At 38.3% G+C, this 72089-nt stretch overlaps 3 protein-coding genes and 1 long non-coding RNA gene across 7 annotated transcripts; 1 reads left to right on the forward strand and 3 right to left on the reverse strand.

Annotated features, from left to right (window-relative positions):
- Positions 1-852: 852 nt before the first annotated feature.
- spp1 (secreted phosphoprotein 1) lies at positions 853-7358 on the forward strand. Its single transcript, XM_086300122.1, has 8 exons — positions 853-975; positions 4402-4471; positions 4596-4634; positions 4712-4786; positions 5650-5712; positions 5811-5942; positions 6190-6537; positions 6697-7358. The coding sequence occupies exons 2-8, from the start codon at positions 4418-4420 to the stop codon at positions 7111-7113; spliced, it is 1128 nt and encodes a 375-aa protein (XP_086156248.1). The 5' UTR covers positions 853-975; positions 4402-4417; the 3' UTR covers positions 7114-7358.
- A 5381-nt stretch (positions 7359-12739) lies between these two features.
- Positions 12740-16181, reverse strand: LOC147325559 (uncharacterized). The gene is made up of 3 exons (XM_086300123.1): positions 16046-16181; positions 15738-15814; positions 12740-14472 (listed from the first exon to the last, which is right to left on the reverse strand). The coding sequence occupies exons 2-3, from the start codon at positions 15795-15797 to the stop codon at positions 14077-14079; spliced, it is 456 nt and encodes a 151-aa protein (XP_086156249.1). The 5' UTR covers positions 15798-15814; positions 16046-16181; the 3' UTR covers positions 12740-14076.
- Positions 16182-27870: 11689 nt separating this feature from the next.
- On the reverse strand, positions 27871-32984 carry LOC147325560 (uncharacterized). 4 transcript variants are annotated; one of them, XR_015130345.1, is made up of 5 exons: positions 30468-32984; positions 29995-30052; positions 29707-29872; positions 29389-29484; positions 27871-28940 (listed from the first exon to the last, which is right to left on the reverse strand). It is a non-coding gene; the product is annotated as an uncharacterized LOC147325560 (long non-coding RNA). The 4 variants fall into 4 exon arrangements; XR_015130342.1 differs by lacking the exon at positions 29995-30052; XR_015130343.1 differs by having other exon boundaries at positions 29995-32984.
- Positions 32985-43956: 10972 nt separating this feature from the next.
- On the reverse strand, positions 43957-56332 carry parm1 (prostate androgen-regulated mucin-like protein 1). Its single transcript, XM_086300124.1, has 4 exons — positions 56216-56332; positions 52244-52930; positions 47277-47355; positions 43957-45045 (listed from the first exon to the last, which is right to left on the reverse strand). The coding sequence occupies exons 1-4, from the start codon at positions 56247-56249 to the stop codon at positions 44955-44957; spliced, it is 891 nt and encodes a 296-aa protein (XP_086156250.1). The 5' UTR covers positions 56250-56332; the 3' UTR covers positions 43957-44954.
- Between the last annotated feature and the right edge of the window lie 15757 nt (positions 56333-72089).

Consider the following 72089-nt stretch of genomic DNA (forward strand, 5'->3'; position numbering starts at 1 on the left):
TGTGGGGGGTTACTCCCACTAGGTTTATATCTGGGACTCTCCACCATTTGACCTTAGAACTGAAGAAGCTTCTCGGATGAGAGGTGAAACGTCTTCAAGCAACTTAAAGAAGTCCAGACGCTTTTCTTTCCAAGCTCCTTTGACTACGATGACCTGGATGACTGAGAACCTTCACAGACATTTTGTTGTTGTTACTGTTATTGGAAATATAAATTATTTATATTTAATGACAACAATGTTAAAAAAATTTCCTTTATGCTGTATGCCACTAAATGTTCTCCCTTTTGCTTTAGGCAGTTATCAGTCAGGTTTAGTTCTAACACAAAAATGTCTGCATACACAAAGAAGGAAAAAACTAGCACCTTTTGTTTGACAGTTTAAGACAAATCAAATTGTTGATTATTCACAGAGACCTCAGTCAGATGATTTTGTTCTGTCTGTAAGGAAGCTGAATCACTGTCATGCCACCTACCACTATATGCTGCTGTTTTTAACCCAGAGCTTGTTACTACATGTTCTTAAATTAACTTACACACATAGTGAGCTTGTGTGTGTGTGTGTGTGTGTGTGTGTGTGTGAAAGAGAGAGGCAAAAAAACAAAAACAAAACGCATTCATATGCTTCTGTCTGGGTTTCAAATGTCTGCATGCCTTTATCCACGTATTTGTCTTGTGTTCTGTGTGTGTGTCTGTGTGTATTTGCCCCCGACACCACCACAGCACACCACCAACCACAGGAAGAGTGGGAGAGAGAGGAGAGGTGGACACCATGGAGCGGTTAACCTCATGACATCACAAGTGCTGAGATGATTGGCTGCTGCCAAAGGCTGGAAGGTTTATAAGCCAGCCGGTAGCCCTACTTTCAGCAGCATCATCACGGTGAAGCAAACCCAGGAGATAAACTAAAGACAAATCACGTCTCTGTGTTTCTGCTGCAGCCGCTGAACCCCTGAAGCTTCCCTCAACTGCAGACAAGGTCAGAATGAATTCATGACAAATTAACATTATATGTAATATATGAAGTTCTTGTCTGGTGTTTGCATTCCTAATGTCATGGTTAGAGGTGGGAAACTAGCTTAATGTTTATACAAGCTCCTGAAAATGTGCTTTTTTTTTTAGCTTGAAGAATCTATCATTACAATGTGGAAATGTGATTATCAGGTCCTTGACTATATCTGCTGCACTCTCTAGTGCATGTCCAAAAGAATGTACACAGTCCTTTCCTGACTTTAGTGTCCCCACATTCTTAATGATACAGCACTTAGCTATACTTTTGAAAACAGTGTGCTACCTGCTGCATTTTGCAGAAGACTTTCCTAGCTTTAAAATGTCAAAAAGACTCATAAAGAAACATTTTTCCTAGTCTGATATTTAAAAACTGACCGACTGGTACAGAACCCAATCCTTTATGAGAAAGTCCTCTACACGTCATCATCTAACACCAGTGTTGTACATAACAAATAAATGTTACAATGAGAGCAAATCGTCGTAGCAAAGCCAGAAATCATGTGGAAAGTTTTAAGCAAAAAGCATAGAGCAGTTGGAACAGTTAGAGCAGCAAATTAAAGCTTGTTTTTGTTTTTAAACTATCACACTTGATGAACCGTGTAGGTGTCCACATACTTTTGCATATGTATAGGATCTCTTTTAAAGAAATTTGTTTGTAAATGACATTTTTTTTTAATTTTATGATTTTTAATTTCACTATTTTCCCCATAATTAAGCACTAAATGTTAAAGTTTTTGAATAGTTTTAAAAGGCAAATGTCTTTTATTTAGCAAATAAAAAACAAAAAAATAAATTTGTAATGTAATGGTGTAAATAGCCCTTTCTTTGGAAGAAAGAGAGACTTCTAACAAAATCAATCTTAGCTTTTTTTTTTTATTATTCATATTGAAATGACCTTCTCAGGAATTTAAATCAATGCAGAGCAAACTGATAATAAACCCACAAGAGAGCTTGGTTATCCGCTGTGGAGTTTATTGCAGTATCTTATGAGAGTTTGAATTACTGTCTGTGATTGGTTTGAGTCTGTGCAGCTGTTTGATTGGTTTGCCACCAGGGATAGGAAGAGGAAGCTGTGGGCACCAGGAAACCAACTCAGTGTTGACTAGTGATGCTGACAACACGCATACCCACAACAATGCACTGCCAGCTTAAATTTTTGCTGTTAAATATATTTTTGTCAGATATAAATTTAAAAAAACAAAATCCAAATATTTGTCTCTGCTTCCGCTCAATCTTCTGCTTTTCTTACACATAAATTGATTAATCACTAAGCATATTTTAGTCTGGTTCGATCTTCAAAGAATAATCTGTGTAACTAGATTCAGGATCTTTTACTTCGAACAATGAAAACTGTTTACCACAGACAGTTTTGAATGATGGATGGACAAATTGAGACCTGAAAAAAGTCCTTAGCAATACAGACTGGGGGAAATTAAGAGACTCCTGTCAGCCCTCTTGCACTGATAATCTTCTTCACTCTGAATATTTCTTCATTCCAACTTCCTTGCTGCTATAAATCCTGGGTAAACATTTTCAAGTAAAAAGAGGATAGCTTATCTAAAATTCACAGCTGCTTCCTGGTATACTTTCACATGTTTTTTTAGGGTGCTTAAGAAAAAAGCATTGTAAGTTAATGCAATATTAGATGGACAAGTGTTTTATTAAACCCAGTTTGTCTCTGAGATGCTAAAAGTTCAACAAAAGAGTGACTTGTTTGAAAAAAGTACTAGTCACCGGTAACCTGCACCAACCCAAAGAAAAACGCTATGGTTTCAGAGCTCACATAGCATGTAACTTCCTATAAAACCACAATGTGTGTTGTTTTTTTAAATTGTTGGTTTTAATTTAATAAATAAGATAGATGAAACATGTAAATTGCCTTTAAAATTGCTGGCTGATTGGTTACAATTAACCCTGCTTCGACTCTTTAAGTTAAACTAACTCTTAGCATCACTTGAGTGTACAGTTCTAAGAGCAGTATCAAACCTCCTAACCACGACAGCAATAAAGCTAAACCCAACACCTAACCTAATCTTAACCCGAAAACCAATTCTGAAATCCTAAAAAAAGCTATTTGTAAAAGTGAAGTAAAAATCAAACTGTCCTTACTTTAAAGGTCTAAAGCAGTGGTCCTCACCAAGATAGAAAAACAAGAACAATACACACACTTAAAGTTACTTCCATTCCACATGTGCATGTGTGGTTGCTTTTCATGCAAAATCAGCACTTATTTCCCAAGCAGCCCAAGTTAGACCCAGAAAGGACAGAACAAAAATGTCCATGCTTTCAAGGTCTGAAACATAATCCTCACACAGTGCAATATACAAAAATACACGCATACACAGCTACAATTACTGCCACCATACATATGAGGTTGTTTTAACTTAGTCCTGAAATCAGTCCAGACAATAAAGAACAAAATGTCTTTATTATACTTTATTCTCTAGGTTTAAGGTTAAAACTTGTTCTCATAAAGAATGAAAAAATACATGCTCGCATACAGCGACAGAGACATCTGACATTATGCAGTTGCGCTGTGGCTTTCCATTTATAACTTAGTGAATTACACACTATAGGAAAAGTCCATCATTAAAGATAAGCACTTAGACTGTTCCTCCCACAGCAAACACCAACATTAAAGCTTGTTAAAGAACATGACGAGAAAAGAGAAGAAGGAACTAAAAGACATGAACAAAGACAAAACAACAATGAAATAAACCCACTAACAAAATGATTCACATTGTTGCATTGGCTGTGCTTTATTTTTTGGCTCAGCCCATGTACACCAACCACCCTGCTACTGAAAAGTGTTTATTGAGGCTTGACTGAAAATAGTCCTCTACAAAAACACAAAAAGCATCACAGAATAATTCATAGTATTGCAAACTAGACTCAGGCAGTAGAAAATCAAACAAAGTCATTTTTCTAAAAACATTCTCGAACAAAATGAATCTCCTTCTAAATGGTACCTGTTATTTTTCTCCTGTCTTTTTTTTTGGGCTCCAAATTAGTTATGAACCGCCTGCTCATAGTTTGAAAAACCGTGCTTCATAGTGATGCGATTTTCCTGCTGTGATGACAGAGAAAATGTTTTACTGTATCGAACTGAGTCGTCAAAGGCACATAGCTCTCTTTAGCTTTGTAATTAAGGCCTTAATGACTCCCTGGGACATACCAAGGACGGTTAACAGTCATGTGACTGTACAGCCTCCGCTTTTAGGAAGGAATCTGGGTGAGAGGCTGACATGTCATTGTGTTTCCTGTGAAGTTATGGCTTTCAGACGAGTATTTTGGTGCCGAGCGCTTTGTATCATGATTATGATTTATTGTTTTATTGTGATGTTTTATTGTGTGACTTCAAACTGCGTTTTTTCTGCCTTTCTCCTCCAACCAGGCATCAAACTGAGACAATGAAAGTGGCTGTTGTGTTTGTTCTGCTCTTTGCCACAGTTCTCTGCCGGCCGGTGAGACACTTTTGTCAAATCAAAACTACACCCAGATTAAAAATAGATAAATTAACTGAGAACATAACATGTTTTATCATGCCATTTTGTCATAAATTTCACTCTGGTCCCTTTGTTTTTCTAGGCGAGAAAACTTTCCAGTTCAGAGAGCTCTGAGGAGGTGGTAAGTATTCCAAGAGAGGCCGGTGGGAGGTGGTGAGAGAAAGAATGAGACATCCATGGTGTTTTTCTCTTCCACAGGTGAGACGACCAAAACCTCCAGCACTCAGAAAACAGGCGCCTGTGGTTCTTAAGGCTCGTCCCCCACCTGTGCAGGTAAAATATTCATTTTTTGTGTCCATTTATCATTTTGTCAGTTTGCTCTCCTCTCATTCTTTCTTCTCTCTTATCTTCCCTCCAGTATCTTCTCCTTATTTTGTCCTTGCAGTAATGGTTCTCCTCTAATTCTCTGCTGTCTGGGCTGTCAGCCACTTTCACCTACTCACTTAAATCTCACAAGGCACATATGTGATATCTGATAACAAAACCTATTCAAAATACTGTTTTATGGGAATTCAACAATATTTTACTACATGTTTTATTGTTACATCACAAAAATATAGTAAAAGTGTACAAGTATAATCAGGCAAAAGTCAGAGTAAGGCAGAAAAGTGATCAGCTAATTATTAAAGTTTAATAACTGCACAAACACAATTACCAGAAGGCCAAATAGGTAGATTTAAAATGCTTTTTTTGATTGGCTAAAAGTCAAATCCTCAAAAATTGTTCAAAGTAATGTGAACAATGTAAATTATAAAAGGGACGGTACAATATCTTGGACACACCAATATGTTAACATGAGGCAAAGCATCATATTTTTAGATGCACTTCATCTGTGGCTATGTGCTACTGGTAGCTGGAGTTTATTGAGACTACGGGTAAAATCTTTGTTATACAGAGCAGAGAAAAGCAGGAGAACTAGGATTTTTAAACTTGTAGTTCAATATCTCATTCTGATTTTAGCTGCGAAGTAGAGATGCAAAATAATCTCCTCTAGCTGGGTTCAGCTTAAAGTACAAATTTTATAAAAGCAATGAAAGAAAACTAAAGGACGATTTCAAAGATTGTTTCTTCCAAAGAAAGGACTCTTTACAGCAATGATGATTAATCACATTCATTGCACGTCTCCCATCTCGCAGAATGTTGTAGCAGCCGCGGCTGCTGGTTCAGATGAGAGCGCAGAGACTTCAGAAGAGGAGGAGGTGAGAGATGAGCAGCAGAGGTCAAAACAGTGATCATTTATGTTACAATGCATTTATTGTTAAACTCTTATAACATTGTGTTTTAATGGTTGTTGCAGCATCAGCAGCAGGTGGCAGCCGAGGCGCTACCTGAAGTCAAATCTGTCGTCACAGACACAACTTCAGATTCGCCCTCTGTTAACAACCAGGACAATGAAGACGGTGATGATGATGATGAAGCAGAGGAGAGTGTGAGTAAAAATGTCCTGTGAAAACCTTTTCATTACTTCTTTAAATAACAGGAATTTATTATTTCAAACAATTAGTCTCATGTGTGTCACATTTCTCAAGCTTAAGTTTAGATATTTGTGTCAATAAAAATTTTAGATATAAAATGTATTTTAGCCATGCCGATGAAGATATGAGTCATGGACAATTTAAACTAAACTACTAGAAAATCAGTAGGAATTTTTGCCAACTTCTATATCTTGTCTACAGGAAACAGAGGAGGAAGAGGAGGAGGAAGATGAATCCAGCGACAGCTCAGAGTCTGGTGAGTCCTCCACGCCTGCTCCTTCTACAGTAGCCCCTGTGGTTGTCACAGAGACACCGGCCCCTGAGTCGACTGATGAGCCCATTGTGGCCACCGTCGTCACCGATACAGCCCGCGGTGACAACCTGGGAGGCTACCCCAGCGAGTACAAGTCCATCGTTTATGTGGAGGAAAAATCCTACCACAAGGCTCCCGGGCCCTACAAGTCCTATGAGTTTGAGGACACAGGAAAGAAGACAGCCTATTCAATGACCGGCGGCAATGAGGTGGAGAAGCTGCCAAAGGTGTATAAGGTACAGTTAGCTTTATCAATTTCTAAAAGACTGAACCAGAATTGGTCCTTAAAGTTAGCAGAATCCCTAACCCTCATTTCCGATTACTGCATTAAAAGGTTAAAATATAATGTTGATAAATATGCAAACTAACCCTCACATCTCTCCTTTGACCTCTAGACTATTTATGTCAACTCTGAACTCCTGGAGGAAGACACCAGCACCCCTGAGGTGGAGAGCCAGGGTCTGGATGCGTCCTCTGGCACATCTCAGGATCCGGATCCCCGCCAGGCCGATCTGGCAGAGGAAGAGGAGAGCACCAGCACCAGTGACCCTACCACCAGCGAGAGTGAAAGCAGCAGCACCCCAGAGGAAGAAGAGGAGGAGGAGGAAGAGGAGAGCGCCAGCACCACCAGTGATAGCACCAGCCAGGAGGCCGAAGATGAGGAGAGCCAGAGCAGCGAGGAGGCTACAGCCACACCTGGAGCTGCTGACGCTGACTCCGATGAGAGTGACAGCACTGAGAGTGACTCTGATGAGGAAGGGGCAGCACCTGACACCACCACTGACATCCCGGCAGTTATCACTGCCAAATAAGCCCATCTAGGAAATAGAGTGGGCGGTGGTGTCCGAATCACATAATGTGTGCACACTGCATCCATGTGCAAAGAGCCCCCTCCCGAGCCCTTTTCCCCTGCAAGGTCCAATAGGGATGACCAAGGCTGAATTATTATTGACTCATGTTTTCAGCTGATATTTCCATGAAAATCTGTGCATCATCTAACAAAGCACATGTGTTTTGCTCTCTAGGGTTTTGGCTAAATAAACCATTAACGCCTTTATCCTGTGATCCTTGTAAATCTCATCTTTGATCCAGTAGGGGAAAAGAAGTTAATTGAACTTTAAAAATGACGACTGCTACCTGTAACAGGAGGTTGACCGACCTCATGATCTTTGCCCCTTCCCCTTCTCCCTTCTCTTCCAGCAGGGTACAAGGTCAAAACTGATAAAGAACAAAAACGCTGACAAAGTTGAGTCCTCTTGTCTACACTAGCACAAAACTGCCATTTACTATTAATTAATAACTGCAATACGCAAACATACAAAGTTCTTATGCTTAATAAATAAATGCAAATGCATATTTTATATTTAAATACATTTGTAATACTTGTAATCATTTTGAAAATAATCAAATTTAAAACTGACATTAAGTCACACATTTGCTGCCAGTGTGGCTTAGCTTTTTTGCTCGCTAACATTACATTTTGCTGGTGTAGATAAAAGGATCCAGGCAAAGAACAAAAAAATTCTTCTATTACAGGGTTCAATCAGATATAGATACAGTACACACATACAGACAACACAGCCCTGTTTATTTGCACAGTTGCTACCTACACTACATGTTGTTTGTCCCATGTTGTTTACTGTAATGTACCATAATGTACCATTTCTAAAATATTAATAAAGTTCTTTTTCATAAAAAACCCCCATCTTGGTTGTGTAAGCATAAACACTATTCTGAAGTTTACCGCATAGTCCTGTGAAAAAGTTTACACAAGACTCTATGTGGTGAAAAACTAACTGCACGGCACGTAATTCAGTAGCTCGCAGAACTAGCATTAGCAGCAATAACTTCAAGTAATGATTTTATATGACTTGATCAGTATCTCACATCATTTCCCCCCCACACTTGATCCAGTTTATTTAAGGTTGCAGGCATTCATTTATGCACAGCTCTGTTGAGGTCCTGTGGCTACAAAACAAACCCAAATCATCACACTTCCACCGCCATGCTTGACAGCTAGTATGAGGTCTTTGTTTTGATATGCTGCGTTTGGTTTTCACCAAATGTGGCGCTGTGGATTCTGGCTGTGGATATGGATTTGCAAAACATCTTTGCTTCACCAAAGGACATTGTTCTAGAAGTTCAATTTGATTCAGTTCTATTCAATAATATTAAATAATGGTAAATCACATACAAGGTCATCTCAGGGCACTTTATATTATTATATTGTAAGGTACTGGGCCCACAACAATATAGACGTGACCCCAACAATCAGAAGATCCCTATGAGCAAACAATTTGAAGTCTTTTACACATGATTGCTATGTTGCTAAATACAGTAAGCAAGGCAACAGTGATATAGAGAAATACAAAATTATTAAAGTGGAGAAAAGTAGAGATCGTAAACAACTGAAAGGTTTGGTAGACTTGTATCCAGCCATTTTTAAAAAAGTTTAAAGGGAACAATCTTAACAATTAATGTCACTCATGTCTGTGTGGTAAATTTGATGCTGGAGCCTAACAAGTACTGAAAAATATTCTCATAAACAAGGGAATCTGAACAGCTGACTCTTTCAGTCAAATTGGAAGCAAAACTACACAAACCACAATACTGCTCAACTTTAATCTCAAATGTTAATGGGTTATAAATGTTTTTAATGGGTAATATAAAAATATATATATTAAAAAATAGGTTATATATATAATTTCTCCTCATGCAGTATTTATGATTCAAGAGAGAAATTAGCTATAGTACTAATCCTTGAATGGTGGGCCTTACTCCCTGGTGGGTTATGAAACATACATTTTTCTTCCCCACAATAACAACAAACCAGTAAACAACTGGAAAATTATAAGTTAAAAGTGTTTATGTATTATTTGTAAAATCAATGCATAATTCAGCTAGTGTGTGATTGTGATTTTTGGTACTGAAGTCAAGTTTTGTTAATTTCCCCGTTTCTTTAAAAGTTAAATCATGAGGTCAAAGCCTGGCCCAGAATGAACCCTGGCACAATGTATAGGCTGAATCTAAAAGACTGTTTGCCCAGACTTCGCCTTCCATTCTGTTTATGTTCTACTGTCTGTCAAATGCGTAATACACACATTTAAACACATGTGCAGACACATAAATGCAGACGTTAGACAGATTGCAGAGTATAATCAGTTCTCCCAGACTGCAGCAGTGAAGATCCTCAGGCAAAAAGACAAGAAAATTAAAAATAAAGTAAAGTGTGATGCTGTGCTTCTCAAGACTGTGAGCTGCATGATGTTGAGAAATGTACAGTGCAATACTGAAACAACACATCTTATTATGCATTTGATATGTCATGCCCTGAGCATATGCAGGACTGAAAACAAAGAAATGTGCTCTTTAAAAAGAACCCTGATTACAAATATATTTGTAGTTTCAATTTCATGTAACCTTAATTACTAGACTTGTGCTTACTTTTGGTCTCATGAATTTTGTATAGATTCGAATATTAATTTATTTTGTCTATTAAGTTGTGCAGGATTACCTTATGTCTTTGCAGAATTTGGTCTTTTAAATTTCCATTCATACCTGCTTATGCTGGTACAGTTTCAGTGTTACATCATCTGAGTAGTACGTTGGGAAGAAGAGTGAGTCTTGACTATAGGAGATGCTTTCAAGAAAAACAGTGCTTTGCCATTAATCCACAGCCCAAACAGTAACAGGTTCAAATTAACAAGAACATCGGCAATTTCACTATTCTCTTAATAAAAAAATTATAAAATCTATAAAAAAAGTGTCATAGCATCCATCCAACATGTTCACATGCTCAAACATGGCTAATAATAACTGGGCTTGTAGGTAACAGAATAGAATACTTTTATTGTCACTATACAGTTGTACAATGAGATTGCGAGCATCTCCAACTCAGTAGAAACATGTGTGTGTGTGTGTGGGGGGGGGGGGGCACAGTTCTGTAGCACTATATACATATGAACAGGACTAACAGAAAAAAATAAAATAAAATGTAAGCAGGCTGAACAACTTGAAACCAGGGTGGGAACTGACTTTCATGATGTTTGCTGCTCTGCTGAGGCAGCAGGAGGAATAAATGTCAATCAGGGAGGGGAGAGGGCAGCCAATGATCTTCTGTGCTGCCTTGACTGCACTCTGAAGCCTTGCTCTGTCCGCCTTAGTGCCTCTGCCGTATCATACGCAGTATGTTAGCAGGCTCTCAATGGATAAGTGGTAGAAGGTCAGCAGCAGGCTGGAGTCCAGCTTGTACTTCCTGAGGACCCTCAGAAAGTGCAGCCGCTGCTGGGCCTTCTTGACGACCCCTGAGATGTTGTCTATCCAGGAGATGTCAGCGGAGATGAGGACACCAAGGAACACACTCCCCGTTGATGTATAGTGGGGCTAAGTCAGTGCTCTGCCTCCTGAAGTCGACAATGACCTCTTTGGTTTCCCTGGTGTACAGTGCAGGGTTGTTTTCTGAACGCCATGCTGCCAACTTCAGGACTTCCTATCTGTAGTCTGCCTTGTCTCCCTTTGAGATGAGTCTGACTACCGTGGTGTCATCAGCAAACTTGATGAAGAGGTTGTTGTGGTTAGTTGGACTGCAGTTGTGGGTATAGAGAGAATACAATACCTGGAAATACCTGGAAAACATGTAATGTCTGCAAATTTTGAACAAACATAAGTTTGAGTTAGGAAACAAACTAACTAACAAACAAACTAACTAACTAACTATGAATTTTAACCAAGAAATTCGAAGAATTTTTGTTAGCATTTAGTCTTTGGATCAATTTTCTGCTTAAAATTTAGTTAATTGAATTTATTGATTTATGTGTTTAATGCAACACATCTCGGAACTATGGATGAGTAGAAGGTAGGAAGCTCCTCAAGGAGATGAAGACTGGAAGCTAAAATTAGGAAAGGATGAACTGAGGTGCAGAAGACAACATGACGTCCATAACTGAGGCTCTAGAAAGTGCTAAATACATATACCAGAGAGATATGTAGGAATGTGTTTGTGTAGGAATATGTTAAAACTAATTCAGACAGTATTTGAGCTAGCACAGAAGCTTGAATGGGCTTGCTCGAATTTATCTATCAGATTTTTAACAATCCTTTGCCCCATGTCTTCCACAGACAACCAGATGTTCTCAGTTGCAGATATAAAAATCTGTAATTTCCTTTTTTTTCTTTTTAGCCCTTTTAGCTTCCCATTAGTTTTGGTTTATTGTGTCATTTTTCCCAGTGCATCTCTTTTACGGTTATTATTATCCTTTTGAATATTATTTGCTATTAGAATTTTGAATTTATTGCCCTACTTCTTATTAAATCATTACAATCACCACTTTTGTTATTGTTAATTTTGTGTTTCAAATCATATTTGTTTCTTTGATCATTTTACTTGCAGATTTGACTCTGTACACATCCTAACGGTCGACTTCTGCCAAAAACTGAATTCCTCAACTAACAGAAACTGTAATAATTAACCATTCCCACTAGATGGAGCTAGACAGGTCGTTGTTATAGCTCAATGCTGAGCTTCTTATCCACCCAGCTAAGACAACCCTATTTTGGTTCTTGACGAGTAATCCAGGCATCACACAAACAGGCATAGGCTATAGTATTCTTTATTTCTTTTTTGCTTTATTTCCTAAAATCTGTAGATTAACATAAAAAACAAGAATCCATTAATCTGTTTTTGTTCTCTATAAATTTAAAAATTCAATTTGCCAAATTGTGTCTGTTCTTTGAATTTTTGTGGTGATAAATTGTCATTTATTGCACATTCCTAAGAATAAAGGGATAAACTACAAATAAAAGCGTTTTGTAAAAAGTATTTACTTATTTACAACTCTTATCTATGAGTCACAATTAGTGTGCAGTTGGACCTTCACATCTGATTTCATAACAAAACCTTTAGAGATGGTGATAACGAGACTTCGTTAACTAATGCATGATGTCCATAGAGCCTCAGCCACTTTTTATACAATTACAATTAATCAAAGAATGCTTTCAGACATGTAAATGATTGTTTATTGGGCCCAAATGTATTCTGCAGCAGGACAAAAACCCCAAAACACAGCCATAGTCATTAAGAACTATCTTCAGTACAAAGAAGAACTGGAAGTGATGGTTCGGCCCCCACAGAGCCCTGATATTAACATCATCGAGTGTGTCTGGGATTACATGAAGAGACAAAACGATGTGAGGATGCCTACATCCGCAGAAGATCTGTGGCTCATTCTCCAAGAAGAATTGTTGCTGTTTTAAAGGCAAAGGGTGGCCACACCAAATATTGATTTGATGTTGATTTCTCTTTTGTTCATTCACTGCATGTTGTTGGTTGATGAAAAATAAATGATTAACACTTCCATTTTTGAAATCATTCTTTATTTATAGCTCACCTGCCTAAAACGTTTAATTTAAGAATTAAATGATGATATAAATATGACCATATTTTTTTTATTCTGTATGGATTTTTTTTCTTTATTAGAAAAAAAAAACAGCAGTTGTTGTATAATCAGGCATATTAGGTCCAAACAAGTCCAAAGCAGTATAAAACAGTAACAATCAGCAACATTTAGGTCTTCTTTTGCCTCTCTGTTCTACATTTAATCTGTGAACATGTACATTTATAGCGTGCAATTACAGAACCCCACTGTGGTAAGGACTCACCAGCATGTACAGACAAGACCTGACGCGACACACCCTCCCCAGTCTATAAACACACTGCTGTGGGATACATATTCTGGATACCTCACGAAGAGTAATAACCTTTTGTTGTTGTTTTGTAAAATTTAATCAGTAACCATCGCTTGCCTTGGATGTTTTTTCTGCTTGGCCACATATCTTTACACTTCCAACATATCAGCAGATCTTTCCAGAAAACCTGAAGTTAATTTTAACACATTGTAAGAATTGTCCTCAAAGCTGCAATAAACATGCAAACAGAGTATTTTCATTTAATATAATTAAATATTTAAGTGCTTTTGTTTGTATGAAATATGCTATGAAGCAATAGCTTTTACCTAAAAACTGCAGGTCATCCACTCCATTTCATAGGACTAAACAGCAGTGAAAGATTAAAAATTCGTCTAAATATACATTTAGTAGCACACACACACACACACACACACACATATAAAGAAACATTTTCTTTACTGACAGTTCACAGTACTAGTAAGCATGAGTGAAATCATCCATTTGAACCAGACTTCACACACTTTGCTTTTTGTAACTCTGCAATGTCTCTAATGTTAATTTAAAATTGGCTTTAAGAAAGTATTGCCTTATCATCATGCCATCACATTCTCTGCCCTGTTATTTAGACTTCTAAATTTAAGATGTCTCTTAATTCTGCTGATTGCATGCTAAAAAGGGGGAGTTAAAAGGTAACACAACCTCTGTTACTTCTTTAAGGGAAAAAAATGGATTCAAAATAATTCAGCATCCTATTGGCACTTCTCATTCTGTACACGTTTTAAAGAATCAGATTTTATTGTATATGTCCAATGTTTCTCAGTGTAAACCAATGTTTTATTGCTGTCTTTCTAAGTTACTGCAACATGCAAAGCAGAGTTCTGATTGTGATGATCCGATACCCATCAAACCAGTGCATAAGCACTTCTTTTTTAAAGCCATTTTTAAATACAAGCAAAAGAATTTATAAAAAAGCAAACTGGGAAAAAATATGAAGACTTTATTTTTTCTAAATTGGATAGAAAGTGTCCACAGGCGGCTCACTAAAGTCAAACATTTGTTCAACAATATGGCTCTCGTTGTCTGACTGTTGCTCAGTTGTCTCCTCTGTTGTCAGTAATGGGAGCTGCTGTTGGAATCAGCACCGTAAAGCACTGATCGCATGTTGGTGTGGCATTGACAGATGGGGTTGGCGTTGCTGGAAGGGGCGTCGTCTTCATCACAATTGGTTGGTCAGTACCCATTGTGCTTACTTCAGGAGGGACTGTACTCCCCTCTTCAACAGTTGTCATCGCAGTAGTGGTTGTGACTGGCGTGGTCACTTCGGGATCGATAATCTCCTCAGAGGACAACCCCCCCTCCTCAGATGATTGACTTTCTGAAGATTTGCTGGAGCTCATGGAGTTGAAAGCATCCCCAGTGAACCTGTGGTGATAATGTTGGATTTTGTGGTCGGGGATATCGGCATCATGATGCCTTCTGAAAGCCATCTGTGGTGGGAAAACCAAATAATAGAGACAATACCCTCAGATTCTGTTAAATAAGCAAAAATCTGTGTTTGTCTGACAGAAAAATATAATTTTGATGACGGTGTTAAAAGATTTAAAAACACTTTTAATGTAGCCCCACAATTCGCCGAAACATAAATTTTATGTCCCTTAAAGTTACAGAGAAATGTTTTAAAACGATCCCGAAACAACCATTAATCAGCACAGACTTCTTACACGCTACTGTCACATTTGGAAGAAAACATCATTCAACGTGAAAATATCCCAACAAAGACCAAATGTATGAATAGAATTTTTCATTTAGGACAGGTTATAAATGAAAAAGATGGAAAATTACCTTACTGTGATATAAGTTGAGGATAAATGCCACGATGAGGAAGTATCATAAAATAAATTGAAAATTTCAAAAAAATGTTTTTTATTCATAAAAAAGGTAGATTGAAACTGGTTGAAATCCAGTAAACAATCTAAATGCTCAAATGGACTAAAATCCTTTGCACATAATCCTATTTGTTTTATATAAACATTTGCGTGCTGTTGGATGTGTGGTTTGGGAGTATGTAGGCTGTAGTTGTTTGGATGGCACTAATCCCAAAGTGTCATCCCAAATCATAGCGTGTATAAAAAGATGGACATATCCGCTGTGACGCCGCCCACTGGTTTGTGAAACCCCGCCTTTAAGCCTTGTGGCTGAGCATCTTGGTGTTTTGAAACAGGGCGGGATGAGGGTTTATCTGCTCATAAAACCAAGGGATACACATCTGTATGATAGCTATGCTGAAAATTACAGAGTAGATCAGCACAAAGTAATTTACTGAGCAAACTTCATGTTTTGTGTTTAACCTAGTGGTTCAAACCTTAAAATCAGCAGCAAAGTACATCTGACTTCTTTTTGAAACCAATGGAGTCACTCCCCACTGTTCATTTGAAGGACTGCAGAGTGATGTCATGTTTCAGACCAAGACCTATGCCAGTAGACACTATGCATCCCAAAGTGTTGGCTAGTTTAATCAACTAATTACTCAAGTTGAGGGTCACACATCCCAAGGGGCACAGCTTCCTGTAACGCCAACAAATTGGTAGAAATCTATGAAATGCGGTTGAGTTCAAGTAAAAAGTGGAATAAAATGGAGAAACTCGAGTAAAATATAAATATCTCAAGTATCTCAAGCTGAGACAGATGGCAAGAAAACAGCTTAAGTGAGGAAGATAAGAGAAGTTTGCGGTTCCTTTGCGGGTTAACTTACTGGCTTGGCAGATGTTGTTGTAAGAAGGGCGATGACGAGGGCGGTTTTCAGAAGTTCCATTTCTGATTGATTGCTGTCTGTGAAGGAGGGAAACCACAGAGAAAAACAGTCACACAATCCAGAAACAAGACACTCTGACAGGGTGGGCATGACGGATGTACACCGAAACGTGTTATAAATGAAATTAAAATTTAATTAACAGTTGTTCATAGAAGCAGTTATCATCATCAAATTTTATAAAGTATGAATTAAAAAACAAAATACAATCTGTTAAACTAATAATAAGAAGAATAAAAGAAAAAACTCACCACTTTCTGGTCTGTAGTTTATAAATTCTTTTAAATCCTCTGTAAAATCAATCCAACTGTCTGCTGCTGTTTGTTGTTTATCAGTGTGCAAAGGTGTGTGACTTCAGTGGAGACAGTGGCTCATATATACTGCCTGGCAGAGAGCTGGGCTGGGCATGGCTGTGACGAGGACCTGAGAGAAGGATTGAGTAATACTGTGTTTTCCAGGGCCAGAGTGAAAGGGAGGGACAGGACAGAAGGTTTTTAGCACACAATATAACTCACCAAAATGCTACAAAATTAGCACTGAGATTATTTATCGTGTCTGCTGAGTTATGAGCTTTACTGGCAGATGCTTGCATTGTTTTGATGATCAGAATTAAAGACGGGCTCTGAGTCTGTGTAAATACCTTCTTGTAAATGAATAATTACACCTCAATGAGTTTAACGGGATATACAAATGGGAGCTCAGCGTGAGGGGTTGAAATTGGATTTTGCTCCAATTTCAAACCCTCACTCTGAGCTGTCTTTTTATTTATCATTAAATCATTAAGTCTGTTAAATCTAATTTCATGCAAACACTAAGACCTTTACAGAGTGTTGGAGCTTAAAGAACATTTTGCTGTGATCTTTAATCTGTGATCTTTAAAAGTGTTAGCAGGTGTCGTAAAAGGGGGTATGTTAGGCACAAGGGGGTGATGAAGGTTAAGTAAGTAAGCAGGATGTGGAGCAACAGTTTTCTGACCGTCGTGGTTTAGTTGTAACATAAAAGGAATGTAAAGGGAGCTCCCACCAGAGGCATTTGTTTTGGATTTTTCGGTTTGTATGGAGAATAATTGTTTTCCTTTTTTACATTCACCTTGTTTTTGCTACCGAAAAGCATACAAGCGATTCAAGAAGAGCACGAGTCAGAAACTTTACGTCCTGCAGAAGCGGCAAAGAAGGACCGAAGGTTGCCGCTACACAGAGCATTGCTTTTGTTATTCAGGGACGGTCAAACTCAGCTGTAGTTAGCATCTCTGTCAATTCAGTTCAATTCATTTTTATTTATTTGCCACAAAATCAAACAACAGTTGCTTTATATTGTAAGGTAAAATCACCCCAACAACCATATTACCGCCTATGGCCACAGTTCATGTAAAACATGCAGTCATCATGAGAAAACAAGTAAAACACCAAAATAAATAAATGCAAATCAAAAAAGTCAGATTTATTTCTGTGCATCCTCTTCTATGCCTCCCATTAACAGTGTATATAAAAGATGGAGAAAGCCACTGTGACAGCACTCGGTGGTTTGTGGGTCATGTTTTGAAGCCTTGGCTTGATTATTTTGGTTTCCTTATTTTTTCCTTTGCTTGAACACAACAATCCAGGGTTAGCTCTCTGAGTAACTGAGGACACACTTACTGGAAACTTATATATATATTTTTTTTTTCTTTTTTGTGTCCCGTTTGGATCTTTAGCCATCAGAATTGTTGTCTTAAGGCCAAGACAGATGCCAAGCGGATTTATTTTACCAAGTGGATCATCATGGCCTTGCCATATTGGTCCATTTGATTGACCTTTATTATAATTATGAATTCATTTTATTTTCAGATGCTACAAACGGGACAGACATGACTGGGGGATAGGACAGGGAGAAAGAATGAAAGAAAGAGAGGGAGAGAGAGAAAGAAAACCAAAGGGGAGAAGAGACAGTGAGAAGGGGGGGAAGAAAGAAAGAAAAAAAGAAAAAGAAAAAAAAACACCTGGATCACCTGTATGGAGAAAAAAACAGAAGAGAAAGCAAACAACAAAGAGCAACATAATAAAAAAAACAGCACCATCACAATAAACTAGCTAGCAGTAGATATCAGTAGATACTAAATAATAAACGATATTGTGCAGCACGCAAGATAGACAGCGCACAATGTGCTTTGAGGCAGCAGCCAAGAAAGCTGTAGTCCGCGTCTGTGAACACCCGTGTGTACACCTGTGTGCATACCTGTGTGGATCAGCATGCTTGTATTCAAAAGGTTTCTCCATGTAACGATCTGCTAGGGAGTGTGGGGAGCCACAGCCCCGTCCACCAGGGTATGAAGCAGGTATGGAGGAGATCCAGGCCCCAGATATCCAGAGGCCCCAGAGTACAAGGACCCGAGGAGGACCACCAAAGGGGGGGGGGACCGTGCCACCCTCCTGGGAAGAGCTGAGTAGAACCCCAAAGGAGAGGTCACCCCGCAGCTACGGAGCAGAGGCCAGAGGGGGTTGCAGTGGCGTGCCCGCGGGCTCTGGTGGCAGCCAGCTGTGCCAGAGAGGACCGAGGTTCAAGCCCAGAGGCCAGAGGCCTGAGGGCATCCCACCCCCCGGAAGGAGCCCAGCCGGGCCACCAGGAGTGAGCCGGTACATACATGAGCGCCCAGCCCCAGACGACAAGGACCACGAACACACCAACGTCTGAGGGCATCAGCCACCGGCAGGGAGTGTGGTGAGGGGAGATAGGCCTCCATACTTTAGAGGGCCTGAGATGTACCCAGAGAGTCTAAGACCCAACCTGACATATAGACACAGACGAACAGGCACACGTGGACACAGACGTGCATTCCCACCCCATATGCACAACCAAATACTCGGCACTCACCCAACGTGTAGACAGACACAAATAGACACTGCACAGACAGTCGCACTCCCCAAACATACTCTATATCCCAGGTCCAGGTACCCCCGCCCTCAGAGGGGCAAGCCGCACCTAGACCCAGGAGATGTAACCCTTCTCTCTGGGGTGGAGGCAAGCGGACCACCTCCTTATCTGCAGTAGCAGGGAGGCCCCGCATCCCAGACCCCAGTCTGACGGCCAGCACCTCCTCCCAGCCCCCCAGCCCTGACGGCTAACAGAACCGGGGTGAGTGAAGACCTCAAACCTCCCTACGCCCGCTCATATGTTGTGTTGCTGTGTGCTGTTCTAAAGTGCATTTAAAACTCAGGAGAGCATGGTACTAGCTTCCTCTCAGAGAGCAGCACGGCTCTTCCTGAAAACCCTTAGTGTCTAAATGCATTTAAAATTGAGGGTAGGGCACCAGCGCCAGAGGTGGGTTGGAGTACACCGACCCTCCTCTGGATGCTGTAAAACGTGCCCACCCCCAAGGCCCTATATGTATGTGTTATGTGAGAGTGTGAGTAATGTGGATGTCTAGGTTGCCGAATAAAATTGAGGCACTTATATATTTTTTAAAAATTAATTTAACAATTTAAATTTACATTTTTTATTCTTTATTTTTGATATCTTTTTGTCTTTTATTTTAGTAAATTTTTAGATTAATTTGTCTTTTTTTGTGGGCATTTGTGTCCAGGCAATGCGTACCTCACTGTACAATACCTTGTGCAATACTTTTTGTAAATAGTCAACAGTGCAATAGACTCAATACTTGAAATGTGCAATTCACTTGTATTTTTATTTTTTATTCCTATTTATTCTATTTATCCCCTTTGTATATTTTATTTATATTTGTCTCTGTATTTATATATGTGTGTGTGTGTGTATATATATATATATATATATATATATATATATATATATATAACAATTCTGTAACTGTAACTTCGGTCGTTGCTGTGCTTTTTTTTGGAAGTCGAATTTCCCAGAGGAACCCACCCGAGGGATTAATAAAGTTCTATCTTATCTTATCTTATCTTATCTTATCTTATCTTACCATTCACAGATTTTTCACTTATCTGTTGTTTGCTCTATATAATATCTGATTTTCCTTTGGATGTGATTAATCATGAGACTGTTATAGGTGATTTAGGAGGACGCTGCTTAGTGTTTAATTATCTGATGAAGAGCTGGTATGCAAACAACATCACTAGATGTGATAAATAAGTAATATGGATTTCTGCAGAATGCGAAAACATTATTTCATGGAAAAACTGTTTATTAAATTCACACATTGGTTCAATGTTCCCTCTAAGCTGGGGCACGTGCGCAATTGCGCACTGCTGGCACGGTCTTTGCGCACAGAGAATCAGAAAAAAAAAATCTAACCTGAATTGAAATTAAAATTAAAACTTTAACAATTCTGTTTTGCAGTGTTAGTCAGTGAGTGACTGGCTGCTCCCGTATGGGATTAGAACGATGCCACCTTATCCCTAGTCCAGCCAATAATACGATTCACATTCGTATATAGGCAGCTAGTCAACGTCGTTGACAGGCTATGATAGCGTTCTCGTGTGCCGACACCGGTGTTTTAGCTAGCAAAGCGGCGTGGCTGATGTGGAGTGAAACACGTTAATGACAACGTGTACAACCATTGGAGATGTGAGCAGGACAGACGGAACAATAGACAGACAGAAAAACTGTGGACTTTATATCAGTTTTTTAATTGTGTTGATAGGCCACGTAAAACCAGAGTTATGATAAAAATATATGCAATGTTTGGTTTTCTTCCTGAATACTGTTGTTGTTTATATTTACTGCGGGAAGAAACGGTAAAAACGCTTGAAAGCACTCTCTGCCTATGAGCAAAAACATCCCCCCCCCTCCTCCCCCCCCCCCCCCCCCCCGCCTTTCCTATTGGTGGAAAAATGTACCATGTCGACCAATCAAAAAATGATATGGCAGCATGGCATTTAGTTGTTTAGGAAGGGGGGACGTTTTAGGAGTGACGGCAGTGCTTTGAGATGTGAGAGATTTGCGACGTTTAGCGCAAACCTTGTGTAGTTAGTGTGTAGTGTAGTCAATAGTTTTGTTGTGTGTGTCAGAACAATGAGGTGACTGCTGAATGTTACAGGTGTTACAGGAGTGATACATCTCCTGTTGTCAGGCCTGCAGGTATCAGGCTGTTGTTCTCCTTTATCTCATAGTGGACAGAAATTATTTTTTGGAGTGGCACAAATAATTTGTGTGGCATCAAATTTGATGCAGAACAGCTGATTGTTTTGAAAATAGTTTGAAATATTTATTTTTAAAAAACGCCTTGGCTGCATTTTTAGGTAAACAGCTGCAAAAAATGTTGTTGTTTGCATAACTCAGTTACTTTTTTGAAGAAGTAACTATATAATTAATTGCCCAGCATTGGTCATTATATACTGTATTTTGCAGACAGAGAGTTACAGGACTCTCTCCCAGACCACAGACTCATACTCATAATACAAGTCAGAGCTTTATATTAAAAAAGAAAGAAAGTTGTGTTTTCAAAATTGGAGTTCAAGTTATTTTTACTTCCAATAGTGTTAACATACTACACAGGTCATGAACAACATTTTTTTTTAAATTTTCATTGTAAGTGGGCTAAAGCAGTTAATTAAAAGTAGTCTAACATGAATGCTGTAATTTGATTATTTTAATAAACCATGTAACTTGGATGCTGGCGTGACCACAGTGCACACGTCTGCTGTTGCTCACAGTGGTCCAAGGGACCGCTCAGGGAGTTTGTGTGTTCGCTCAGACACATGAAAAATTAGAGGAAACATTGCATTGGTTTCTTTTACGTTTTCATCTGTTCATACTAGAACAGATGCTCCTGTGCTCTTAACATGGACTTGTACTTGCCGTCATTCAGCTGAAACACTGAAAATTTAATTTTGAAGGATTTTTCAGAAGTGGACAAAATGCTATTAAGACTATCATTTGGGTTTGTTATCATTATTAATGACTGGAGGAAATGTTCCAATGTATTAACAACATACAATATTAAAGGCTTGAGAAATGTAAAAGCAGTCTTCATGAAAATTCTGACTGCAGAAAGAGGATTTCAAAACAATGGTGGTAGAAGTTTTGACTAATGTTGTGGTAAAGGTTGGACTTAAACTTGACGCAGCGAGAGCAGATGACAAAAGTCAGGTTGACATGGTGAAAAATGACCCAACACAGAGACAGACTGTTGAGCAGTCAGTGGAATGTTACAGTCGAGACAGAGTGGAGCTGTGCTTTGATCACACCTCTATGTGTGTGTGCGTGTGTGTGTGTGTGAAGTAACACTACTGTGTTACTTCATCACCCTTTCCAAATTTCCTCTTCCTGTCTCTTCTCCTTGCAGAAATCATGCAGAGAACTGCAGATGACACATGAACAAGAAGAATTGTGGAAATCTTCACGTCAGACATTTCAGTAATTCTGAAATAGTTCATACCTTATACATAACCTCTTTTACACTTACAGAGCAAATATATAGAAAACAATTAGTGAAACCTCCAACCCAGTGAAAATTGCAACAGACATTGCAGTCTACTTCTTCTTCTAATGTGCTGAAGAAAAAGTTGTCAAAGTGTAACATTCACTGGCTTTGTGTACACAGCAAAACATAATATTGGCATTACTCACCTGTCTGAGTTGTTAAAACACGTTAATCGTGTAATGATGATGATAATAATATTTCTACCTAGTTAGTCAGCTCTTTTGCAAATTAAATTCAGTTTTTTTCTTTTTTTTTTACATTCAGCTATCCAGTTATGTACGCATGAGCAAGTAGTGTTTGCCAGTGTTATTACATTTTTATTCGGTATTAATTAGTTCTAATTAGTTTTCCAGATTAGATTTTTCATGTTTCAGAAAAGTCTAGTTTTGGTTTAGATTTTAGATAACTAAAAGGTTTTTCTTTTTATATCTTATTTTAGCTTTTAGTTTAGTTTTAGATAATCATAATAATAACTGATGTTTAGCCTGTTCAAGAGTAATCTACAACTCCAACAGAATGCATCTGGTTATTTGGTTCAAGGCAGTCCAGATTAGGGATGGGTATCGAAAACCGGTTCTTGTTGAGAACCGGTTCCCACTGTTTCAATTCCTTGGAATTGTTTGCCATTTTTGCAAACGATTCCCTTATCGATTCCAGTCGCCCCGAATGATGTCACCACGTTGCGGAGCGTCATTTACCTGGCAGGAAACACGGCGCCTAAGCGGCTCAAACGCTCAAAAGTTTGGTCATACTTTACGAGAACGGATGAAAACAGGGCAACTTGCAATACTTGAAAAGTAGATATTTCTACTTAGATTAGAAGTAGATTAGATAAATAGATTAGATAAGTAGATTAGATATAGATCTTTCATTTAAGGGAGGAAACACTATGAATATGCAAACGCATTTGCTCACAAAACACGTGATAACCTTAAAATGAATGCCGTGTTTTTAATTCCGCTCCGGACTCGTGAATCTCAACCCAGCAGCAGCGGTAACATTTGCAGGTTCTCTCCCGTTAATGCAACAGGTAAATAATCAACTAACAGTGCATATTATGTTAGCGCAATTTGCCTTATTACAAAACCTGCCATTACTGTGCATTTAGGTGACCATGATGAGAGAGACAGACAGAGTCTGGCTCAGATGCTGGCAGTTCTCGCTGCAGTCTACCGTTAGCGTCTTCTTTCAGGCCAGGATAGACGAACGTCACCGAGCCGGGACTAAGTTTGTGGTCAAAGGCTTGCACCCATTTGCCACAGCAGATGCCCCGATTTTCGGTAAGTGAATGTGTTTAATTGTAGGCAGGGACATTACTGGATATTCTTGTGTAATTGCTACAAATAATTTATGTTATACTTTGTTATTGCTACAGAAGAATGTTTATTTTATTATTTTACATTTATAATTTTTTTTCCTGGGGACCCTGTGACACCTCATTGAAGAGCCGTAGGCTGGATCTCTTAAGATCTCACTGTTGGGTTTGTAAGGCCATGTTACTCCTAAATTTCTATCTTGTTCAAAGAGAAGATATAAAACAAAGTTCTAAGCTCGTCGACCTTAGTGTTCTCCTTTTTTAAAAAGAATCGATAAAGAATCGAATCGTTAAACAGAATCGAAAATGGAATCGGAATCGTGAAAATCTTATCAACACCCATCCCTAGTCCAGATTACTCCATTCAGAAGCTAAAGAACTGGCTGCAGTGAGGCCGAGTGGTTAACCAGACCACACAGTTTATAAAAGGTGGATTTGCAGTTATGTGACAAACAGTTTTCACATGATTCTATGTGGTTGGGTGAAACTCTTGTACAGCCCAGGATTCAGTAGCTTGCAGAACCACTTTTACCAGCAACAACTTGAAATAATTGTTTTCTGTATGACTTTATCAGTCTGTCACATCACCGTTCACTGAGGATTATAGGGATTTGTTTATGAACACCTATGTTATGGTTTCGCCACAGGTGTTGCGATGGACTGTGATTGATGCAACATCTTTTTGTTCTTCTTCTTTTCTGTTTCAGCTGTTCTGTTGTAAATTTGTCCGGTTGCATAAACTCAGTCCACCTTTAGCTGTTGGACGGATGGTCTCACATTTGACTCTGTATACAGAAGAGTTCATGGCTGAGTGAATGACTGTAAGGTGCTCAGGTCCTGTGGCTGTAAAACAAGCTCAAATCCTCAAGCGTGATCCCCATACTTAACTGTAGGTATAAAGATCAATTCTTTAAGGTGTGGGAACCATACTTGAACTATGTGGAACCTGATGTTTCTAATATTATGTTACAAGGATTCTCTTGAGTGTTTAAACTGTAATGGAACTGAGCTGTTTTTTTTTTTGTTTGTTTTTTTTTGGTTTTTTTTTGTGTTTAGTTATCAGTTTGTTGTTTGTTTTATGTTTGTTTATTTTTTTGGTTTTGAATTGTACACTGTATTATGTTATGTAATTATGTACTATTTGTGAAAATAAAAAGTTAAAAGGGGAAAAAAAACCAAAAAAAAAAACTGTAGGTATGAGGTATTTGTGTTGAAGCACACAAAAAATGAGACTTCTTACCAGAGGTGTGGACTCGAGTCACATGACTTGGACTCGAGTCAGACTCGAGTCATTAATTTTATGACTTTAGACTTGACTTGAAGAAATGTTCTAAGACTTGTGACTTGACTTGGACTTTTACACCAATGACTTGGGACTTGAATTGGACTTGAACCGGTTTACTTGAAAAGACTTGATATTTTACCCCAAATATAAAATTTAACATGCATATTATATAGAGATTGAAAATGTGACGTCATTCACGGGTAGAACCGCAAAGGATTCTGGGAACTCGTGGCAAGAGGTACTAGCGCACGCAGGCTTTCAATTGAAATCAGTTATACAGTGATAAAAAGAAACACAAAAATGTCAAGAAGCCGTTGTATTATTAACTGCAATAGCCGGTCGCATGACAGCCACGGGAAGCCGACGGGTAAAGAGATCGGTTGTTATCGGATTACGTCGTTGAAGAGAAATTGTTCGAGCCATGTTTCCGAAGTAACAAAGAGGCGACTGGATTGCAGCCATTCAAAGATCAAATATAACGTCCCAGAACACTCCAGCTCACAGGTTAGTCTGCTCCAAGCATTTCCACAAAGGTCAGTCTGCTGTTGTAGTTAATGCGTCATTTTCATAACATAATTGGTGATATAGGTTACAAGCAAGTCTGGCGCTGAACAGAAATTGTCGCGCTATGCTCCTTTGTTTATTGTGCATAAATAGTGAATTGTCCTGACACAATATTGCGTTTCGCTTCTGTTATTATGGTACATTGACAAAAACATATACTTTTATTCACAGGATAAAACAGGTTTTTTGTATCACTAATTGCCCAGTACGATTACAGCATACAATATTATTGTCACTGCTACATTTCTGTGATGCTACCAGAAATTATTTCCACTACTAATTAATTACTGTTGAGCTCAAAGGTCCTATTAATAAACGGTTAACGTATGTGTATTTATGAAGACGATTTGTGAGACTGGTAAACTTATGATACGTACGATGGTCTTTCGTTCTACACGGTGCATTTCAAGGTCCTGTACCCATCCGTCGGTAAACGGTACCTGGGCTTGTTGCAGTGACCGGAAGTTACTAAACTTCATGAGTGTGTGCACTCACTCCAAGAAGCGTATAATTGTAAATATGCATATAAATATGCTACGATGAGATAGCTGACTTCATCTAACTAGCAAATGTTTTCCAGGCTACGTTGGTGATGCAGTTTTTTTTTAATGTGTATGATATTTTTGTCATGCGATTTTAAAGCCGGTCCTACAACCGCATCCAAGAATAACATGCAGCTTATCTCAGAACTGTCGGTGAAAATTATTCTTGGAGCTAGGTTTAATTGAGCTGCATTTTAAAGAGGTGCAATTTCACAATTTGTGTATATTTTCTAAGTTCACTATTTTGTCATGTGTTGAGAAAACCACAGATTTAAAAATTACATGGTCTAATATTTACATTTAGCATAACTGCAACATGCTTTTTTCATTTTTTTTTTAAAGACTCGAAAGGACTTGAAATTCAAAATTTCAGACTTGTGACTTTACTTGGACTTTTACACCAGTGACTTGAGACTCGACTCTGACTTGCCTGACATTACTTGAGACTTGACTTGAGACTTGAGGATAAAGACTTGAGACTTACTTGAGACTTGCAAAACAATGACTTGGTCCCACCTCTGCTTCTTACAGATAAAATGAGAGAAACTGCAGTTTTTGCTATTTCTGTTTAAACCATAGCTGTGGCAAGAAAACATTAAACTTCTCTTCACTTTGTCTTTTAGCTTGTGTAACTACTAAAGGAATATTCAAAATCATAAAATTTTACTTTGTAACTTTTGCTTGCTCAGCCCATGTAAGCATTTTGTGACATTTTACAATGTTAAAGGGTCTTAGGGCTTAAAGTAAGAGTCATTATCCTTGTCATGAAATGATGCATGAATTCATACCTGTTTAAATGTTACCACATAGACACAAGCCAGTTAGGAAACCACTAACTAATGGGTGTTATGTGGTCTTTTAGAGCTTATTCATTTTGACTTCCTGACATCAATACAGTTAAATTATTTATCAGGGCATAATCATTACCACAGATAGACAGACACTGGGTACCTTCAGAGTCATGAGACACTAACCAACTACCTAAATACTCACTCATGGACAAATTTAGTGTATTTGTCTGAGTCAGGCAGAGAAAATAACACATTCACATCCTTCTTCTGGCCAATGATTAGGTACCAGAAGCTCTCAATAAAGTTTTGTAATTAGACACTTTTGGGGGTGGGGGTGGGGGAGTAAACAGCTTTCCTATATTAGTAAAGTTAAGCATTTCTTTATTTAAACTGTAAAAGTATTCGCTGAAAAAAACTCCACAAAGACTGTCTCTGCTTTCATAAATGGAGTTTTTACTTGGTCAGTATGTAAAGTAAAATGAAGGTAGTGTTGTGGCCTTTTGTTGTTGTTGCTCATATTCTCCTTGCTCAAGGTCGGTGTTAAACAATTTCCAATATTACATGAAATCCTGTATGAGGTACAGAAAACCTGGTGACAAAATTTCGCAATGAGAAATTTGCTGAGCAAAAGTCTTGAGTCACTCCACTCTTCTCTATATTTTGCTACCGAGGAGCCAGACTTTTGTCTTATTTTTAAAGTGGTCTTGAGCAATATTCCTCCAGCTTTTCTAATGATTTTTCAAAGATTATCTTTAAATCTTTTCTGCTTTTTTCTTGTTGAACCACTTAACACAGACCTACGAATCATTCAAGCATAAAAAGGACACCTTATTCAAGGGTCTTGTTGTTGTGTCTACACAGAAGAAACAACTTCACCAAGAGATACTCTGAAGTTGTATCTTTAGGCACTTTACTAACACCGTGACATGAAAGCAGACAAGCCAGTTTCTTAACAAAAACATTTCTGCTCTGAACTGGAACAAAAAACCCTTTTTTTTTTCTTTTTTTTTTTTTAGAGTAGACAGGGTAGACAATAGACAATAGCTCCTCAGTTCACAGTACACTGTAAACCCGAATAAGTTACCAGAACTCAAAAAAATTGAGGCAATCGATTGCCTCAATTTTTTTGAGTTGATCAACTCAAAAGTCAAATTTTTCCAGAACATAAAAGTTTGGATTACATGGTACTTGTATCTTTTGAGAACGGTCAACTCAAATATTTGCAGTTAATATGACTTAAAGTTTCAAGTTTACAAATTCAAAGAAATAAGTTCACAGAACTTATAAAAAATAAGTACACAACCACAACATTTTTATGTTAACAAAACTCAAATGTTTATTAGTTTGTGTTGTCATTATTTTAAGTACACGTTAGTCAAATGTGTTGACTACTTGATACTTAAGCCATTGAACAGTATCTTGCCTGCTCCCTTTTAGCACTATGTTGAAATTAAATACATTAAAAAAAAATTAAATTAATTAAAAATAATTAACAAAAACATTTATAAATTAAAATAAGTAGACCAAAAATTGTTTAGTCAGGAAAACTGTCAGAGTAATGAAAAATAATGCCAAATAATAATTAATAATATCAAAATGTGCTTTTGGCTCTCTGGCTAATATCTGAATAAGACAACAAGGCAGCAATTTGAGTGAATTACAATGCTATTTGTTTTACATTAACTAGTATCAAACAGTGAAATTTAGGTCATCTTGCGCAGCCCACAATGTTTTGGAAATAGTATTACGAAAAACATTAAAACATACAAAACATTAGTGTTGCTTTGCATTATGTTAATGAGAACAAAGGCACATTGTATAGTTTGGACCTATTGGCTGAACACCTGTAGAGTAATGCAATAATGTTTTGAGGCATTATTTAGATGAAAGGAGAGAACTTTGAACTAGCCTTTTATAATGCTTCACCCTGCATCCTTCTTTCAGATGAGTTCCTACATAACCAAGTCATTCTTGAGGGTCTGTAACCTGGGTGACAGTTTACCACTTTCTAGACCAACTAAAATCTTTTGAGTAAATTCTAAAGTGTTGGTCAGGCCTTTGGGGTAGCTGAGGTGAAGTGCATAGATCAGTCCAAACATTACCAGGAAGGCTTCACCAAATCTGGGGAGACTGAACACGGCATCACTTACAATGACGACAGAGATTTTCACAGGTTGGTAGTGAACTGGACTTGTTGTGTCATGGTCACTGATGACAGTGAAGAGGGCCACTTCAACACCATCAAGCTCCAACTCATCAGATTCGTCCTGAATTAATGAAAAAGAGATACTAATCACAATCTAACCCAAGAAATACAACAGACGACATATAATTTCTCATTTTACCAACTCCCACTGAGATCCAATACCTCTTTTACAAGGGAGACCTGAGTCTCACTGTAAGAGGTGAAAAACAGAAGATCCATGTTCTGCACACATAAATCAGCTAATTCACCAGAGAATCAAGTGGTGTGAGATAGACTGAAACTAAGCTAAAGGAAATACACAGGAAAATGTTTTACTAAACATCTTATCACTTTCAACAAAACACCAATTCAGTTCATTCGTAGTGAGGAGACAGAAAAGACCATACATGGAAACCTTATGGGTAGACTAAACAAAGATAAGTCCAAACAGTGCATCAAAATACATGTTTGTACTTTGATGCACTGTTTATATACACAGTAGTATCTGTTAGATACTTAAGGACACTCACAGTGCAGGTTCTGAAAAATCCAGAGACATCCTCACGCAGATAGACAGGAAGGGCGTGGAGAACGGTAGTGCGCTTGGTGTGGATATCATGGATTTCCTATTTCCAGATAAAAACAGAATTGTATATACTGGTGAGTTTACTGAACAACAACAAAAACAACAGTCAAATCAGAACATATGTCCACAAATAACCTGTTCACATCTTTAATACAGTCAGACAAATAGCAAACACAAAGTGGAGTAATAGCAAAATTCAAAAAGCTCATTTAAATCATTGAACCTGGTTCAACCTATGAAATGTGTAACAATCTATTATTACCTGTTCATTGTGAATTCTTAGAATTTCAGCCAGGGCATCTGCTGTCTTCCCAGTTTTTGATGCCCTGGCTGAATAAGGTCATCAGTCGAGGAAGATGGCGGTCAAGTTCAGCGTAGAATGTATTGGGCAGGTTCTGATTTGTAATCCGCTGAAACTCTGCATACAACTACAGCAGAAGAACAATACAGTTCAATTTGAAGAATCTCGCACATCTTTATAAAGCAGCAAAAATCTGCCACATGAGTAAGAATTACAATTTTCATTTTAAAGAGAGCTGATCCATATTACCTCAGACTCCATTTTTAGAGCAGGCCAGAGGTCCAAGAGCTCCTTCACAACCCTAACCCTGAACATATAGTTTAAAATATAGCGTTTCTAACAAGAAAACTGCTTGAAAGCACTCTCACTGCAGACAGGCATCTCCGTTGTGTAACTGCAGGGACAACGGGCTTGTTTGGACCCAACTATTCTGAGTCATGAGAGGGGGTTTAAAAATTTAGAGAGATTAAAATACTTTGTTTTATACTAGGCGACCAGGCGCCACCTCTAGAACAAGTAGCATCTAACTTTTTAAACAGCCTGCGACCCTCATTACAACAACTTAATGCTAGCTCTGCAAGCGCAAAGTTTCCTTCGGGGAGAGCAGCAAAGCACATAAAAAACACGGACCGACATTTCTGCTATTCTTTTCGACACGCACCCAAAATACAACTAAATATTCGTATTTTAACAATAAACTAATATCAACATTGAAAACTTACTGTAAGTCCAGTGATGCTAGTTGCTGCCGTTAGGTCCAACTTTCTCCAGTCGTCCGTGTTGCCTCTTTGGTGCTGTTCCCGCCCATATACCTTCACTTCTTCTGTGTTTCGTATTAATGCTCATTAGCGCCGCCTTCCGCTTCGGAGGGTGAATCAGAGATTAACTCGGAATAAAAATTGATTCCTGCAGCTGCTCAACACTTACGGAAAAAATTAAAAATATATATGTAGGACACATTGATAAAACAATGAATATTAAAATAAATACATTTTGTCTTCCACTAATGCATTTAAGACAATTTGATTTTACTTATTTGGTGAAACACTTTGAGATTTTATTGTATTTTAGCATGTGCTACATAAATTAAGTTTATTATTAAATCCTACTTGAAACAACAAAAATAACAGGACTTTACCATTCTTATATGTCCTAACTTAACTGTGTTACGTTGTGCTTAAGTTATGATTTTAAGTGATGCTTACTTAATATAGAAATAGTTCAATTCAATCAAATATTATTAGTTTCATTTACTCAAAAAGAAGAACATGTTATACGAACTTGACATATTTAAGTTAACAGAACTTTTTAAAAACTTTGAGTATACACTACTTAATCTGTTTAATTACTTTGAACATTCGGGTTTACAGTGTAGCATTGCTCTGCTAACATGCTAACAGCACATTTGAGTTACTCACCCCCTCCCTCCTGTGCTGAATCATAGCATGAACGAATCACTCAGGACTCACTCACCCCCTCCCTCCTTGCTCACAGCTTCTTCTTCTTCTTCTTGGTTGGCAACCAATGTTAAGGAGCATCACCGCCCCCTGGCTCACAGCTCAGTGGACATTTAGATGAGAAAATATACATTTGACACATTTGAGGAAAATACTAATAAAATAAAAATAAATAAAATAAATGTTTCCTTTAGAAATATTGCTCTATAAAAATAGTTGTTTTTCTTTTTCAATCATTCATCTTAGCAGTAGGATTTACACGGAAAGAGAAACAAATTAAGTTTGAGTGAAAATGTACATTTTTTGCACTCTCTGGTCAACTGACTCAGTGACTGAAATGACTCAGAAACCTGATTCACTTTGGTGAGTGACTCATTCAAACTTGATTCAGTAAAAAGAATCGAATTTACCATCACTAGTGTGCAGATTGTAACAGAGGAGGTCTCTATTGTAGCAGCTGTAGTGACATTCGATATGTATTCATGTACAGAGTCTTATTATATTCCCTTTGTTGTTTTGGAAAAACATTAGAAAAATTATTTTCTTTCATATTTCTCTTTTTTGTAAAGCAAATGTGCTTGCACCTACTATTTTTCACTGTCTGTTGTTAACTCGAGCAAACATAAGTAGTCATTATTAAATACAATGATGCCACTTTGGAAGCCCCGAGTGGTGGGAAAGGGGCGAGACATCCTCAGAGATGTATCACGCCCTGTTCATGTTGCATCTATGTTATCACCATCAGGACAGAAGTACAAGATTGTAAGCACTTTCACAAATGTCTTGCACATGGTTGTTTTTTTTATGCCTTGTAGTTTAACTCTGTTGAACACATCCAGGTGAGATATGATATTGATGTCAATTGCAAATAGTTGTAGTCCAGTGCTTTCTGCGGGACAACAAGCAATACAATGATATAATATTATTCTAGGTTTCTGCGTTTTCCCAATACCCCAATTTTTATTCCTGAAAAATGTATAGTGTAGCCTTTGCACAATTTTGTCTTAAAGCATGTTGAATGTAGAAGCAACAGTTTAGAGTATTGATTCTGACAATTACTTTATGGTATTTGTTGATGATCGAACTTTATTTAAAATGAATAAAATCAATGTTTGATTGAAAATTCTACTACCAATATCCAGCAGTTGTCATGGTTCTGGGTCCGTCGGACCCAGTAGTTTGAGTTTTATTATGTTTTGGTTTTAGTTTGCATCAGGGATTGTTTTCTTGTTCTCTTGTAGTGTTGATTATGATGATGTTTATTATTTGAGTTTCATGTTTCTGTGGTGTTTAGGATTTGTTCTTCAGTTGTGTCTGCTTAGTATTTGTCTAGCTCCATGTGCCATTTTCTGTCTGTCTCTCTATGTCGAGTTTGTGTCTTAGTGTGATGGTTGCTTGTTCCTGTTTTATTGTGATGGTCTGCGTCTCATGTGAGTGTGTTCAGTTTTACCTTTGTCTCGTCTTGTTGATTATTCCCAGCTGTGTCCACCACCTGTGTGTAATTCCCCTGTGATTCTCTGTGTATTTAAGTCATGTCTGCCGTCATTGTAGTTGCTGGTCCGTCTGTGTATTCCACCCTGCGTCATCTGTGTGTTTCCCTGCTGTCAACCGCCAAGTGTTTCTGCTCATGTTCATGTTCGTGTTCTGTAGTTAGTTTGTTCCCAGTCTAGTTAGTCATAGCTCCCTTTGCCGTTTGTATTTACTTTCATGCTCAATAAACCACCTTCACACCTTCACGACTGCCTGCGTTTGGATCCTCCTTCATTGCCTCCACACGGCTCACCTCACTCGCCATGACAGCAGTAATGCATCTATGACAAATTATGACACGTAGAATCTCGTGTTTTAACTTTGCTTATTTCCAAGGTTGTTTTTTCATCTTTACAAACAGTTTAAAATAAAATAGATGTAATAGTCCATGTCAGTCTGGGTTGTAAGATGTGAATAGAAATGCCATTACAAATCCTTTAGTTGGCTGATAACAGGGTACAAATCTGGGTCATAGATCCCTACTGATCGTAGTCTATTATTGTTTATTTTTACAACATAAATAAAAAGGTTTCCTGGGAAACTGTGCTTTATTGTTATAGATAGAACTGTCGTTTTGAAAACAAGTGGTAAGGAGTTGCTCTGTCCATCTATTAAACATTAAACACCAGAATGCCAGCCCAACCTTTACAGCAAATGGGAGTGTGCTTTTCTCATGATATTGTGACTAAAAAAGCATAATGATTCACAGATAATTGGTTTCGTTCAGTCATCACGCTGGAAGGCATTTTAGCAACACAGTCAAGATCCGGCTCGCCAAACAGGACAATGGAAAATCACAAACATTCCATAAGAGAATGTCATTGTTTACATTATGGAGGGAAAACTGTGGGAAACTGGAAGAAAGGGCTCTGCTGTCTGGATTTTATTCATGTGTTTGGGACCAGGGTGCTCATTCTCCCCACCTCACCTCTCAAACACAAATTCTTGTGACTAACACTCACTGGCCTGGCTGAAGGTTCAGCTAACAGGTTAAACAGGTGGAGGGCTAAATGGAGAGGGCTAAATGGAGCGACTCCAACCCGAGGCCCTGTGCCACTATGTTAGGTATACTGTGGTACTACCTGCTTGCTTAGAACTGCCTTATTTCTTCATGGCATAGACTCAACAAGGTACTGGACCATTCCTCAGAGGTTTTAGCATCGACACAATTGCTGCAATTTTGTCAGCTGTACATCCAAATCTGTTCCACCACATCCCAAAGGTGCTCTTTTGTGACTGTGGAGGCCATTTAAGTCCAGTGAACTCACTGTCATGTTTCAGGAAACCGCTTTGAGATGAATTGAGCTTTCATGTTTCTTGCATCAAATTGTGACCCTACCATCCAAACATTACAGGAGAAATCAAGACTCGTAAAACCAGGCATTGTTTTTCCTTTTTTCTTGTCCAGTTTTGGTGAGACCGTGTGAACTTGACCCTAGGTTCGTGTACTCAGTGACAGAAGTGACACCTGGTGTGGTCTTCTGCTACTGCTTTTCTGCATACCTTAGCTGGAGGTTGTGTCTCCACTGCAGATCATCTTCAAGTCATCGAATGCACTCAACCGCTGTTGAAAAGGACCAGTGTGGCCATCCAGTCTTCTCCAGATTATCAGTTTACTCAGTGTGGTATATATGGCAGTCCAGCTAAATTTTTTTACTGTCCATTAACAAATCTTCTCCTTGTTTCCAGTTTTTACCCAGCCCACCTTGGATTTAGTCTCATGTGCACCCACCCACCTCAGACGCCACTAATCTCCTGTCACCTTGGCTCACCATTCACCTGTGGTTCACCTGCTGTTTTCTGGAACTGCCCCTCGTTCGCCTGCTTGCGCACCCACTGTCAAGGTCCTCTTAAATCAAGGTCTCTTCCACTACCTCCTCCCCTGCCGGTGTATCAATAATTGATAATAAGCTAGTGATCAAGTTGCACTGTGGGCAAAGTTGTAAGGCTTCACAAGGAAAAATAATACTTGGATTACAACAGATGATATATCACATTCTGCTCTGATCTGTTCTGATCCTTTTTGCTTAAGTCCTCTGAAATTTTGGACATTGTTTAATTGCTTTTGCACCTTTTAATACGCCAAAAAACAAAGCAAGTGATATGTGAGCCAGCTGAAGCTTCCAGGTTCTATTGTGCACATGGGTTTAAGTCATAGTTTAGGCCATGATTATAATTTATGAATCCATGAACCTACTCGGGTCCAAGTTACATACATTTTGTCATCAGATCACGAGTGCAAGAGTTTGACATTCGGTTACCTGCTTGTCCACAGACTCTTACAAAATGATCCCCAGGCGGTGAACCTGAAGCAGACTTCAAATGAGTATAGCAGGACTCTTTCCTCGACCATAGTGACTCCAGATGTCATGTTACAGCAGGGTATAATTAGCACTTTGCTGGGACATGGTTAATGTGAGCTTAATGCAGCACAGGTGAACTTGTGACCTTCTATTAGATGAAATACTAATCAAGACTTTCAGGTAAGGACCACCTAGGATTGGGGGCCAAATGATCATACTGCTCATGATGTAAGGTGAAAACATTTTCAATTCTTTGAACATTTTTTGTTAAAAAGACAATATTCTTGGGATTGGGTGTGAAGGATAGCCTGTCATTATCTGTCAAACTGTGGATTCAAAAGGAATTGTTTGTACAAAATTCCAATAGTACAGAGAAGTTCTTGTATATACATATCTGTAAGAAACAGTCACGTCCTCCTGTGCAGCTATGCGTTTGATCACCAAATTATAATTTCATCTATTGTAGGCACCACAATGGCTAGAGCTGGCTGTCAGTTCAGATTAAGGAATGATTTAAGGGAAATATTAAACATGTCAGTGTCAGCACCACCCTTCTGTTTGGACCAATAAGCTGGATGTTTGATGTGAGAGTCATTGCTTTACCTGATCAGCACTCACTTGTTTGGATGTGTTGTTTTAGAAGACTGCAAAACAGAAGGTCTTGAATCTAACTAGAACTTGGAGGATGAAGAAACTATGCAGTCGGGACTTGTTAATAAAATTAAAAAACGAGGGAAACGTGTATGAAATATGTCGTAATGGAATGTTCTCATTAAGTGTCATTAGTGGTTTGATGGTTTTTGAACCTGATGTTCTTCTGATCTGTCAGTCTATGTGTGTGATTACTTTAATACTTTATAACACCTTAAAAGATCAACCAAGACATAAAATGTAATGCCTGAGAGGAGCTGTTAAACACAGCAGTGGATGTCTGGTCATAAGAATAAATAAACCTTGCTGGCTCATTCAAGCAGGTTTCCATGACAATCCAAACCTTCTCCTGATTATTTAACTGCTCAGTCCACGAAACTTTCAGTATCTTAAAATAAGGAAATCCCCATTAAAAATGTAACCGGATGTTGTTGTTTTTTTGTTTGTTTTTTTCAAATAAATGCATATATATATTTATGAGGTGTAAATTATTTGACTGCAATATGATGAAACACATTAGAGATAATGCTGAGACTTCTATCAGAAATGCAATTTATTAAAAAAAAAATCCCCCCTGAAAATTCACACATCAGGATCATATCTACGGCTTTAAAAAAATCTTGAGCCTGAGAAGGGCAGTTCAGCTCGACACACAGAACAATTGTGAGACTTTTTTCTCATCAGGTCCCTGTGCTGAGCTGCCATCTTTGACTGGAAGCCTCTTACATTTGATTCTGAAAATCTTGGAGTTATTTTTTGAAAACAGTTATTTTGTAGAACAACCACTGGACTTAAATCTTTAAACTGAGACCCTGATATGATTCAGAAATGCTCCCTGGACCTGACTGGCTCCTCTTTAACTTTTGTATTTCCTTAGCCATGAAGACGTCTGTACACCATTGGGCATTACTTGAACTGGCTCCTACAGTTTGAACTGATATGGGTCGAGACCACAGCGGTTCTTTACTGACGTTTGTTTTAGGTGATTGTGGTGTCCAACAGTCCTCAAGCTTAAGAGCTTAAGCACAGTCATAATCTTTCAGAGTGCGGCTGCACTTCAACATGTTTAGAATGATTACATGATTTTTAAGGAAAGAAGCTGATGATGATGATGATGATGATGATGATGATGATGATGATGATTATTATTATTATTATTATTAGTTATTTTCTACTCAATGCTGGTAGTTCATTTTTAACCGTTTATTGCAATCTCTTAAATAGTATTTAAAGCATTGCTTTAATTTAAGTAATCATTTCAGCTTGACAAATTACTCTCTGCATGTTTTACATGCCCCTAGTGTAACAGAATGTCCTAATCTTTCGTGTATACTTTAAAACAGGAAATGTTAGGCCTGCTTATAAAGAAAGATATTTAGCAGTTTTCAATCTGTTCCACTCCATCCTTTGTTTTTTCCATTTTACAAAATCTTATGACTACTGACATCTAGTGGTAATAAAAAAAAATTCATGTGCAACTATTATTTGTGACTAGAACTCCAAGAGTTTTGGCTCTGACTTAGATTAGAGTCACCATTTGCACTATAATCGTAATAGAAAACAGACCCAATGTTTGTTTTCCTACCTGATATTCAACTCACCTGATGGTTTTATATGATGTTATCATGAGCTATAACCCATTATTAATTCAAAAACACTTACACTATTCTAATTTACCCTAAGATACTGTGCAGGACCCTCATGCTCCCAGGCCTCTGGTAGAGGCCCACAGGGACAAGAGGGGAATTAAAATATATGTATATATATGTATATATGTACCAACACACGCGCACGCACACACGTACAATCTACATTCAAAGACAAACAAGTAAGCTCATCTCATACAGATGTCACTGAAATTCGATATTAGAAGAAAAGAATATTAAAAATCACCTTATATATTGCAGAGTATTTGTTTGTGTATATGGGGGTAGGAATGCACGTTTGTGTCTGCGTTCGTCTGTGTCTATATGTCAGCTTGGGTCTTAGACTCCACCTCTCTGGGAACATCTCAGGCTCTCTGAGGTATGGAGGCCTATCTCCCCTCACCACACTCCCTGCCAGTGGCTGATGCCCTCAGATGCCCTGTGGCCCAGCTGAGCCCCTTCTGGGGGCTGGGGTGCCCTCAGGCCTCTGGCCTCTGGGCCTGAGGCCCGGTCCTCTCTGGCACAGCTGGCTGCCGGCAGAGCCCGCAGGCACGTCACTGCAACCCCCTCTGGCCTCTGCTCCGTGGCTGCTGGGTGACCTCTCGTCTGGGGCTCTCCTCAGCTCTTCCCAGGAGGGTGGCACGGTTGCTCCACCTGGTGGTCCTCCTTGGGTCCTCGTATTCTGGGGCCTCTGGATGTCTGGGGCCTGGATCTCCTGCTTCATGCCCTGGTGGACGGGGCTATGGCTCCCCACACTCCCTAGCAGATCGTTACATGGAGAAACCTTTTGAATACAAGCGTGCTGATCCACACAGGTGTGCACACAGGTGTACACACGGGTGTTCACAGACACAAACTACACCTTTCTTGGCTGCTACCTCAAAGCACATTGTGCGCTCTCGATCTTGCGTACTGCACAATAACATGTAATATTTAGTATCTACTGTTAGCTAGTTTATTGTGATGGTGTTGTATTTATTATGTTGCTCTTTCTTGTTTGTTTTCTCTTCTGTTTTTACTTATCTCCATACAGGTGATCCAGGTGTTGTGTTTGTTTTTCCTTTTATTTTTCTTCCCCCCTTTCTCACCATCTCTTCTCCCCTCTATTTTTCTCTCTCTCCCTCTCTTTCTTTCATTCTTTCTCCCTGTCCTATCCCCCAGTCATGTCTGCCCCGTCTGTAACAACCGAAAATCAAATAAATTATAATTTAAAAAAAAAATCACCACCTTATAAAAGGACACTTAAATTAAAAATACTACATCAACAACTATTCCCACACTTTCCATATAATAACTCAGTTACATTATTTCTTTTATATTATCAATTGCATTACAGCTTCATGTCCTGCACTTTACTCCCAACATCCCGTTAAAAGAATATGAGTATGCATTTTTACATTCACGTAACATACTCTCTGTCCAACAGATGCCATTGTTATACATTATATGGTGCCACATTACAAATGTTTAAACTGAAATTAATGAGCCATGAGTCCATAAATTAGTGTCACTAAGGTAAACAGTGGACTTCATGACCAAGGGAACTCATAAATATCTGCAACAAATTTTATGGGAATACATGAAATTGTTAACATGTGGCAGACCACCAACAAATATTTCATGACTTTCCATTCACTAGTTACGCTGACAAACACATCACCACACGGCTCACTGTAGTATGTGTGACTGATGCCGCAGTTTAAGAGGTGAAGATGTGAAATGCGTGTCATATGCTCAGTGAGGCATCTGCGTTGAAGTGACATATTATTTTTTTAAACTAAAATTTATACAAGTAATCCCATTGAGACTCTAGATGAAGAACAAAAACCTCACAGTATCTCATGAAGAAATATTTTATAAGATAAGATAAGATGACCTTTATTAGTCTACTGTCTACTGTGCAGGGAAAGGTTTTTTTTTTAAATATATATATTGTTTTATTACAATATCCTTCTAGTGTATTGTTGAATTTCTGGGTTCCAATTTGGACAAAATGCAGCACTATAAATGTACCAATAATGAAGCTTATGTATAAGTTCATTGAGGAAGATCAGCAGTCACACATCTCTCTGCTCCACAGTTCTTTAGTGGCTAATCTAAGTTTTACTTCACTTTCACTTTCCCACGCAGTCAAGCTTATTGCTGACATCACTGCTCTAGTCCAATCATCTTTCTGCCCACCTTCTTCAGGCCAATCAACCTCAACTCTGCGTACTCAAAATCTCACCGCTCATCTGTCATTCTCCCTTGTGCAACCCACCTCTCCCCCATCTCCGCCTCTTCCTTTTTACTCAGGCTCCATTCAAGCCTCCATCTTCTTCTCCACCACCAGCGTCTAGATGTCTCCAAGGGGATCCTGCCCTAATCCCTGTCACTGCTGGGACTGTGATGCGTGATTGGGGTCTAATCTCCAAAGAGTCCTGTATATCAATAAATCGTGCTCAATTCCTTTTAATGATCTCTCCTTATTGAACACCCTTATTCACATTAAGTGAAACGAGCTGAAGTAAAAAAAAGGTACTGAAATAAGATAAAACTACATAAATAAATAAAGTATTTGGTCATTTTCCAATGTCCATTCGAATTATTTCTTACATTTGCTTTTGTTAGCATATTGTGCAAATCTCTGACAGTTTTTTGTTTCTATTTCCTTTTCTGCATAAAATAGCATGATTTATGCCCGTGCATAATTTCCATCCCAACTTGCATAATACTGCAGTGTTCCTTCAAGTGCCACCATGTGGGAGTTTAGAAGACTCATTCAACTGCTGATTAGTTTGGCATGTTATTTTGGAACATATACATATACAACATGTTGTGTATTTTGATATTCAGCTGCCTGCTTCGTACGGTGTTGGCTTTAACCACAGCTGTGACGTTCAGAGAATTTTACTTACATTACTTTGAGGTCAAACAGTTCTGTGTTACACACTGTTGTCCTGTGAGGGGGTGGAACAAACCACCTCTATTAAGTGAATATAGTAGTTAAAAACAATATTAAGTGAATATAGTAGTTAAAAACAAAATTGTTTACATTAACTTAGTTATTCAACTGGATAAATGTGTATTTTGCAGGCTTTATAAGCTGAAATTCAGAGGGCACAGAGCATTCTCAGTTTGCACGTTCGACAGTCACTTACATTGTCCAGTTTTAAAACTAATCTTTTTAATTATGGGCTATTTTTGGGGTGGTTTTTTTTTTTTTACTGTTTTTATTGATTATGTGTATAGTTTTATGTACAGCCTAGTAGGAGTGATTTTTTTAAGTACTTTACAAATAAAGATGATATTGATATTATTTGAGTTAGAGACCTTCTGGTTGTGTTTTATTTGATATTTCTAGTAATTCTGTCATGGTCCTGGGCTTTGCCCCAGTGCTTTGTGTTGAATATTTTGACTTCTTCTAAACCCTTTGTTTGTCTGTATTCATTGCTGTGTAACCCTCAGCTTTACGATTCCTTGCTCTGCTCTGACCAGGCTCTGTGCTTATTTTTGTCCTCTCTGTAAGTTGCCAGTACTTCAAGTTAAAGTGCTTTCACATCCTGTCTCCTCCTGCACTTTGGAAGTTGGAAGTTAAAACTATTGAAACCAGATGCCGTGACGCATCAGTGGGCAAAAGTGTCCCAGTTTGGTCAAAAATGAAAGCTCCTCCTGTTTTTCCTCTTAAATGAAACAAAGTTCAAAGTCCAAAACATTCCTACGGTGGTACGTGACAATACTATGAAAAAAGAAAAAAGAAATGATTATGTTTTCTTTTCTTTTCTCAAGTGATTTTTTTTATGAAAACACTAACAATTTAAGGGGCAATAAAATCGGTTTTCATAGAAAAACACAGATTCGCTGCATAGCTTTGTAAATGGAGTTTAGTCAAAACATATGAACTTTTAACATCAAACCAAAGCCAGATTAGAAAAATCCCCAAAGGTATTTTCCACTTCTGCTTTTTTAAATGTCGACAGTTAACCAAATGTTGTAGGTTAAACCTGGGTGTTAATCATTGTCTGGCTCTAGTTTGTCCTGGATAACTGAAATAAACTGATTTACACACAAACAGGTTGTCTTTGTGAGGTTTTCATTTGCCTTTGCAAATGGGGTCAAACAACTATAGGGCACATGTGCACTCATGGCCACATATTATAGTCAGGACATTCCATGCAAAAGATAACTTGCGCACTACATTTGAGTATATCTTGTGTTAAAAGATTATATGGAGACGAAACGTGATAATACGGTTACTTCCATTCAGCAAAGTCAGCTTTGCACAGAGAATCTTAAAATCATACAAAGTTAAAACTTTGCACGATTTGCTCCTTTTCTAGCATCACCACAGTTTAGTTTATATGAATGAAACACATTTTTATACACCCACCTGTTTTTCAGACACCAAACTGAGCTCATGGTCCTGAAGTTAAAACTGCTGAAACCAGATGCAGTGAAGCTTCAGTGGGCAAAAGTGCTCCAGTTAGGTCGAAAATGAAACCTCCTCCTGTTTTTCCTCTTAAATGAAACTAAAGTTCAAACCGTGGTTTTCTGTTCTTAGTTGTTAGCGCATCTCTTATGAGTGAGTGGGCGAATGCAGCTTTTTGGTGGTTTTGAAGTTAAAATGTACTGTTTTTCTCAAAAATGATGCCTGCAGGTTCATGTTCCTCATGCTTTTCATTCTGGATTTGGTCCTTTTAAGGACTCAAGTATGTCAGAAATAATAAACAGGTTTTTCTATTCAAAGCTCAATATTGTTACAGGATTTTTTAAATTCCGATCTTTAAATTTCGCCCATTTAATTCTTATTTGTCAAACTTTGTAATGCAGAATTTAATAGGAAGGAAAGACGTAATCTCTGTTTCATCCATAGCCTCCCTGTTATTGTTCATTTTGCAGTTTATCAGCCTGTGGTTTCCAAACTGTTGCAATGAAGCGTGAGAGAGCAAAGGGTTACTTCCTGTTGTCAGAGCCTGGCACTTTCTATGTTTGATGAAGGCGGTAAATGAACCTAAACCATCTTAATATCCAGGACAAATCAACAGCTCAGTATTTGCTGTGTACTGACACTGAACTGCTCAAATTACATGTCTGAATGATTAGTGTGAGTGATACGCTGTGGCTCATATTCAAATGGTAAGTTTAAGTCGTTGTAGTTCTTACTTCTTATCCAGATGTTTCTGATTTCTAATGTAAATAATGGTAATTATAAAGGACACACACATATACACACTGCCTGGAGTATTTAGAGCCTGATAATAACAGTGCAGCACAGGACTCTGCTCCCTCTATTATTACTGCTGCTGCCCGGCAATGATGACAGAGAGGTGGTATAATAAAATACATTTCAAATGCTGTACTTCAGTTTTTTCTTTTTCCTCTATCTTTACAATATAAAATATCTATATAAGCTTTACTTTCATATACTTTCTAGAACCTCATACATAAATATATCACTTCAAAATATAAATATCCATTTATATGATAATACACACATGATCAGGTTGGTGTTGTTATGATCACAACAATGGAGGAGGATGATAATAATAATGATGATTAAAGTTAAAATTATTATTCATTTGAATTCATTTTTCTTTATCACACACATATGTAGCCAATCCAGTTACAAATCACACATCACACACATTCAACTAACCTGTCTTTTGTTTATTTTGCATACACTGTTTTCCCTTCTCTCGTCCTGTTCTATTATTAGTTTCACATTTAAAGAAAAAACGTTAAAAAAATACTTCATGTACTCAAGAATTCCATTTTATGTTGCTTTATTTATTGGGTTGGGAAGAAATATTCCTTCATCTGCAACTACTTGTAACTTTGCAGCTTTAGATTAGAATTGTTTAAAGTAAAATCGGAATGATTTCCCTGCAAAATGCTCCATTACTCGAATTTGTGAATCACAGGCCTTCTTTCCACCAGATTTCCTCCAGTCTTTCCTCTAGACAGCCCTGTACAGCATTTCGGGAAAATGGGTGTCATGTAGCAAAGGAAACAGAATAGTCGCAAGTACTCTATTTTGAGCGAAGAGGCAATCTCTGGGGCTAAAAAATGCGGTCAGTGCTGTGATGCCCAAAACTGCATTTCCTTTAGTGGCCATTTGAATCAATCCCCACAGACTCCTCTCTTAAAATAACTAGATTTACAGCAGAAATAAACATTTATAATGGACAGAATTTGACCTTTTCAGAGCTTCTGTGGAAATTATTAAAGAAGAAGATGGACTAACGAAATGACACAGACAAGCTGTGTGTGGGTGTGGGAGGAGGATTTCATGGGAAACCATGAGAGAAAGAGGAAGCATGGAAGCAGTTTGGATGGGATGGCAGTGATGGCAGGACTATTATTAAAGCTTCCACTAATAAATGCTCTGCAGTCTGCTGGGCAAAGAGATGAAGACATCACACCGAATGTCAGCATTTGTGTGCGTGTGCTACACATGCTGTGTTGTCGTGCCATTTTATTGGTTTCAGATAATTACTGCCATCATGCTTTTGTGTTTAGATAGCTGCAGTACTTCTTCTGTATACTCCACAGCTGAAAAGTCTGAAGCATTAAAGTGCGCTGGGTTTAGCTTCTACATTTTCCACAACATCACTCAGATTGCTGTTGCCATAATGGTGATAACACTGACTTTAATCACCTTTATTCACCAATTTATTCACAAACACACATCTATCGAGCTCATTAAAATATACAAACAGTCAAAACAGCAGCCTGGCTGACGACAGAAATATCCCAGAAATATGAAAACAAACCACATCTCAACACAGAATCTAGTAATTAAAATGTCACTCAAATATGGCAGATGCAGCTGATCAGGTTTGAGAGAGAGGTAACACCTTATTATGTGTTTTACTGAGGGCACACAAGATGTTTAATACAAAAAATGCATCTTTTAGCTTTTTGAATACAATTAAAGAATTAAACCTTGTACCCTCCTTTCAAAGGCTGGTCACTCTCTTCCTTTACATCATTCAGTTTGACACTTTTACACACACAATAAGAAAAACTAATAAAGCTAAAACATTTTATCTAAATGACTATATTTACTTCACTTAACATGGACACCTGGAGTTGTTAAAACGTGTCTCCATCTTAGATTTGCGATATATCTCACTTTTCTATAAATCAAAATTATTATGAAAATTGTATAATGATCAAAAGCTTTTCTCATCACTTCATTGGCACATTGGAAAGGTTTCTCTGCTGGCTCTTTATTATTTGCTACCGTCCGTGTTTTTTCAGTGTCTCTTGTAATGTTACACTGGAGCTGATCTTCACTGAGAAAAGTCATAACACCTGTACAAACACACTAGATAACCTGTGACTTTCCACTCTTAGAAATGTGATCATATATGAGAGTTCATGAAGCTAAAGCTCTTTGAAAAGGTACCTGAGAAAATGCTAGTAGCTGCTATTATTTGAAATAAATACTTTTTTGTCACATTGGAAATACAATAGCAGTTCGAGAAATTCAGTGCATTCGAGCAGTGGCGTGACTGGCTCGATGTCTAGCTAACACTTGAAAAATCTGACCATCGTGAAGTCATCATTCACATACTGTTAGCACATTCTGATCAGACTGGCTCTGCCTGCAGGACTTTGGATTTCTCTGGGATCAGAGGTCAAGCATCATAGGGGTCATACATTGGGTTGTTGAAGTTTCCTGTCATGCCGTAATCTTGGCTGTCCAGGAGACGGCCGTAGTTTGTCCGTCTGAAACAGAAAATACAAAGACGAAACGGAGTGAGAGAAGCAGTGTTCCAAACACTTCAGTGAGGGGTTGACCTTTCTCACTCTTACAGTGATCAGAAATTTCTAAGGGCAGTTATTTTGCTACTTAATGTGACCTGAATCTAATGACTGAGTTCATTTCTCAACCACAGACACACTTCTAGGTTAGCTTTACTATTTAGATCTGGAAGCCATCTTTTATACCATCAATGGAAAAAAAAAAAATTTTAGAGCACGACTGACAAAGGATCAATCCCCTGGGAACTATCCTTTTGGTGACCAGTGTTGGGACTAACGCGTTATTAAGTAACGCGTTACAGTAACTACGTTATTATTGTGGTAACGAGCACGGTAACTAGTTATTATGCCAAAATCAGGAACGCGTTACTCGTTACTGGGATTTAGATAGGGTCGTTACTCGTTACTTCGTGTGGTGGCTATCGCGGAGCTTCCACAGATTCAGTAACATTAGCAAGTGGTGGAGGCCAGCAGGTGGATGAAGGAAAAGGGAAGCAGAAGGAAAAGAGACCCGAGGCGGCCGCCGGTCCAAGTGTGAACTGAACTTCAGGTAATTAGTTATGACCTGCAGTCTCTCTGGGTCAGATATGAACCAAGTTTAGGCGGAGTTTATTTTCGTTATTCTGACTTTTTCCGTACTGCGTGCTAGCTAGCATGACGGAGTTTCTAGCTGGGTGGGTGCTATGAAGTTAATGATGTTGCACTTTATTTTGTTCATAAGTTATTAGAGTTGCCAACCGTCCCGTCTGGTATTCAGAGAAAATATTACGCGTTTCTTATTGAGGTGAAAAGGAACAGTTTGTCCCGTAATTCAGCTACAATGAAAAAGGCACAAAGCTGCAGTTATTCTGTGTCTTTGCTGCACAGCTGCCTCTTCTCCTCTCATTCTCTCCCCCTCCCTCTCCCGTTTCTACTTCAATCATGAAACTGATCAATGATCAGCTGATCGTCTTTTCTCTCTTGTTTGTTTATCGCTCACTTTGCGCCAGAAAGAGGAAACCAGCGGATGTTGCGCTAAACAACAGCAGCACGTTTAAGCTTGATCAGCTATTGTTAGAATTTATTTAATATTAATTTCTAGTATCAGCTGATGTTTGCTGGAGCCACAGCTGCAAAAAAGCTGCTGGTCATGATATCGGTTTGGTTATCTGGTGAGAGGGAAACATGAAGATGAAACCAGGAGATGTCCTTACTGAATCATCAGAGCTGAACAGTGATGGAGAAACAGGTTTACCTTTTAGGTGACATGAATGAGTTGAAGAGAAGTTATGAACTGTTTCTGAGAGACAAATAACACCAGGATCCTTTTTTAGGTAGCTGACAGCTGGTAACTGTGCAGGGGCGGGTCTAGCAAAGTGTTGCCAGGGGGGCATGTAGGGCATTAACAGGGAAAGGGGGGCACAAAGAAATACTTTTCTTTCTTATTCTCATTTAAAATGTCTCGCTTTTAAAAAATAATTATCTGAATCTTACAACAAACGATTGATAGATTGATGCATATATACCATCAGAACAGTGTACATCACTGTCACAACAGTGTTTATTTTCATTCAAAGGCGTTATGATTTTTCCTATAATGGTGGGCCGGTCTCTAGTCAAAATGCCCGGGACGATTTATTTGTCCCAGTCCAGCCCTGTAAGCAGCTCATCTGCAGTCTGGTGTTGCCTACATCTTCCTATTCAGAAGGCAGAATTTCCGAGTTCTGAGTACAATCGAAAGCACCACGACTGCAGTTTTTGTGTTGGATGTAAAAGGCGCACATGACACTGTGACGTAGGCTAGAATCATGGCAGCAGTAAATGACGGTCCAGGCGTGGGATTTCTCTCGTGGAAATATGCACATCATCTTTTCCTTTCTATTGGTAGGTGGCACAGTGCACTTGTGGCAAGTAAGCAAGCTAGAAGACTGGCAAAGTTATGGAAGCAACACATTAATAAGAGAATTCTGAGTAAAACCAAAGTTACTTTCCCTAGTAACTAGTTACTTTGAAAGTAACGAGTAACTTGAAGTAACTGAGTTACTTTTGAGAGAAGTAACTAGTAATGTAACTAAGTTACTATTTTAAAGTAACTTACCCAACACTGTTGGTGACACATATGGGGGCTGCTTGGAGAAATGAAATCATCTGACTGGTACAATCAAATTTGGCTATGAACTATGAGCATTCAGCTTCTATAACACAAGTTGACTCACCTGATCTTGTAGTAGTAGAGCCCTCCCAATACAACGAGAACCAATACAATGAATAAAGAAACGATGGCTGCAATACTTCCTGGAGAAAAGAACAAAGAAATAGACAATAAGTTCCTCTTATAGTCTGTGGTTTGAGTCCAGGAGTTTGACTTGCCTTCAGGTTTTTATTGTTTCCTGTTTGGTTTCACTTGGGTTTGTCATTTCCTGTTTTGATCATTCTTGTTATTGAGTCTCTTTTTTTCTTTTTTTAATGGTGTTTAACTGTTTGTTTGTTTTTTCTATTTTGTGTTTCTTATTTTATTATCTTAGTACACTCCTGACTCCTGTTTCTAGTTGTGCCTCCATCTGTCTCACTCTGTCCTTAAGCCTCAACCCATTTGTGTTTCCTTGAAATTCTTTTTTGTTCGTCTCTTTCCGTCATTTCCTGTTTTACTTTGAAGGTTAGTTTCTTTAATGTTCTGTGTTAGTTTTTCTTCCTGTCGGCCCTTCCCTGATGTGCATTCACTTTTTGTCACCTGTATCTCTTTCCTCACCTGTTTGTCACTCCCAGTCAATTCTGTGTATAAATAGTCCTGTCTTCCCTTTGTTGAAGTGCATGTGTACTTTAGTGTGTGTTCCTTTGTGAAGTTTGTGGCGGATTTGGGTCCAACACTGTAATCCACAAAGGTCAGTTTCATAAGTCCTCATGTTTTTAAATCAGTACATGTGACATTATGGTTTTTGGTTGTTTTTTATTTTATTTTGTAAAACATGCTTTTAAATTAAACTGAAGTAGACTAACTGTTATTTAAAGGCTGCATGAAAATTCTCTGCAGGTTAGTGGAGGATAAACCGGTTAGTTTGCTCTACTGTGATGGGTTTAAAGTAAAGAACAGTGTGTGACCCAATTAAACCCCTGATTATACACATTTGCCTGTTTAGAGGCAAAGTCACCCTCTACAATGTAGGCAACAGAATATATAGATTTTTTTTCCTTCTTTTTCTTTAGATTCAAATTGAGTATAGTTAGAATTTTAAAAAGTTAGACTAAATTTTGTTTTCTCATCTACTGATATTATTTATTCATTATGTTAAATCTAGCTGAAGGTTCAGTTAGCATTGCACAAAAATAAAAATAAAAAACGCTTTTTACTTTCTTGCTTGGAGTAAATTCCAGAGCCTGTACTTTTTTACTTTTACCTGAGAAATAAGTTAGATCAGTACTTCAACTATTACTGGAGTATTTTTAGATGTAGTAGTTGTACTTCTACTTGTACATTTGCTAACTGGTTAGTTCTAGGTGTGTTTCCCCCTGTTTCCCATCCACTCGTTATCCTCAGTCTTCCTCTTCTTATTGTCGCATCGTCCCCATTTGCTGTGTGCGTCCTTGTGTATCATGGTTTGCTTGTAAACTCAAAGTTGTAAATGTTCTTTTTTTCCCCTTCTGCTTTATGGTTCCTAGTAACTAGATTGTGAGTTCCTTCTTTAGTTCACTCCTTTTTGATTTGAGTCCTGCGTTGGGTCCTACCTCTTCCTGCCACACAGCCTACATGACAGTTTATTAGTTTACTTTTTATATTGGTTTGAAAGAGTTCAATGGAGTGGTTAGCAATCACACTACATGTGCACTGTTCTTAAGTCAAACCAAACCCTGCCTGGTCTGACCTTTTCAATGGGCCAGGACAAAGTAGGGTTAACCATGCGCACACATAATATGCAGTAATCACACTAAATTTGAAAAAACTGGTGGTCAGAGTTATGTTTACTGTTCAGATTCTTCAGCTAAGTATAAATTACTTAATGTGAATACAGCCTAAATATATAGGCTTTTTGTGCATGTGTTTGGTCATAAACTAAACAACTGGACAGCTGTTTTAAAAATAGCAATCAACAAAAGGTTAAAGGACTCTGTAAATTACAGTTGAAATCAACCCGAACTCAATCGACTGATGTATCAGGAAAGCACTAACCAAAGAGCCACACCGCCAACAAGCTAAAATCAATCAGTCTAAAGTGTATTGAAAACTTTATTGAATGATTCTTCATTTGGGATTCATAAAATGTGTTTTTCCCATCAACTGAACACACCTGATGTTTAAGTATGTCAGTGGCCTCAGCCGACTGTACTGACTATGCAGAGATAAGCTAAAAGTCTCGAGAGGTGGTGGCCATTTTGTGGCACAGTGTACTATGAACTTAAGATAATTCTTTTCTTCCCAATGTCTAAAGTAACTGATCTTTGAGCTTTAGTTTTGATAAGTAATCTCCATGTGAGAAACTGGATGAAATCAGCCCACCTCAAGGATCTTATGTTTCTATTTGTTGGCGGCACAGCCTAGAAAAATATTCAGCGATAATCAATAAACACTTCCTTGATAAACAAGGCTGCTCTTAATACTCTTACTAGCCTTAATTTCAACATTAAATGACCTGCTTATTGCTGACTATGTGCCTCAGTTTATCAGAAAGCTGTCTGATCTTTGAACTGAGTCTTTAAACCTTTGATAGGTGGCACGCTTTGGAAATAGACACTGAAAATGCATTCTGTTATTTTCCAAAGAATGGACTGTAACTGAGCAGTGAAGATTCTTTGACAACACAAATCACCATTTGGAACTGATCATGACCTGCAAATTTTTATTTATTTATTTTTTAAATACAAACTTTTAGTTTAGGTGTTATTGGTGTTGAAAAATGTGTAACTGCTCATAAATGATCACCATACTTTCTGGGCCTTTTTAAGTAACCAGATGATTCATATGAAATGAACCAAAGGGAATGACATGAAATGACATACATTATCAGGTGCACTAGCCAATGATAATGGGAAATAAGCAGTAGGTTCCCATTTGTGGAAAACTATTTTTCTTTGCTATAAATCTCTTAAAGTTATTTTGGCTTTAATGAGATTAGATGGTCCAAATGCCCATGAAGTAACGTAAAGAATGAGCAGAGAAAGAACTAGCATTTATTTAGCTGGTAAGGACTTTACTATGAAGTAAACAAGGAAGCGTGAAAGGAAACTGTTCACATATTAACCACAGACTAAACCACGCTGAAAAGAGGTCAGTCACAGACAGGCAACAGAAGGGCTGGGGTAGTGCATGAGTATTGCATGCTTTCACTTTGCTCATTTAACAAAAGAACTATGAGTACCTGTGCCACTGTGTTTGTAAATCCTATGTTCAACACATTCGCTGATATTTACATTCGGGTGTTATAGACAGACAGCTGGTTTACATCAGATTCAGGTCAGACACCAGTCATTTTGTTAGAGTACGTGCCCTTTACTGGCAGTATACTGTAACTATTCTTTGATTAAAACCAAAAGTTAATGAGTGACTTGCATACTAGAGATATCTGAAGGAGTACAATAAAGATAAGAAAATAATTTATCATTTCAAGGGAACACACAGTGGGTGTCTTGACAGAGCATCTGCAATAAACACAGAGTTGTCTAGAAAGGGCAGGTACTTGGGTAACAAATTTTGGTGCAGTGTAATGTGGTACTATCTGATCAAATATGTGGCAGTGTCTCAGGTAAATGTTGTAGCATCCAAACTACAGGTTAGTGTTATCAAAAAAAGAAGAAGAAGTAATAAATTATATATGATAAACATTGAGTATACTTCCTTACTTTACTTTACGTGATATGTCTGATTAATTACCAGCTACTTGGAGACACTTGAATAAGAACAAGTTTTGCAAGAAACAAACAAACAAAAACCCTACACTATAAGTAAATTTCAGAGGTGTGTAAGTAATTTTAAGTGCATAATTTCATGTATTTTACTGGAAAGGAGACATAAATTACATTGTAAGTAGTTTTAAATGCTATGTTTATGGTATTTTGGAGGAAATTTTAAGGAAACAAATAATATTTTCCATCTGTCATCCTTTGCTGTATTTTTGGAGGGGTGCAGGCCTTAATCTTTCCATTTTTTATGCTTATTTTTTAACATCTTTATTTAATATTCATTATTTTATGTGCACAATATATATTCTGTTATCCATTTTTTTAAATTACATTATAATTTTTCCTTGCTTTCCCCCTTATTTGAGTGTAGCTACCTGTATTTTTAGTTAAATATAATTACATAATTTTAAACACAATACATTGAAATTCCATTTAATTATATGAGCATTGAGGCCTTGCTCTTGGGTCATTTTTATAAAGTGTTACCTTTAATCCTACTGAGTTTGACATTTTAGGAGTTATGAGTTTGGGTATACCATTTTTAACACTGGGCACTTATTAGGTAGACCTGTTCAACTGCTCACTAACACAAATCATCTAATCTATCATATGATGGGAGCTCAATGCATTTCAATATGTAGACATGGTCAAGACGACATGCAGAAGTTCAAACTGAGCATAAGCAGGGTGAAGAAAGAGGATTTTAGTGATTTGAATGTAGCGTGGTTGTTGGTGGCAGATGGGCTGATCTGAGAATCTCAGAAACTGCTGATCTGTTGGGATTTTCCCACACAACCATCTGTTCAAAGGTTTACAGAGAATGGTCCAAAAATGGCCCAGTGAGCAGTAACTCTAGGTGAAAATACCTTGTTAATCCCAGAGGTCAGAAGAAAATAGCAAGACTGCATCAAGTGAAAAGGAAGGCAACAGTAACTCAACTCAACTAACTGGCAGTTTGTCAGCTTTCATGGTGCCAAGAGGATAAACTATACATTTTTTTTTAGATCAGATTTCTATTTATAACTAATTAGTAATAATGTAATGCTTCTATGCTAAACTATGATAAAAATCTACATGATACTGTCTAGTCAAGCTCTGGTTATTGATACCATTTTTGCATTCAGGCTTTTGATGTTAGATGACATTTTTCAGTCTTGATGTCCTCTTGTCAGTGAAGATACACTGGTTTCCGACTTACTGTCATGTAGCAGAATTGTTGTGGGATCGATCAGGAAAGGAAAGGAAATGCATGAAACAGAAAGGATAACTATATCTGAGCAATACTCCATACCTGAGCTTAGACCTTTGGGCTTGTGTTCATCTTGCCCCACAGTGGTACCCTTCGTGGTGGATCTTGGAGGGGTGGTGAATCCAGGAGTGGTAGTAGTTTCTGGGATTGTTTGAATACTTGCATTTAAAGTGCTTAAGGTGATTGTTGTGTTGGTGGTTTGGGCGATGTCGGTGGTGCTGTATGTTTGGGTGGCGCTCGTGGGAGTAATGGCTGTGCTGGTGTTTTGGGCGATGTCAGTGGTGCTGTTTGTTTGGGTGGCGCTCGTGGGAGTAATGGCTGTGCTGGTGCTTTGAGCGATGTCAGTGGTGCTGTTTGTTTGGGTGGCGCTTGTGGGAGTAATGGCTGTGCTGGTGTTTTGGGCGATGTCAGTGGTGCTGTTTGTTTGGGTGGCGCTTGTGGGAGTAATGGCTGTGCTGGTGTTTTGGGCGATGTCAGTGGTGCTGTTTGTTTGGGTGGCGCTTGTGGGAGTAATGGCTGTGCTGGTGTTTTGGGCGATGTCAGTGGTGCTGTTTGTTTGGGTGGTGGTGCTTGTGGGAGTAGTGGCTGTGTTGGTGCTTTGGGTGAGGTCAGTGGTGCTGGTGTTTTCAGTGACACCTGCTGTTGATGTCTCGTTAAGGCTTGCAGAAGTTGAAGGTGGTGCTGTGGAGGTTACTATCTGTTTTGTTACTGCACAGAATAACAGCAGACCTGCAATTCAAGACAGGAGATTTTTGTAAGGTGGTGAGAATGTGATATATGACATTCCTCCTGCTTTCGAATGTAGACTTTGGAATTTTCCTGTCCTTTCTTTTCTCTCTTAAAATGATGGTAAACTAGTATTTCGGAGCTTTAGAAATCGATAGTAACGTGGACCCCTTCCATATGTACCAGGTAGGATTGAGAATGTTTTAGCTGATAAGTAGAGTGTCACACTGAAAGTTCTTGGTGTTAAATGAATTTCCAAATAGAAATTAGAGTTAGGTAGTATTAACCCCGATTCTTGTGTCCCCGTGATGGAACAGAGAAAACTGACTCATAGTGTGTTAAAACATTTATATTTCTTTTTATTCAATCATCTTCCGGAAGAGAGAGACCCCTACACAGCCCAAACGCCAGTTGCAGGATCTCTAACATTTAAATTTGCAACATGTGTGCTTCCTGGAAAGTCTTCTGCTTTTGGAATTCATGCAATCTGATTTAGGTTGTATATAGTTTTATAGGTTATTGATTTTATTTACTTCTCTGACTGATATTTAGTTAAAAAAATATAGTGTGCAGCTTTATTTGGAGTTTATTGAACTCGTGCCAATTAAAGGTACATTTTGGAAGCTGTTTTTATTTGTTTACAGGCTCATACTAACAGTACTGGTCCCAACCCTGGCTATATAGTAGGGTTGCATCAGGAAGGGGATCTGGTGTAACATCAGTGACAAATCAAATGTGTAGCTTCATCTTTGGTGACCTCTTGGAAAATTAGAGAGAAGTTGAAAGCATCTATTACTGAAAGTATTGATCTTTTTTGTGAAACAGTTTGGGTGTTTTGGCAAATACAACACTGAGCTGTTTTCAAGGACTAAAGACGGTGAGTTTGCATGCACTAAACTATGTTAATTATATAATAAACCCATTAACTACATATAAAAGATGAATTTAGGCCTCCAGGTCTGAAGCTAAAGGGGGAAGACCTTACATTCTTTCTAATGTCCTGTAGGCTAAAACTGATCGCAAAACTGTCAGACTGCACTTTTTTAAATTTAAGGTAGTTCTAATGTCACTTAGGTATGAACAGTATCTCACTTGCTTAGTCGGATTGAAGTCAATTAATTTTGCACAACTCCAGCTTTTATATATACAGTCCCCATCAAAAGTTTAAGACCACTTGAAAAATGGCACAAAATCATACTTTGCATGGTTGGATCTCAACAAGGTTCCATATAGAGCTTCAACATGCAAGAAGAAGAAATGGGAGTGAGACAAAATATTTTTCTGAGCATGCAATTTATTGAATACAACGCTTAAACCAAAACAGTCCGTTTTACAGCTGATCAAAAGTTTAGGACCACACCTAAAAAAAACCCTGTTATCCCCAAAGGTTCTCAATTGGATTTAGATCAGGGGAACATGCAGGATGGTCCAAAAGAGCAATGTTATTCTCCTGGATATAGTCCCTTGTTCTGTGTACTGTAGCGTTGTCCTGTTGAAAAACCCCATTCGTTACTGCACAGATGAGGGCCATCAGTCATGAGGAATGCTCTCTGCAACATTTGGACATAGCCAGCAGCCGTTTGATGCCCCTGCACCTCCTGAAGCTCTGTTGTGGCATGTAGAAAACATCTCAGGTGGGATCTGCTTGTCTTGCCAGTAACACTGGAAACCATCAGGGCCATGAAGGTTAAATTTTTCTCATAAGAGAATAAAACTTTCTTCCATCTTTCATTGTCCCATGTTTGGTGCACTCTTGCAAAGTCTAAATGATCGGTTCTGTGGCGTTCAAGGAGACGAGGCCTTTGTAGACGTTTTTTGTTTTTGAAGCCCTTCAGTCTCCGATGCCGTCTGATGGTTATGGGGCTGCAGTCTGCACCAGTAACTGCCTTAATTTGGTTTGGGGATTGTCCAGTGTCTTGACAGACAGCCAGTTGGATCCTCTGGCTCAGTGCTAGTGAAATTTTTTGGGGTCTTCCACTTGACTTTGTTCCATAACCCTCAGGATCATTTAAGAAGTCCCAAATGACTTTCTTATTGCGTCCCACATCAGCAGGGATTGTGCGCTGCGAGAGACCCTGCTTATGCAGTTCAACAATAACACCACATTCAAAAAGGGAAAGTTTTTTTGCCTTTGCCATCAGTACGTCATGACAGTGTGACTACCTGACAGAAAATGACAATGAATCCACATTTGCACAGATTTGGCCTTTTAAAGGGATGTGGTCCTAAACTATTGATCAGCTGTAAAACAGACTGTTTCGGTTTAAGCATTATTTTCAATAAATTGCATGCTCAAAAAATGTTTTGTCTCACTACCATTTCTTCTTGTTGCATGTTGAAGCTCTACTTGGAACCTTGTTAAGATCCAACCATGCAAAATATGATCTTAAACTTTTGACCGGGACTGTATATTTCATACCTCTTTGACCACTACCATTGTGCAATCAGAATGTAGTTGGTCATGGTTAGTCATGATAATTTATCTGGCAGAACCATGAAAAAAAAAAGCTCTCCCCATCTTTTGATTTGAAATTTAACATGAATAAAAGACCAGAAAGGCTGAACGTTTACAGTCTGTGTAGTACATATTTCATCACAGACACAGTCTTGCCATCAGCGTTTCTGTCAACGTAAAGGAAGTCAGAGCAGGGATCTAGTATGACGAATGTATTATTTCTTTCCTCCTTCGATTATAGTTGTTTGATCACAATTTTAAAAGTTTAATTTAAAAAAGAGAATCTAATGAAAATAAACTATCTACTTATCACCAGTGGGAGAAAGAAACATTAAAGTGATGATGCAGTACTTTGTGATAAAGATTCAACCCAAAGGTTCCAAAATAGTGTTGAGTAAAAAAAAGAAAAAAAACAACACATTTCCTGTCTGAGAGCTTTAGCACCACATGTCATCATCACTCAGTTTAGACCGGTAGAAATGTGTCATTTACTTCCTTAACAAATCAAACACTGAAAAAGCATTGTGTTGTGTAACTTCTAGCAGGTCTGAGTTTAACCTTCTTACACTGAAAGTTCACTTCTAACAAGCTATTTGAACCAGTGAAAAGAGGCATTTTAAAAACACTGCAAAGGCTGATTTCACCAAAGAACCTTCAGTTCAAATAATTTACAGATCAGCTACTGAAGGGAGTAATTTCTGCACTTATAATCTAAAAAAATACTAACAATAAACATGATAGTTCACATGGCTCTTCAATCACTTACTAAAGACCTTTATCTTAAAAACAGATCTAGGTAAATCAGAAAGGAGCCTGTTTTGATGTTTACTTACATGTTATCAGAGTTTGACGACTGACCCTCGTCATAGTTTTCCTTTAGCTGTATGTCTTCACAAACACTTTTGTGGCTGTAGCTTTGTGCTCTCTGCTCCCTGTAGAAAGCTGTAGTGTGTACGGCTGCTTGTGACTGTAGGTGACTAATTATAAAAGCCTGGGGGGGCGAGGCTTCGTGATGTCACTTCACTTTTCAAACCTCATGAGGCTGTGTTCATCAAAATATGAACAAGCGAAGACAGGAAGTCTGACTAGAAATTGCAAAATTCATCTGTATTTGATTTTTTATAATGACTTCATCTTCATTTTTGATCTAAGATACGCCTGTAACAATTCGGAGATGAAGTTTTGTCACTTTAGTATATTACAAAATAAGCCTTAGCTGTAATCTTGTGTTTTGAATATCTGTGTCATTTATTCTATCTTATTTGGGGCTAGTGTATATGTAAATAATTAATCAAACCTTAAACCATTGATAATTGTAATTATTATTTTGTACCAGCAGAGAGCAGCACAAACATTTAAAACATGGCTCAGGCCTTCTCAACCAGCAGATAAGCTTATAATATACAACAGCGTTGATATACTTATAGACTCAAAGGTGTGAAATAACAGTGAAAACAAATAAATACTGTGTGAAAGTCTTCGTCCACCTCTCAATGCTTCCAAGGAGTCAGACTTATAATGTTTTTTAAAAAGTGGTCCTGAGTAATAGTTCTCCAGGTTTGGACGTTGGCTGATTTTGTTTTTGTTCAGCCACTTAATAAGACTGAACCAGTTTTTAATTGTATCTTCAGGATGTTGTTACTATAGGACATCATTTGTTCCAATCCGGTTGTTCAGTCTGATGTCACTAGCCGTGTCTGGGTCTAAACTCCGCTGCAGGTCCATATATCAAACGATCACTGTGGCATTACTGAGAGTTGAAAAACTGTCTAAAGTCTTTCATCTTTAATAAAATGATCAGCGTTCTGCTCTACCAGGTGTAACAATTGAGTTTAACATCCAGGCATCCATGAAAACGGAATTTATGACATTTAACGGAGTTAGAAGTTAGCAGGGAGTTAGCTCGCTAGCTTCTATCTAAATACAATATAGCATGTCCTGACTGCGGGGTTTTGGAAACAAATTAAAACGTACAGCTCTGTTATCACTTCCAGCATAAATGAAGACAGAAAACTAAACAGCAGTAACGTTTGTAGGGTTACTGAAGTTGGGCTAGCTGGTATATAATGATGTGCTGCGTGACCGCTAGCGACACAGCTACGTTAGCATAATATAAACAAGCTAACTTTTTTTTCCACTCGATAAAAGTTACCGTGAGTGTTCTCGGTGGTCAGGAACAAATGTAATCGCATGGCAGGATGCTGTAAAAGGACCAAACTTCAGCCAGGAGAACAACTGAGATAATCCATCCACAATACGAGGTTAGTCATTCATATACTGCTGCATGGGCTGGGCTGTAGTTACATCCTAAGGTTTTAAAAACTGAGCTTAAATAAATGATTAGCGGTAATAAAAGCCGAGGGAGGTCAACAGTGATCACTGACTGTTTTAGGAGCTTTTTGAGATCAAATAGAAGAAAATACATAACATTAAACATGTTAACAACACAAAAGCCATATTAAACGCAGACCAGGGGCGGAGCGTGGGGGTGGCTTACGGGGCTTAAGCCCGGGTTGTTTTGTCAGAAGCCCGGGGTATTTTGGAGTGTAATTTTTTCATAGTTAGATGCCTGGCTGACAACTGTATAAAACAAAAAGTACACACAATATTCGAAGCACATAGTGCACACTGTGGGAATTTACGACTGTGCGTGAATCCCCCCCTGATATTGGTATGATCCAAGCTCAGGCACTAAGCGACTGAGCGAGGGGGCGGGGCAGCTGCTGCCCGTGAGTGCGCTGTTGGAGAGACGGAGCCAGCCATACTAAGGAGAGCTTAAGTTTGACCAGGTACCAAAGCAAATCATTCGTACCGTACAAATAATGTAAATATGACGGTGCATCACGAAAGATTGATATGAAACTGATCACTTGACCAATATTACGTTACTTGCTCTTCAAGTGAATCAACAAATGGCAAAATGAAAAGCCGAACAAATGCTATTTTTTTTTAGAGAGTCTTAGCTTACGTGTGTTTATTTCATATTTTCAGTTCTTACCCTCCCCGACTAAATCGGTTTCAGTTATGTACTGAAACATAAGAATGGACATTCGAGGGTTCTTTCAAAGAAAAAACTCAGGTAAATGTTATTTTATATATTATGCTTTGTATGTTGTTCAGTATATTTCTATGCAAAACAAGAGGGATTTCAGTACACAGCAGGATATTCACATTTGTAACCAGATATTTACATACACTTTAGGGAGAAAATTTTTTTACTGTACAACATCAATTTAGAGTAAATTTTTGTTTTAGATAAATATTGAAATATATTTTGAATTAGTTAAATTTCAGAATAAAGAGAGACAGAGCTATTTTTATCACTTTCATCAAATTTAGGAGTACATGTACACTAAATTTATTGTTAATTAATAAGAAAACTCCAGACGATTCCATTCTGAGCTGAAGAAGCTTCTGATAGGTTAGTAGAGTCCATGTGAGTAAATTGGTGGCACAGCTGTGGATGCATATAAGGCAAAACACAGAGCCTGTTTCTTTGACATGGGAAAATCAAGAGATGTCAACCAAAACACCAGGAAAAGAATTGTGGAGCTCCATAAGTGTGGCTCAAGTTTGAATACAATTTGGTGCCATTTGCAATTAAGAAATAAAGATAGTTTCTCTCTTTACTCTTAAAGTTAACAAATATGTTTTTATATTTATCAATCTAAAAAAAATAAACATTTAGTCTGATTTGATGTTACAATTAAAAAAGTGTTTTTATCTGAAGAGTAAATATCTGGTTTCAACTGTATATTTGATGATTGTCAGCACAAAGAGGGAGAGAGAGGAGAACGAGGACAGAACAGAGATGAAGAAGAGCAGGTGAGACACACATGTTAGTCAAATGGTTGTTTACCAAAAGTATCACCGTATCATAGGTCCTCATGTATCTCGTACCTAGTGTTTCTTTTTAGGTTTGTTATTTTTCAAATTCTGTATTTATTAAGTTCTGCAGGCTTGTTTGCACAACAAGGCTAAATAATTATATAAACTTTTCTCAATCTAAATAGTGGACTTTGGTAGAATTAAAAAATAAGTGTAGTGCAGGTCTATGATGATTTTTAGTGCTACTATCATCTAGTTCTGATTCTGGTTCTGTCTTGGTTAAGTCCTCAGTAGTCCTGATTTTGAACTGTTGTAGTCCTGTTTTAATTCTGGATCAGTTCTGGGTCTGGTTGAATTGGGGTTTAGTCCTCGTGTCTTGATGCAGCCCTGACCTTGTTCTGCCTTGCTGCTTAATTAAAAAACTAGTTTAAGGTGTCCTGCACATGTGATATATATTTTTCCCTATATGAAGTCATTCTTTTTTGAACAGAGCCTATTAATCTTTTAGTCATTTCTACACCCCCCCCCCCCCCCCAAAAAAAAAAAAAAAAAATCCCACATGCATACTACTCTTTGGGCTAAGCCCCGGGTGTTTCAAATGTCTGGCTCCGCCTCTGACGCAGACTACTTTAGACCCGGAAGTAGGATTCGTCGCGTCATCACTGAACAACCGGATATCTGTAGCTTAAAACTATTTATTGTATCATGGTCTCTCCTAAAGTGTTTTTGTGGATAATTGACTCCGTTTACATATAGGGGCTTTTCCCATACTTCACTGAACAGGTATGTGCCACCCTGCCTAGACCTCTTGCCCCTCCTTCACCCCTCCCCCATCTAAAATTTTCTACATCTGCCACTGGTTGAATCTATGAAAAACAGATAAAGATATCACAGTCTGAAGAACATACATTTATAATTTTGTACTAACAAGGTGAGTCTCAAAGAGATGTTTGCTGAAAATTTGGCATGCCTTGCATAATGTGCAACGTGGGTCAAAAGACGAAGTGGCAGGCCTAAAAAATAACCTATCTACTATCTATGAAAGATGCATCTGGGCCTTCAGGTGATACAGTTCTGTATCGATGGAAGGAAGGCACCGTCAAGAAGACAGAAAAGAAATTTTGAGGTACGCCAGATTAAACAAGAACTGGACTGAAAATCCAGTGGGCACAAGTCAGATGGACTTGTGGCCACTCCCCCTTGTAAACTGTTATTCCACATTGTTATTTATTGATTTTTACATTTCAATAAATCACTGCACATGTTTCCTATTTTCCCAGCAAAATGTAAAGAAATGAAGGGTGACTCAATACTTTTTTATAGTACTGCATTGCTCTACACAAAAGAGGTAAAGTTGTGCAACTGTTAATTATCCTGTTGTCTGTAATTTTTATACTGCCCAGCTATGCTGTCAGCCTTTTGTCTTTTTTATCAGCATCATTCTTGCAAGTATGTCTAGGATTGCATACTATTGTTTGCATAATACTGTATGTCTTACTGAATTCCACACTTCAATATCCGAGCATCAGTCTAAAAGGTCACCATAAGCTGAGCCATCTGTGATGTTCAATATAAAGGCCTGTAGAATTTTAGATGACTGACACATTAGATTTAGATATAATCTGTCAGAGAACTAGTATGACTCAGAACTTCCCCTATGGTTTCATAATATGTGCATGTGAGATAGTCAAGAAAAGAAATGTTTAAATTTCAAGTCCAAGTCTCCCACTGAATTTATTAACAAGTTTTCTAATGCTTTGTATCTTGTTTTGTTTAATATAAACAAGACCTTAAACATAATTTGTGATCACTGTAGGCCTCTCTGGATTTTTATTAACACTGTTAATGGGCCGTGCATCTTTAATCTCAGTTTTTAAAACCTCATGGTCTAACTACAGCCCACAGGCTCATGGATTGCCAGGCACTAAATATTTATGATGTTTTGAATAATCAAGATTTGGATTCAATAATATTTGTATGGGTAGGTGACGCTGAGAATCAGGATTTTTTCATAGCCAGTCATCCAGACCATGCAGCAGGATATTACTGACTAACCTCATGCTGGGAACGGATCATCTCAGGTCAGTGTTGGGTAAGTTACTTTTAAAAAGTAATTAATTACTAATTACTAATCAATATTGTATTTAAAATACTTATCTAATTAGTGTGTCTGAAAAGCAACTTAATTACTCAATAAGTAATTTAACTAAATACTTTTTAAAATCCCTATAAACCTTGAGTGGACAAACAATAGAAATTAAACTCTTCGAATAATAAATATATTTTTTTAAAAGACGGAGACTCTACAGCAGCGGTCCCTAACCTTTTTTGTACGCAGCGGTAGCATCTCTTCCATAACGTAGCATGCAATCATTTTTTTAAGCTCACCTTCAGACTCTTTCTGTGCTGCTGAAGTAAAATCTAGTTTTGCCTGCTTAGCAGGAGTTGCCGCGGTGTTATCCATGGATGATGAACAAGGATCAAGTATTCGTCTATGCTCTTGTGTCAGGCGCTTCAGTAGATTACTCGTGCTATTAACAACGGCCGATAGTTTTTTCTCCCCAAGAGATAGCTTACATATTACTGTAATATTCTTGTCTGCTTGTTTCAGAAAAGTGAAGAGTATGTCCATTTCATAAAACAGCCACTCGCTTCAGCCGAGTCCGACATCTTAGAAGATAAATTATTGAAATTAAATAATGATCTTCAGCGAGTTTAATTATTTTACAATGTAACGCAAGTACATTGTAAGTAACTGTAATTAAAATGCCTAAAAATGAACAGTAATCAGTTACTCTACTTTTTCAGTGGAAAAGTAATTACAGTAATGCGTTACTTAGTAACGCGTTACACCCAACACTGTCTCAGGTGTTCTCTTAACTGAACTTTGGTCCATTCTTTTCCCTGCCATATGATTGCATTTGTCTCTGTCCATTGGGGACTCTCAAATTAACTTTTTTTTGACAGGAAGAAAGCTAACATTCACCCCCCACTTATAATAATAATAATGGATTGCATTTATATAGCGCTTTTCAAGGAACCCAAAGCGCTTTCCTTAGCTCTGTAGCTAGCCATCAGGTAGCACACCATTATATGCTAGCTACCCCAACTAATGTAACCATAGTAACATTACTGCTGTTTAGTTTTCTGCCTTCATTTACGTCTGAAATGATAGAGCTGCATGTTTTAATTTTTAGTGTTTTAACAATCCCTCAGTCAGAGTGTATAGATTACAACGAGCAAGCTAACTTTCCATTCCAAGCTAACTCGTTAAATTTCATAAATCCTCTTTTTTATTACTTTATTGTAACATGTGGGAGATCAGACACACTGAACATTTTATTGAAGTTGAAAGAATTTGGGCCATTTTTAACTCTCAGTGATACCACAGTGTTTGAATTTGGGAATCAAAGAAGAGTTGAACCTTTTGGTCTTATGTGTATTGTGGTAGTATTGCTGGTAGTCAGTGTTGGGGAGTAACGGAGTACATGTACCGCCGTTACGTATTTAAAATACAAAATATGAGTAAATGTATTCCGTTACAGTTACAGTTTAAAAAGGTGGTATTTAGAATACAGTTACTTTGTTGAAATAAATGGATTACACGGCGGTATTTTCTTGTTTCATATTGTGGCGGGTCAGGACTGTTTGGGTTTTGTTCTGTTGTTCCAGGCGGCAGCGTTACAGTTGCCATGATTACAGGGTGACGCGCGCCCTCTCTGCGACTGTGTGTTTCCTGGGTGAGAGAGCGCCTTTTTGTTGTGCTAAGCTAATAGGCAGAATGTCATGGGACCAGGTCATTGTGCTGTTTAGTTATTACTTGGCCTCATTTATTTGTCAATAATATTGAGCAAAAAACCCAATATCAGCAGCGAGGACAGGTATACCCACTTGTCGTCCTTCAACCTCTGCCTGACTAGGTAGTGTCCCGAAAATAATAAAGGATTTATTGATAATTTGAAAATTTTCTGTGGAGAATATTGTCTTGTTGCATCTCTCATTTCTACAACTTTGGCCAAATTTATCAAACTCCCAAACCATGACTATCCAGAGCTGAGACCAGGGGCCCGTTCTTCGTACGTCGCTTACTACATCCAAGATCAAATGACACATCCAAGATCAAATCATCGCGCTAACCGTGAGCTCGCTAATCCGGTTCCCCGAACACACCTGCTGTTGACGATTACTACAGCTGGACGCAGGAATGTGACATCACTGGGTGTCGTAAAAGGGGCTACGCATCGATAGTAGAAACATTGATCGGCAACCCGCTGATTGGTCGGCGAAAATGTCGAAGGGGCGTGCTCGGTATTTTCCGGCAGCAGAGCAAGAACTCATGAGTGAGGGATTTCAGGAGTTTCAGAGTTTAATTAAAACGCAAGAGAACACTGCAAAGGCTGCAAAAGCAAGGAGAGAGGGCTGGCAGAAAGTTGCTGACAAATCAAACTCGTAGGTAATTTAATAATAATAATAATAATAATAATGGATTGGATTTATATAGCGCTTTCCAAGGCACCCAAAGCGCTTTACGATACCACTATTCATTCACTCCCACATTCACACACTGGTGGAGGCAGCTACGGTTGTAGCCAGGCTGCCATATCGCGCCATCGGCCCCTCTGGCCAACACCAGTAGGCGGTAGGGTAGATCTATCATATGACACTATATTGTCCAATATCATATGGCATTATATTATATTATAATATGTTATATTATATCCCCTTTCACATTAGAGCCACAACAGGACCCACAAGAACATGGGAACAAGTAAAAGTGGAATACAGGAGTATTCTACAGAATGGTAATATTTATCTCTTAGATTGCTTTGCGTCTCTTGGCAAGGTAATACTGGCCTGTAATACTCTGTTAGTTTGTTCATAACAGCAACCAAGAAAAGGGCAGAGGAAAAAAAGACAGGTGGTGGTCCTGCACCCCCTCGTCAACAAGTTGGTTAAGTAAATAATACCCTCACGGGAATATCGATATCTCTCTATGAGCACACTGTCGCGCTGAGCTAAAGGATCCTGTCTATCCCGCAATATATGCTGAATTCTGAGGACTCTCCTTATCAATCTTGCACCTTCCGCAATGGGTTGGTCGCGTATACGGACAGGACATGGCTGCGACAGGCTTCCCAAATCCACCTTCGCTTTTATAGCCGTGGTCTCTCATCTTGATTACACGAAGTAATTTACAATTACCACTCTGAAATATGAATTACATCTGTAATAATCACATACATGTAATAGAATGTTAATAGTTCATTTCCCTTTTTTAGGAAATGACCTGTATGTATCTGTGTGACATCAATAAAAGGATCAAGTGCTGCATTATCTTTAGTTACATTGATAATATTTATTTATGGTGAAACAGTGGAAAAATATCGCTGTTGCTTTCGTATAAATGAAGCGGACATACCTGCGTGGCCGCGATCTAATCCTGTTTACATAAAGTAAACCTGCTCCCGAGCAGGTTTACGCTTACGGCTCTGTTGCTATGACAGCAAGTCCCGGATGAGCTTCGGGGAACCGACTGATCCAGGATCACGCGAAATCGTCAACAATCTAATCCGGCTAACCTACTTAGCGAGGTACGAAGAACGGGCCCCTGGAAGCAGAAATGCAATCTTATAGGGAAATTATGTACCCCGCCTACCTAAAGTGAGCGTCTGTTATCAGATGTTGACAGTATCAAAAATGTGTGGTACAACCAGTTAACATTTTACATGCTGGTGTTTGTCCATCAGCTAGTCTTGGAGAAGAGTGAAGTTGTAACACACTAAGTGTGAAACCAAGCATTATAAACAATGAAAAATGTCTGCATCAGCCACTGTCTGTGCTTTTCATGGTCTATTTTTAATATAGAAACCATTTATATGTTTCTACATTCCTTTAGTTTGGCATATCTAGTCAGTAATATACTACCTAGTAATATGGTATTATAGGAAATTTATATTTATGTTTTTTATTTTAGAAAAAACTATCTGAGGCATAAAACCAGATATGGGCTGTACACATTGTTCCCCACATGTACCTTTATTTCAGCATTTCAAGGTGATGTGGAGGGTGGAGGAGAGTAAATCAATGACAGGTTTAGAGCTGTAACATCAGAACATTGTGGACACTTAGCAAAAACTGATTGGACAGGTTTTGAGTCACGTTCCAGTCATTGAGAAATAAAGATATAAGATATATGACAAAGAGCTTGCCATGAGCCTTTGAGAGCCAACTAATATATTAGCAGTGTTGGGGAGTAACGGAATACATGTACCGCCGTTACGTATTTAAAATACAAAATATGAGTAACTGTATTCCGTTACAGTTACCGTTTAAAAAGGTGGTATTCAGAATGCAGTTACTTTGTTGAAATAAATGGATTACACTGCGGTACTTTCCTGTTTCATTTTGTCGCGGGTCAGGACTGTTTGGGTTTTGTTTGACAGCTACGTTCTGTTGTTCCAGGCGGCAGCGTTACGGTTGCCAGGGTTACAGGGCGACGCTCTCTCTCTCTCTCTGTGACTGTGTGTTTCCTGGGTGAGAGAGCGCATTTTCGTTGTTGTTGTTGTTGTTGTGCTAAGCTAACAGGCAGAATGCTACAAGAATGTAGCATCATGGGCAGTGTAGTCCGTGTTGCAGGGAGAATGGACTGCCATACACGTTATGGGTCTGTGAGCGCGAGGAGGGAGAAAAAGGGGAGTGGAAAGGTATGAGTTGTCATCGAGGAAAAACAGGAGCTGGAAGCATGTAAATATAATAATAACCACTTCAGCCAAGAAGAGTGCCTGACGAGCCCAGCTGTAAGTAAGCTATTAAGACTCGACTGCACACCGTGTTCATGTTTTCCTCCGAAAACAATAAGTTCCGTTGGAGCAGCCTTTCAACGCCTCTCTCTGTCTCTCGCTAGCAAACTTGACCCACACAACAAAGTAAAGCTATTTTTCGGCTACGAGCCGACAGGGACCCCGCCGTATTAGTCAGAGGTCCCTTTACTACAGTTCGGAGACGCGGACCTTCAGTAATAGTAATAAATCACACAGCAATAGTACATTCACGTTGTTGTAAAAAGCATGATAATATATTAAGTAATCCAAAGTATTCAGAATACGTTACTGTCATTGAGTAACGTAACGGAATACGTTACAGAATACATTTTGGGGCATGTATTCTGTATTCTGTAATGGAATACATTTTAAAAGTAACCTTCCCAACACTGTATATTAGTTACTATTTGTCACGGCTGGGCAGCAGTCGTGTGGTGAATTGAGAAAAGGATCCAAAATGCAGGCACTGGCTGGGGTGCGAGTGAGTGTTTATTTACAGAGGTGATAAGGTGACAAAAACAGGAGGAGCAGAGCGGGGAGTAAACAAACCTAAACTGGGGAAAACTAAAGAGCTCAACTTAAACCAAACACGCACGGGAGGAGGAACAAAATGCACAAAGAAAGATGGCAGAGAGACGCAGACTGAACACCGGGTTACACAGAGTAATGCAGCCGGACATGGCATTAACCAGACGACACAATAGAGAGCGCAGGGAAACACAGGGCTTAAATACACAGGGAGTAATCAGGGAATGGGCCACAGGAGGGAGACACAGCTGGGAGCAATTAGGCTAACGAGACAGGGGAGAGGTAAAACTGAACACACTGACATGAGACATGAACTTTCAGAATAAAACAGGAAACTAACAGACACAGAGAACCAGACAGGACACTGAACTTGACAGGCAGACTCATGAGCAGACACAATAACACCATGGACAGACAGAGAGAACACGGGCAGGCATGAAACAAAAACACTAACACATAGCAAACCTAAACAAAAGACAAAACAGAATAAACGAGAACAAAGAATAATATAAAGAAACACAATACACCGAGTCCTCAGACTCAGGACCATGACACTATTAGTTTGATGTAGACACAGCGTAAGAAAAATGTAATTCCATGAATAGTAAATCGAGTGAGTGCTCAGGCAAATTAGAGACCCATCAGATGTTCCCAGTAACTCAAATTAAGACCGAGCCAGCTGTGTAAATGAGCTAACATTAATGCAAATGTTAGCTGCAGGGTTTTTTGTGTGCATAAAATAGTAGCATGTGGGTTACATGTTATCACTAACATGCAATTTGACATGAAATAACAATTTTCAATTTCGTTTTTCTTCTGACTGTTTAACCTAATAAAGCAAAGGAGACTTCCTCCTTAAAGAGACTTCCTTTGATTTTTATATTCTTTGCCTCCCAGAAATATATCAGATACAGTTATCTTGGAAAGTCAAAGAACATTTTATTTAAAACAAACAAACAAACAAACAAAGAAAAAACCCTATCAGAAAAATGTAACATTTTCTGAGGAAGTCTAATTAATTTGTTCTTTTGAACTAATGAACACATACCGCTTCTGTATCTTCGAGCCCCAGAAAGTGAATCAATTTGAATTTAAATCTTTGTAGTCCAAACACAACACTGGAAAAGATCTGAATATACATAATGTAGAATAAGGAGGGGATGTTTTTCTCATTATCATTTAATATTTTAATATGCCATTATTAGTTCATTAGAAGTATATAACCAGCTTTGCATTAAGCATGAATTGAAGTTTTTGATCTTACATTATTCTTTGCATTACAGTGATGGTGATAACTTTAGTTTGATCTTTTTTACAGGTACCAGAATAATAATATGATTTTCCATTGCAGATGTAACCATGATCATTCTATACACATTGCAGTTTGTTGCTCATTCTAGAGTTGTGCTCAAGGTAATTAAAGGTTAAAAGCTACAGCCAGCGCGAGTCTGGCTGATCTATGGAGGGCAAAGGCTTTGAGCTTGGAAGGCCGCACGCGCTTACACAGCACTGATAAGATGTCATTCTTGGTGATTTTGTGCTTAGTCATGTTTTAATATGTTTTAAGTAGAAGTAGCTGATCCAGCAATATTCATTTAATATTATATACTTGATTTAGAGCAATACACACTGATGGTCTTAATAAATGAAAGAGTCCTTGTAGCTGCCATGTTGTGTCTTAGCAGGGTACAGACGGTTCCAGGAGACAGGGGCAGTCAGCGTCTCGGGAAGGAGACAATGTTATTCTTTGTGTTAAATAAAATTGTCAACATTGATTGTATTACACCTGTCACTACGCATGAGGGGGCGTTCTAATACCCTGATTTCATAAAACTATGGAGATGTGTTTTTTGAGATGAGATCTGAGACTGTCTGCATACAGTGTCCATCTCCCACGTGTGTGATCATTAAATCATCGTTTGACTCAACCCGACCGGACCAGTGTTGTTATTGTGGGTTTTTCCTCTGGTGTCCATCTCCAATATTTTTGAACCATAACAATAATCACCTTTAGCTCATATATGCCTTCACTTGGCACGAAAGCTGCTCCTGCAGTTTCTTTGACAGCTGAGTAACAATTACATGGGTAGCCTACTTCTGTCTCAGCAATCATTTGTGTAAACTTAGCACTTGACTTATGTTGAATTAAATTGAAATGGCATGAAAGACAGTTTGGGTGGAGAAAGGCATCCATGAGCAATTTGTTTTTGTAAAGATGTGGGAGATAGGTGTTGGGCACTCTAAAGTGGGTACTACACTAGCTGCAGTACCACAGTTGATAGGTTTGTAGCTTGTACCTATCCGCTGGAACGTTGAAGACAATATAATTACACTGCAAAGCAAGACACAAGCAGGCTGGTTTACTCATGCATGAGGGAAATCTGGCTGGGGCCAAGTGTCGTCCCACCACCTAGCCTCCATCAGACTCTCAGCTAGGCTCCCCATAGCACTCCTTTTATTGTGGTTACATGAATATGCATAGGGTCATTAACATATAACATCTTACATAGGTATACATGTGAACAAAGAATACTGTATGTGTGTGTGTGTGTGTGTGTGTGTGTGTGTGTGTGTGTGTGTGTGAGTTCAAGGTGTGACCCTGTGAAGACTCTGGTGCTAGCTGGTGCCAGGCGTCTAGCAGATCTATCTGAACAAAGGGCTCTTATACTTAAACAGATATACGTGTGTTTGCTATACCATATATCAGCAAGAGAAGATACGACCTATCCTAGGAGGTGTGTGATCTATGCCAGAACACTCTGTAGAGGGAGTGAACGCCCTCCCCCTTCATGCTACACAGAGCTGTTACAGACCTCCTAGGATGAGACATTCTTTCAATCTACAAATGATTATACACTTCTAAGCATATATGGTTAAATATTTCTAAGCATAAATGACAATCAACAATACAAATCTAACAACAGTAGCTGTACTAGAATAGCTGAAATGTAGTACAAGTCTGATATCAAGTTAAAAATAAAATTAGCAATCATAAATGTAGCTCACTAAGGGTTTGTAATGTGAAATATTTAGTGTGGAGTTTAAAAGTATTCAGATATAATTAAAATCAAATACAATCATAAACATAGAATATTTTCACATTAAAAGTGCCACTAAGGCGGTATCTGATTAGATGTGCAGTTATCTAAATCAATCTCTCTTGAACCAGCTTACTCAGGTTCAAAGGTTTGGCTGTGCGATTCTCTGGAAAAGGTTTCGGTTTCCCTGAAAATGGTTCAAAAACTTGAACTGAAACTGTTGATTGACTGCCTGTGTCTACACCGGCGTGCCAATTTCATTTTTTAGTAGTGTTGGTGAAACAAGATAATGCAGATCCAGCATTACTTGTTCATTTAAAAGGATGATAATTTGAACTAGTAACTGATTATACTGACCATGAAGAAAATGATTCTTAAAAGATCTGTATGATTTTATACTTACAAATACTTACTAGTAATACCATCTACTACTCCATCTACTGTGGAGTGTAATTGTATTTTAGTGGGGTTTTTTATTTTAAAGCTTATAATTAAATCATTGTTTAACATAGTGTGTCATAGGTTTCCAGCATTTTCTTCATTTACATTCATGTTGATATATCAAAGGGGATCAGTTGCATTATAGCACAAAATATTCTCCCAACATTATTTCCACCAGTTATAAAGACTCTTCGTAGTAAATATCATTCATTCTCACATTTCTCCTCTTGTTCTGAGCATTTAAAATTTTTTCTTTGGTTTTTTTAACATTTAAATTTAGACTGGGCACCAACTCAAACATTCTAATGCGGTGATGAAAAACTTCACTTTCATGTGTTCAAAGTGTGCTGGCTTATCCTCATCACAGTGAGCCAGTACATCTCCCTAGACTGTAGACATCTTGTGCCGTGCGCAGCGCTGTGGATAGACGTGTGTGCCTGGAGTGTGACTGTAGGTGACTGATAAGATTAGTATGGGTGAGGCCACAGAGAAAGAGAACTGGATGTGTTTCTCAGGAATTAAGGATGTGTTGCTTTGCCAGGGGCTGGCAAGTTTAACAGCACTTTTGCAAAGTGAAGATAGTGAAGTCAAAACTAAAACACAAAGACAGAAGATGAGAACAACTCTGTATGAGTACTTGCCTTATTCCTAATTTTTTTGTGTTATTTTTTTTTTAATATTTGTCACATTTACACATTTCAGAACATCTAACAAATTTTAATATTTGTCAAAAGTAACATAAGTAAATACAAAATGCTGTTTTTTTTAAAAAAAATGATGAGTTCATGTTTTTCTATGAAGAGAAAAAAGGTATCTTAATGTACCTGGCCTTAAGTCGTGTACTTGACCACTTTTTTTGGAAAGCTTCAAAGATCAGTTTCAGTATTCACACCCAGGTCTGATTACTGCCATATGCTTGAATAAATAAACCACCTAAATACAACCTGTCTGACAAAGTGAAGTAGACTAAGAGAGGTCAAAAAGCAACACATCAAAACAGGATCTAAAGAAGCAGTTGAAAAACAACATCTATCAGTCTGGGAAGAGTTACAAGGCCATTTCCAAGGATTTATGACTCCGGTGACCCACAGTGAAAATCAATATCCACAAAAGGCGAAAACTTGGAACAGTGGTGAACTTTCTCAGGAGTGGCTGGCCACCCAAAACTTCTACAACAGTGCATCAATGACTAAACCATTAGGTCACAACAAAACCCAGAACAACAGCTACAGTACTCAAGGCTTATCTCGTGTCAGTTATGGTTAGACTTCATGAGTCAACAAGAAGAAAGAGAATCAGAATCAGAAGACTTTATTTATCCCCAAGGAGCAATTAACAAACAACCGAGCAGCATAAGTTGAAGATAAAGACAATAACAACAGGCAATAGGAGTGAAATAATAAATACACAGAATATACAGTATGTACAGTTTTAAAATTACACAGACTGGCCTAAAACAGCATCCATGGGAGAGCTTCAAATCAAAAACCACAGACGTACAAGACAAACGCTGAACTATGTGGAAGTTTTGATTCCCATTACATTTGGCATAAAACTAACACAGTATTTCATAAAATGAACATCATGAGAATATTCAAAAATAGCAGTGGTAGTAACATAGTGTGGGGCTGCTTTGCTGCTTCAGGGCCTGGAGGCCTCACTGTAATTGATATATTCTGCTCTCTAATAAAAAATCCTGAAGACGAATGTCCAACCATCAGTTCAGGCTCAGTGCAGTGGTTGAAAGGACATCAGTTTCAGCTTTCCTCAAAGGGGAGAAATTACTCCACTGTAGTTCTGAAAGGAAGAAAGAAATGAATTAAGCTTGTTAGGTGAAGTCAGAGTGGCTTTAATGTTGTGAATTACACATTCAAGCAACAGATTAAGCGACAGACTCCTGGTTTGATTTTGGAAGGACATACAAATCCTTTGTTGTTGTGTAAGGGAGATCATTTGATGTAAAAATTTGCCAAATCAAACGTGGAGCTACCTCCTGTGGTGACCCAGACTAAATAAAGGAGCAGCTGAAAGTAGCTTTGTAGGTAAATTCA

Source organism: Aulonocara sp. 'chitande type north' Nkhata Bay, linkage group LG7 (assembly GCF_057382095.1).
Source record: "Aulonocara sp. 'chitande type north' Nkhata Bay isolate Kocher_YH1m ecotype deep benthic linkage group LG7, A_spYH_male_GT1.1, whole genome shotgun sequence".
NCBI lineage: Eukaryota > Metazoa > Chordata > Actinopteri > Cichliformes > Cichlidae > Aulonocara > Aulonocara sp. 'chitande type north' Nkhata Bay.

Excerpts from the sequence above, each read along its gene's own strand:
- spp1 (XM_086300122.1), top strand. The coding sequence starts at position 4,418 with ATGAAAGTGGCTGTTGTGTTTGTTCTGCTCTTTGCCACAGTTCTCTGC. Across the intron at positions 4,635-4,711 it reads CAGAGAGCTCTGAGGAGGTG|GTGAGACGACCAAAACCTCC; the intron begins GTAAGTATTCCA and ends TCTCTTCCACAG. Across the intron at positions 6,538-6,696 it reads AGCTGCCAAAGGTGTATAAG|ACTATTTATGTCAACTCTGA; the intron begins GTACAGTTAGCT and ends TTTGACCTCTAG.
- parm1 (XM_086300124.1), bottom strand. The coding sequence starts at position 56,249 with ATGACGAGGGTCAGTCGTCAAACTCTGATAACAT. Across the intron at positions 47,356-52,243 it reads GCCCAAAGGTCTAAGCTCAG|GAAGTATTGCAGCCATCGTT; the intron begins GTATGGAGTATT and ends TCTTTTCTCCAG. Across the intron at positions 45,046-47,276 it reads CTCTACTACTACAAGATCAG|ACGGACAAACTACGGCCGTC; the intron begins GTGAGTCAACTT and ends TTTCTGTTTCAG.
- LOC147325559 (XM_086300123.1), bottom strand. The coding sequence starts at position 15,797 with ATGGAACTTCTGAAAACCGCCCTCGTCATCGCCCTTCTTACAACAACA. Across the intron at positions 14,473-15,737 it reads CAACAACATCTGCCAAGCCA|ATGGCTTTCAGAAGGCATCA; the intron begins GTAAGTTAACCC and ends TTCCCACCACAG.